Raw genomic sequence first — 72,089 nt, 5'->3', positions numbered from 1 at the left:
CATAGTCCACATTTATCCCATTCCATAAATAATAACCCATCTCCACGTGGATCAGTGAGATCTGGTCCAACCCACCATAATTTCCACCTAGGCACTCAACTATGTGAGTCCAGAAAAATCTCCAACAGTTTCTGATGAGCGTCCATTTTGTGATAAAAACCCCTAAAGAAACGCTTCATTTCTATGCTTAAATGAGTTATTATTCTGGAACTATTGGTACTTAATGAATGATGTGATTATGCAGGTTCCCAGAAGATGCGAGAGAGGGTAAATGACATCATGTGACTCAAGAAGGAAGCCTATGAAGTTACAAGACACAAGGAAGTGGTTCGGGAGCCAAACGAAGACATAAGTGCAAGACAACAGCCACCAGCGGTCACTGCCCACCTAACCAGCGCCGTTGGTACTCACCAGCGTCCGATCCTCAACCAACCAGCGCCGCTAGCCCAAGGAAGCCCAGGACCAGCGCGGCTGGTCTGCCCACCAGCACCGCTGGTCGGCCCAGATCTGAAACAGACTTTAACACCTATTTAAGTCGAACTAACCCTCAAAACCCTAAAAGAGAGCCGATTCAGCAGCCCTAGCCGCCCATGAATAACCCTAGATCGAAATTGCAGATTCCAAGAAGGTTTTGGAGCATCTAAACACCTTCCGATCTTCACTCTTGGTCTAGATCTTTCATCTTTATTTACTCTTTGTTATTGAACTGTCTTTTATCTTCTCAGACTTTGTTATACCTTTAATAATGCTAGGCTAGTAGGCTGAATACTTGTTTGGATCAATGTGATCATGTAGACACTTATTGTTTTATTGTGTTTGTTTAGATTCTGTTGGAGTGTGCTTTACTGTTTATCGTAGATCCATGTTTATTAGTAATTCATGTTGCTATTTGTTTTATATCTGAACATATTAGTTTAATTCTAATGGTTGTCTATGATCATGCACTAGGACTAACATGCTAGGACAGAAAACAACTAGTCGGTCTATAACTAGAAGTAAAAAGTGATTCACTTGAAACCGAAGGATCCAGAATCATGAGTAACTAGGATGAATTGAACATGAAGCTTAACAATACCAGACGCGATCCTTTGATTTGGAAACGAGCACTGTGGTCACCGGAGGGAATTATATCTCGTCATGGCTTAAGAGCCAGGTAATTAAAAGATGAATTAGTAACACAAACTTTAGGTCATAATGCTTAAAACAATGAATCTAGCGAGAATTTGTTTTAATGGGTAGTGTGAGTCTAGCGACAGCACTACTAACTAGATAAAGTGAATCTAACGAGAATCTGAACTGTGATTAAGTTTCCAATAGGCTAACTAACCAGTAAGATAGTATTTGGTCGTACCATGAGATCGGAGATGCCAAACAAGTATTTTAATTTAAAAACTGTTATCTGCTTTTTCCAAACTATTTTCAGATTAGCCTCTCGCTGCAAAGCGCGTGGTTAGATTTTATTTATTTTACTGTCAAAAGTATTAGTTTATTAGGAGTTAGTGACAAACCCCCAAATAAACTAGAATTACACGTACTACTAGATTAGGTAACGCAACGCGTCCCTGCGAAGGATCCTGTAACTTACCACTAGGCTATATTGCATTGACCGGGTTCTTTACTCGTTAAAGTGTGTAGATAGTTACTTGTACAACATAAATTTAAAGACAAGAATAAAAAAAACCACCATCAGTTTCTAAACCCCAAAATAAAAATGTGCCCCGAGGTTTTCAAATTACCATCACCATCCACCATGTTATCATGCCCCTTCTCCACCAACACTTCTCTAAAGTTTACACCTTTTAACCTTTTTGCAAAGGCAGCAGGTTCTTGCAAATAATTCAGATGGAGGGCCTCTCTGAATCCATCCAAAGTGATGACACATTTCTTCGTGCCATCTTTGAGAGTGAAGGCAATGGATTTATCATCCTTGCTCACTTCGGCGATGTACCAAAATTCTAAAAGATATCTATGAAAAAGAATCTCTGGGTCTACAGTCAAGGCAAAAGAAAGAGGACATTCCTCAATAAATTTATTAATTCGACCCATGAGAGTTTTCTTTTTGGCATTAAAGGTAGCTTTAAAATTGTTCATGTTGAATCGAATGGCCTTGGCTTCAAACTTCTCTGGCCAATTTGAACTAGCCTTGACTGCAGGCTTTGGAGGATTATATTCAAAAGTAATGAGAGATTTTGCTTGGGATGGTTGTTTTGCCTTTTGATGTGATTTGATGAAGATGAAAAAGAAAGTGTGATTTAGGGTTTGAGATATTTGAAGGAAGAGAGATCGAGAGAGAATGTACGATTGGGGAGTAAATGAAAAATGAAGTAAACGAAGGAATGATTTTGGAAAAGGTATTTATATCTTCAAAAGGAAATACGAAAGGATTTCCAAGGAAAGTAAATAAAAAGAATTTTAAACTTCAACCCAGATAAAATATAATGATATTTTAATAAAAAGTAATTTTGATTGGGTTTGAAATCCGAAATAATTTTGGTTACACGTCCGCATTTAAAGCAATAACGGCCATAACCCACATTTTCCAAAAGTATTCAACCATTTTTAATGCAAAAACAATGATCATTTTTCTTTACGGCGCAACTTGTGTGACACGTCAGCAAAAAAGTATCTTTGTACAGTAAAATCACGTGTCCACTCACCAATGAAGTATCTTTTAAATAATAAAAGGTTTTGAGTGACTTCAGATGTTGACTCAATAAATTTTGAGGATGGTCAGGGAGTGCAATCTGAATCATCTCATTTTAATAAATTCTGAAGTCTCTCAAATTCTGAACCATTTCAGACAGAATATTTTCTGAGGCAAAAATTCCCCCTCAGCGAAAAGTTTCCTTTTCTTGCCAAAATATTTTTTGTCAATTCCCCCTGAGATGCTACACAGGTATTAGCATTCCTAACTCGCTGATAAGATGTTTAAAAGTTTTGACATCCAAAGGTTTTATGAAAACATCAGCTAGTTGTTTATCAGTGGGGATGAAATGAATTTCAATATCACCTTTTATAATATGATCACAAATGAAATGATACTCGAGGTCAATATGCTTGGTTTTGGAGTGCATGACAGGATTATGAGATATTGCGATGGCACTTGTGTTATCACAAAAGATTGGAGTTCTGGTATACTTAACACCATAATCAGTTAATTGGTTCTTCATCCATAAAATCTGAGCACAACAATTTGCTGCAGAAATGTATTCAGCCTCAGCTGTGGATAATGAAACTACAGTCTGCTTCTTGCTCGTCCAGCTAACTAATTTGCCACCAAGGAAATGACAACCACCTGTGGTACTTTTCCTATCTATCTTACAACCTGCATGATCAGAATCCGAATAGCCCATGAGATCTAGACTTGAGCCTTTGGGATACCAAAGACCTAGTCTGGGAACACCTTTAAGGTATTTGAAAAATACTTTTCACAGTATTCTGATGTGCTTCCCTAGGATCAGATTGAAATCTTGCACAAAGGCATGTTGCAAATATTATGTCTGGTCTACTTGCAGTTAAGTACATAAGTGATCCCACCATACCACGATATTTTGTGGGATCAACAAGTTTTCCATTTGGATCTGAGTCCAAAGTTAATGGTACGAAAATTGAAGTATCTTTGGATGAAACAGAATCAAATTGATATTTCTTTATTAAATCTCTGACATATTTTTCTTGATTTATAAAAATACCATCTTTGGTTTGTTTTACTTGAAGACCCAAGAAATATGTCAATTCACCCAGCATACTCATTTCATACTCAGAAGACATGATGTTAGAAAACTTGTCACACAATATTTTATTTGTAGACCCAAACACAATATCATCAACATAAACTTGTACAAGTAAGATATCACCTTTCTCATGCAAGATGAATAAAGTGTTATCTATTGCACCCTGTTTAAAACGATTATCTAAAAGATGTCGAGTTAGAGTATCATACCAGGCTCTAGGTGCTTGTCTCAAACCATATAAAGCTTTGTTCAACCTATACACCCAGTGAGGTTTTTCTTTGCTTTCAAATCCTGGTGGTTGATAAACATACACGACTTCTTCCAATTCTCCATTCAGAAATGCACTTTTAACATCCATCTAATAGACTTTGACATCATGATGAGCTGCAAAAGCTAAGAATATTCTGATAGCTTCTAGTCTAGCAACTGGTGCAAAAGTCTCATCAAAATCAACCCCTTCTTCTTGAGCATAGCCCTTTGCAACTAGTCTTGCCTTGTTTCTAATTACATGCCCATCTTCATCCACTTTGTTTCGAAAGACCCATCTTGTCCCAATTGGTTCTTTCTTCAGATTGCTGGGACATGGAATAAGTTCCCATACATTGTTCCTTTCAAATTGGTTCAGCTCTTCTTGCATGGCTTCAACCCAACTTGGATCTTTCATAGCCTTGTCAATCTTCTTCGGTTCTATCAGTGATAAGAAGCTGACATTTAAGCATTGATCGGTTGTGGCTCTTCTGGTTTGAACCCCTCTACTTAGATCTCCAATCACTTGACCATTTGGATGTGATCGAGTCCACTTAGAGTAATGACCAGGATGCACAATGATATCAGTGCAAGAACTCCTCTGGCTTACTTCAGGAGATGTTTCAGAAAAGACTACTTCAGTCTCATCATTTTCATCATCTTGTAAATCACGATTTGCATCATGAAATTCTTCATTTTGAGGTACTTCAGTGGAGACTGATATCTGAGGAGTAGCAGCACGCACATCTGATCCAATAGTCATTTCAGCATGTAATTTGAAAGTGACTGAAGGATAAAATGGAATGTTGCTTTGCTGAATATTTTCTGGTTCTGAACTGAGATGATCAGAAACACGTTTAGGTGACTGATCAGATTGATCATTATGATCAGAATCACCAAAACTGATAAAACTTTCTATGGGTGGTTCAGAAATTGGTTTATTAAAGATTGCAAAATTTGATTTGCCAAAGGTAACATGAATTGACTCATCAACCTTTTCAAGTCTTTTGTTATAGACTCTAAAGGCTTTGCGAATTGTTGAATATCCTAAGAAGTAACCTTCATCAGCCTTGGCATCAAACTTGCCCAACTTGCTGGAATCATTCAGAATGTACACTGGACATCCAAATAGATGGAAATATCCAATATTAGGATTTCTATTTCTGAGTACTTCATAGGCAGTCTTCTTATGTCTCTTGACATAAATTGATCTGTTTTGAGTGTAGCAAGCAGTAGCAACAGCTTCAGCCCAAGAACATTTTGGAAGACCTGATTCATTCAACATACTTCTGGCAGCTTCTATCAGTGTACGATTCTTTCTTTCTACAACACCATTCTGTTCTGGAGTGTGAGCTAAGGAGAAGTTCTGAGATATGCCAGTGTCAGTGCAGAAGGTTTCCAGTGTGGAATTTCTGAATTCAGTGCCATTGTCAATTCTGAGCTGACGTACTTTTTGCTTATGCTTGAGTTCAATTTGTTTGATGAGGGCAATAATTTCAGCAGCAGCTTTACTTTTGGTTCTGAGGAAGATCACCCAACATTATCTTGAATATTCATCTACTACCACAAGGGTGTATTTCTTCCCAGCTCTTGTCTGCACGTTCACAGGACCAAAGAGATCCATATGAAGCATGTGAAGTGGTTCAGTGATACTGAAATTTTGCTTGGTCTTGAAAGATGCTCTCTTCTTCTTTCCCTTTTCACAACCTAGACATGGCTTGTCTTTGTTGAAAGACATTGGAGATATCCCATCAGCAAGTTGTTTTCTTGACAACTTATTTATATTTTTGAAGTTCAGATGGGATAATCTCTTGTGCCACAACCAGTTTGTGTCCTCATCAGCCTTTGTATAGAAACACTGTTCACTAGGTGAACTTTCCATATCAATGACATAAATCTTGCCTTTCCTTAGTGCAACCAATACTACCTTCCAATCTCTGTTGAATATAGTGCCTTGACATACATCAAATAAAACCTTGAAGCCATCATCACAAAGTTGGCTGACACTGATCAGGTTATATTCCAAACAATTCACATATGCAACTTTTGTAAATTTGACTTGTCCATTGTTCAAGACACCATATCCCTCAGTCTGTCCATTACCATCATTACCAAATGTTATTCAGGGCCCCTCTCGCACCCTATATTCCTCCAGCAGGGTTTTGTTACCAGTCATGGTTCTGCCAGCAGCACTCTCCAGATACCATATATACTTCTTTCGGTCTCCCTGCACATACACAAAGATTAGTTCTTCTTGGGAACCCATCTTTTGATGGGTCCACTGGGCTCTCCCTGAGAAGCCTCAGATTTCATTGGTACATAAGGAACAAAAGGATCAAAGGGGATGTCAGTCATGATCTCAGATGAGATAAAAACTGTTGGTTTGATGGGTTCCTCAACCTTTTTCTTCTCAAATTTTTCTTTGACTTGTTTGATTTTCTTTGAAAAAGGTTTTAGGTTTTGTTTAGGATTCATGGGAGTGCTTTCAACATTTTTTAAGCGTGCATTACAACTCTGCACTTGTCTAGCCAACTTTTGAAATTGACTTTCAATCCTCAACAAAACAGATTCTTCATTAGACACATAAGCCCTACCAGAATCTGAGGTAGAGGGCTCATTAGGGGAGACGTTTTTCTTCTTCTTTTGTTTTTTAGAAACCTTGCATGAAGACTGAGGAGGAGGCTTCTTGGTTTTAGCTTTCTTGTCTGAAGCACTGGTCTGACGTGCTTCAGATTTTCCCTCAGGTTGTTCCTGGGCTTTCTCAGTTACTTCTTTTGTTTTTCCAAGATCTTTAAAAATAATCTATGGTCTCATTTCTTTAGGAAGTGCATCTAATTCAATTATAAAAGATGCAAGATGAAGATCACCAGTGCCATACGCAATTCTTTGATTTTCAAAAGTTTTCTTTATGGCAGCTTCAGGAAAGGGTGATTTCATCCAGGATTTGATTATTTTTTGTTCTTTTTCCAGAATAATCCTTAATTCTTCCTTCTCCAATTCAAGTTTGGAAACCAGAGATTGGTAACTTTTTAAAGCCAATTGAACATCTTTTAGTTCTTTCAGCCTTGCCTGACTGACGTTTAGTTCAGAAGTATTAATTTCAAACATTTTCAGACTTTCTGAACGCACAGTTTCAACATAAGAAATATCGGCCTCAATAAGAACTAAAAGGTCCAATTTTTGTTCTTCATCTTTTTCAAAATCAAAAAGTACTAACCTTCTTCATGATGATATCCACCCATCGACCAGATTCTACATCAGATTTGACAACATGACCTTGATCTTCACGAGCCATGAAACACATGTCCCTTACTTCTTCTTCATCATCAGAAGACACATCAGAATCCTCCCATTTTTCTGAGTTTGCAACCATGCAACTATTCTTGTTGGATTCATCTTGTGCCATGAGTGCAATGTGGGCTTTCAGCTTCTTGTACTTAGCCTTATACCCATCATCAAATTTCTGAAAGATAGAATGGTTAGAGGCAGTTTGTGATGAGGAGGGTTGATTTGATCTGCATTCCTTCATAAAATGTCCTTTCTTTCCACATTTAAAACATTCTAAGTTGGACTTATCAATGGGATTGTTTGAAGAAAATTGTTCGCCATTTCTTTTAGGTTTAAATTTAAAACGATTGAAAGTTTTGGCAATCATTGCAACAAGATCATCATCATCATCCTCATCAGACTCATGTGATGCATAATAAGAAATACCAGTTTTCATTAATTCAGCTACCATCTTCTTTATTGGGTCAGAATGATCACTCTCAGAAGATAGTAGGGCAAAGTCTTGTGGTTCAGAATAATGAACTAAGGCAGAACTGTTAGAGACATGATTTTTGGCATCTTGCTCAGCCACAGCTCTCTCAGCTTTATTTTCCTCAGTATATCTAAAAGCACCATATAAAGAGACAAGAGTGTGGTTGTGAAGGGTTTTACCTTGTCTTAAAACCATGATCAAGTTTTCTCATTTAGAAGGCAGTATGTCACAAAACTTTTCCAACAAAATTTCCTTATCTTTTTCAACATCAAGAGTTTTTAGTTGATTAACCAAAATTGTAAATCTTATGTAAGTTTGAGTTAAAGTTTCATTTGGTAATGCAAAGAAAGCTTCATATTTTTTGTTCAAAGCAACTTTTCTTGTGACAACAGTTTCCTTTGTACCCTCAAACTAAGTCATTAATTCTTCCCACATCAACTTAGAATTATCAAGTAAAACAAGAGTGGGTTTCAAGCTTTCTGGGACAGCAAAAAGAATCATATTTTGCAAGTTAGAATCGAGATCAGCCAATCTATGTTCTTCTTCTGACCAGTGATCCTTTTCCTTGGGTGATAATCTAGGAGTCCCATCGGCATTAAAAACTACAGTCGAGGCATTCATGGGTACATAAGGTCCTTCTAAGAGAATAAAGGTCAAGTGTCTCTCAACCCCAGAAATGTATTTAAGCATGCAAGCCTTCCATGTAATGAAGGTATCACTATCCCCATTGAAATTGGGAATAGGATTGTTTGGAAAGTGTACATGGACGCTAGGTTGAAGTGGTGGTGGTGGTGGTGGATTTGTGTTGACATTAACATTAGGGTTACCATTTGGGTTTTGTTCGGTGCCAGACATCTTGTAGGATCAAACAGGTATATCAACTTAATGAATTAAAAAACCTGGGAGGCTCTGATACCAAATGTGAGTTCCCCTACACAAGATGTTAGTCGAAAACAAGATATCACAAATATAGAACAATAATAACAAGTATATCAAGTAACCCGACTGACAAGTAATTCTAATCTAGATAAAGACTTGTTTAGAATTACGATCCAGATAATGGATATGAACAAGTAAGATAAATAAAAACAAGTGCTTGAAACTATATAAATACTAAATATAAACAAGTATTATGGCAAGGAGTCGAGATGTATTTTTCAATGTTTTTTATTTATTTCTATAAACAAAATACAAAGTTTGTTGCGGAACAAAGATAATCACAAGTGTGAAAGTATCTAAACAACCTTGAAATATAAATGATCTAAACAACAAGGAATTACTCGTAAGTTTACTTAGAGTATATATCACACGTTGCAATGCTAAAGTTCCAAGCATTTTTGCATGTGTGAGAAGTCTTATATTTATACGCAAACATGTCTTGATGACATGGCAAATGCCGTACAAATATGGTTGGGTGCATTTATGGATTTGTAGGAAAAATTCATAACATGTTTCTTTAAGGTAAAGTATGTAAGTTTCTTTAATGTGACTTGACATACTTTATTCCCAACCTTTTACTAAAACTAGCACAATACCAGGTATAAAGTTATTAACCGGGTAAAGGCAGTTAAAATGTTGTAAAAAGAACTTCCTCGTAATCAGTGAAAAAGTGTTGTAAATACTTTTTCACTGAGCGACTTCAGATCTTCAATCAGATAGAATCTTCTCAGAGCTCTGCTTCTCAGAAGTTTCTCTTCTTCAGTCTTCAGTTTTCGACTTCAGTATGAATGTCTTCAGATGTGTTGATCTTGATCTGAGCAAAGCTTCAGAGAACTAATTCTGAGAGACTCCTCAGAATTTCTGTATAAGCATTTTCTCTGAACTTCAATATTTCTGAACAAATTATACTTAGTCGATTTCGACCTAACACAAAGCATTTGCCCGAAGCATCTCATTTGTTTTCTTGACTTCCAATTGTTTCATGATCTTGTTTAATTTAAGAACTTTGGTTTCAAGTTCTTGTTTCTCAAGATGAAGCTTGGAATTTGGAGTAAAAGTAACTACAGCTTTTTAAGATTTCAAATTGTCAAATTCTTTTTGAAGTAGATCAAACTTAACTTGAAAGTTGAGTAAAATTTGGTCTTTTTCTTTCAAATCGTTGTTTATTTTTGAAATCTCTTTGCTTTTCTTTTTGCCTTCTTGAATAGCTGCTTCACTTTTATCCATGTAAAATCCTAAAAGTTTCTTGGGTATTGTGATTACCTCATCATCCCCTTCAGTGGAATCTGCGTCATCATCATCATCAAGCTCCTTTGACTTCTTGATCTTTGTTATGAAGCACACATTTGCTGCAAATTCATCACTCTCATCATCAGTGAGATGAAGCCATTTATCAGCTAGAAGAGAAATCCCACTTTCTTCTTGTTTTACCAACATCATCTTGTATTTGTAGTACTCTGAATTTTTCTGACGAGGTTTAGTGCAATATGTGGCAATATGACCAAGAATCCCACAATTATAACACTTTTTATCCACATTCTTCTTTTCCAAGACTTTCCTTTCAAACTTTTTCTCATTATCAAACTTCTTTTCCCCAACTGACTCCTTGTAGGTCTCAAACTTAGGAACACTTGCATTCTTGGCATATGCGGAAACTAAGGAAGACCGAAGCTGGTTGTTGGTAGGTTTCTTCTTGAAAGCCTTTGTGAAGTAAGCTAATTCTTTGTACATCTCAAGATCCTTTTCATCCAGTTCAGGATCACTTACATTACTTAACTCCGAATCAGTTTCAAGTTCAACTCTACTTTTTCTTGAAACTCTAGAAGACTTCTTTTCAACTACAAGAGCTAGTGGATCAGTATGAACACTTTCATCTTTCATCTTTTGAGTCTTTAGAACTTGATCAGTGTTCAATGTCAATTTTTCAAACAAAGTGTGAATCGTCAAGTTTCCAAAATCTGCTTGTTGGTTTAGCTGAGTCCCATAAACTTGCCACTCCTCTTCAAGATTTTTATGAACTTGATGTTCAACTCCATGTTTGTTCTTTTGACATCATTCTTCCTCAATTCATTGATGATATTGCAAAATTTGATGTAGACATCATTGAGAAGTTCTCCTTTTTGTTGTTTGAAAGTCTCATACATGTTTAAAACAGTTGACAACCTTATGGTGTTAGAAACATCAGAAACTTCCGTTTGTTTTTCAACCTCATCCCAAATATCCTTTCCAGTTTCATATGAATCAACATTGCAATATATATCATTTGGAAGAGCTTGATAAAGATAAGCAATGGACATTTGATCAGCCTCCACACGATTTTTTTGTTCAGCATTCCAGCTTTCTTCCGGTAGAGGTTCATTATTCACTGGATTTTTGGGAATCTCAGGGCCATCTTTCAAAGATTTTCTGATGTTCTTTGCATTCTTTTGTCGATCAATCCAATTCAAAAATCTTTTCTTCCATGGGGGGTAAGATCCTCTAAACAACACAGGAGGTCTTCCATCTGAAACCAAGAGCCAAAGCCTCTCTTGAAGACATTGTAAAAGATTTGTAAAAGAATTGAGAAATTCAGAAAAATTAGAAGATTTTGGAACTGGACTTTTGAAGAATGTCGAGATCAGACCTCGGAAAATAGAACAAGATGTTCTTGACAAATTTTGATTATTGAAGAATGTCGAGCAAATATCTCGGTATACAGACTAAGTATCTTTCCAGTATACTAATCAATGTCAATTTTAACTATATACCGAGCTTATACTTCGGCAAATAGTACAATCACTAACACAGATCACCAATACTTAACCAACGTATTCAACTCCTCTTATTTGCCGAGATGTTATCTCTGCAAACTGAACAAGTCGTTCCAATACTTAACCAAGAATTCAAAGAAGTCAGAACTCAATTATTTTCCGAGTTATTAACTCTGCAAATAAAACAATTTCTCCACCCTTAGTTTAACTTCTGTATACTTGTAATTGCCGAGCAAGGAGCTCTACAAAGAGAACAAATCTAACTCAACCACCTTGGTAAACACTAGAAATCACAAAACGACAAAATAGTAGATTTGCAGTCGTCTTCTTCATCAGAACAACACTTAAATGCCGAGCTCACTGAAAATTTCCATTTTCTTCTTTGGTTTTGAGAATTAAAGCTTCAAATTTGTACCAATATGTTCAGAAAACAAGTGCAAACAAATACTCAAACAAAGTAAAATCGAAAATCAAACAGAATTCAAACCCTCTGATCTATGCGTTTGCCGAGCTTAGATGAAATCGAACCTACTCATGGAATTGAACTCTAATTTTGATACAGAATGATTATTATCAAAATCCTAGACGATCGGTGAACAAATTTTGAAGAAAAACACACTCATTTTGTTGTAATCAAATGCACAGTATTCTCAGCAAATGTATATATGTATGAACAGCTCAAAAACATCAAAATTGAGAACAAATTCGACTTCAATTTTGATTCTGGATCGTTCAGATTGACTGATTTTTCTCTGATACCAAATGTAATGATGATATTTTGAGCTTAAGTGTGTGTTTTAGTGTGTTAATGGTGGTTGTGTGTGTGAGAAAGTGTGTGTCGATAGAGAGAGAGTAAGGATGAAAGGGAAAGCTTTGATAGAATTATGTGTGAAAAGGTTACAATATTAAGCTATGGAGGGAGTTTATATATCTCTATACAATTTACATTAGTCCCCTTCCATACTTATAAAAATTACAAACAAGTACAAAATATGATTAAATACAAATCAACTACTACAAATAATATTTCTAACAAATAGATTCATAGTTACAAATTTGATTGGAATTACAATTGGGAATTGTTGGACAAGAATGTGGAGCTTTAAGCCCTACCAAATATGGACACGAATTGAGGGAAGGTGCATTAAGAAGAACGGGATTCATTGGAAGAACAAACGGAAATATATACATCAGAGTGACTTGATCGGTATGTGGAGATACCTAGCACATGTGATTATGTGTGCTTGGGCAACAAGAAGAGTGGTTTTGATACTCTTAATGTTAAGACTCTGTCTCAAGTTATCTCATTGGTTTTCAAGAAACCTTATAACTTCTTTAAGTTCTTTTTCAACGACATGAGAGATCATATTAAAGCAAACAATAACAAAAGGTTCTTGATGTATCTCTGGTTTATATTTATGATTATCAATGTACATATCCTAACTTCCCTTCAGCTCGCTAGATAGTACAGGTAGCTCCGGTGGGGAATCATATCTTTAAGGGGTTCGGTGTTTATAGAGGCAATCTCCCACCAGCTCAAAGACCACATATCGTCAATTTATATGGATCTATTGTGAATGCAAACTATGCAGCACCTGTGAATGCAGACTATTGATGAATGATTTATTTGTGACTTTTTCCTCGTAAATTTAACACATGTTTGAGGTAGAAATGGACCGTTAGCATGAACTTTTTGGTACTTAATCGCATTTGGATCGTTGATAGATTCATTGACGGAAGCCATACTTAGTTTGAGTTGAATCAAGTTGAGGAAGTCAAGTGTGGAGCTTGGATGAGTTAAGCGTGAATATATGGATGCTAAAAAGAAGACATCTCCAGTGCCGCTGGTCAGGAGAACCAGCGCCGCTAGACCATTCTAGTATACATCCAGCGTCGATGGGAGGTCATCTCCAATGCCACTAGTAAATGCATCTAGCATAGGATTTTTCCTAAAACATATAAATACTCACTTAAAATGTACCCGCCAGAAAGACACACACGCATACAGGTCGAAGGTAGCAGGTAAGAGGTCGAAATTAGGGTTCCCGGAACATTCCAAATCCGATCTAACATCATCAATCATCAAGGAATCCAACCTAGTGATTCAATATCACACAGTTTCTATTCTTCAATCTCTTACAGCTTTCTTTAGATTTTATGTTATTTCATTTTATCAAATTGTTAATGGCTACTCTCTTAATGAGTAGCTAAGTTTTTAAACATTCATTCTGATGATGTAAACATGATTTGATTGTTGTTTATTTTTTTTATTGTTGAACCATTTCTATACTAAATCGCAGATCCATGTTTGTTTCAGTCTAAATATATTATTTGTTTTCATATACAAACGTTTTTAGTGGTTTGTTTAGGGTCATCTGGTCTAGCATCCTTAGAGTCATTGAATCTGTTTGTGAAATGTTAATCCATCTTTAACTAATGTAATCATTTTATCTATAACTAGAAATTTGATGGGAAACTAATAATTAACTCAAATGAGCTTGTGTTTTATTAAACTTTTTTAGTTTATCTGACGAACGAAAATCGGACCGGGTGATTAAAATAATTAGTGTCTAGTGAATTTTACAAGGATCTTGACTTACATAAAAGATTTCAGTCACAGTTACAAGCTCAGTTTTTAAAGCTCAAAGAGTGACCTTAGCAGGAATCTCACTAAAGGGTTTGCCTAGTTGAAAGATAGTGAAGCTAAATAATTTAGTGTATCTAACGGGAATCCGAATGTGAAAAGAGTCGTTCAATGATCATAATCCATAACGCTTTCTGCATGTGAAGTGAAACCAAATGAATGTTAGTTTTAATATCATTGTCTTGTTTTAGCAGTAATGATCTTAGGTTTCTCGCTAGACCAAACGGTTGCAACCTTGCGGTATTACTAGAATTATGTCTTTACTTTTATTTGCATTTTTAAAAAACTAGGAACCCCCAACTTTAGTTTCATTTTAATTAATCTGAATTCCTTTAGTCAGTCCCTACGAACAAACCTAGAACTACCTAGACTATACTATTACTTAGACAGGGTCCACTGCCTAACTATGTGATAATCTTAGACTAGTGACTCCTTGGTTTATAAACTTAAAATTTTGATAAATCACACGCATCAACCGGCACAAGTGAATAATGGTTTTTCCCTTGCGGAAGATGATGGACAACCACCACTAGTCCCTAAGCCAAAACCTCCGGTTGTACCTCCACAACCACAACAACCTCACCTCAATAACAACCGCAAGTAAAAGAGGCCTTACCTAATGCATAGATGGTGCAAGAGTTACTGAAGTTGCTGAGAACATTGATGGTACAACCGCAAGTAAAAGAGGTATGTAGATGATGGTAACATTGATCCTGAAGTTGCTGAGAACATTCTTGTAAGAGAACATAAGCCAGAAGGTGACTTAGCTCAGATTGCAAACTATAATGCTCAAGCTCACAAGCAAGACGATGTTATTGAAGAGATTGATTAGTATGTATGTGAAGAGGGAGCTCCAGTTGATTGAGAATATGGTGTGGGTGATCATGGAGTTGGTGGCGATGAGATAGATGTTGAGTTGAATAGTTCTAGCAAAGATGTCATTGAAGACAAATCAGAGAATGAGAGTGTGATGATGACAGTAACAATCAGGGATGGCAAGGGGTCGGGTATGGTCTAGGTTTCAGTAATCCCGAACCCGATTAAAAATCCCCGTCCCAAACCCGACGGGTCTCCGTTTACTTATTTACCGTCATGTAACGGGTTTCCCCACGGGTAATCGGGTATTCATTAATTTTATTAACCAAGTGTAACGAATAAAATGAGCTCAGTTTCTTCTGTCATGACAACATTAGGACATAATATTTGATGTCTAATATATCTACGGATCTCGCATTGATGAAACAAATAAAAAGAAATACGATTAAAACATATGATATATAGCTAGAGATTTAGACACAAGTTTCTCTATATGAGTCATGACAAATACATATTGCTCAACTCAAGTTTCGAAGTTTAAAGTCCTTGTAAACCACTAGTCAGTATGTAAAACTATGTATATTATGCATGTTATATGATAGCAGTAGGGTTCGGGTATACAGGTTTGGGGCGGGTTTCGGGTATACGGATCGGATATGCGGGTTTTTATCTATCCGGACCCGAACCCGCAAAAAAACTTAAAACAGTCCCCATACCCGGCCCTAAAACCGCAGACCCGGCCCCAAACCCGACCCTAAAATCTCGGATTTCGGTTTTCCCCGTCAGGTACGGGTTCTTTTGCCATCCCTAGTGACAATGATGGCATAGATCCAAAGATAGAACTTGATGGCATAGATATAGTCATCAAAATCAAAAATAAAGGCTCGGGGTTATCAAGATTTTGGTTATGAGCCTGAAGGTGAGTTATGAACACCTTCAAAGCAAAGGAAGAGGTATTGAAGATTTGCTTCAGTTGGTAACTCGAGAGATGCAGAGATAGTTAGACAGTATGAAGGGGAAAAGGTTGCAACTACAACAACAGAGTTAGATGTGAGTGAGGACCGTTGAGAAAACTAAGGTTCATACTACTGCAACCACTTTAAAGACACCAATCAAGGCAACTGATAAGATTCTAGAATAGACAAAAGAGGCAAGTCCAGAGAGACAATCATTGTTTAAGATGCCAATTAACACAGGATAGTTTGAGACAGGGTATAGAGCCAGGTCACAAGATAAAGTGAAAAAGCAGAGACATTGATAGTTCTCCTGGACAAACTATGAGCATCTTAGAGAGTTCAGTAATGATTACAAGTATTGTATCTATCGAGCCTATGACAAGCACCTCATCTGTTTCCACCACTTCTACCTCTATTCCATCAATGTTTAGTTTGGGTGCTTCAAGACCCTTTCATACTATCCAAGCACATCTCATGATTCGATTTTTGTAGATGTTGAGCTGACATAACTTAAGGGAAAGTACAGTATATTGGAAGCTCTTGTAGAGTACCTACTAACAGATATGAAGACTCAAAAGCATGAACATGACAAAGAAATGAACCGATTGAAAAGCATAGTCGGTGAGTTGAGTGTTGAGCTAGAGATGACGTGAAATATCATATTAGGAATTGGTAATGCTTTAATGATTGTTTCCGTTATGTTTTAATGCCATCAGGCGAAAATTTTTTGAAGTCCATATTTTTAAAAGTTGGGTGTGATAACTAACTTTGTTAATGGGCCTATAATATCCGATAGGAAAAGTAAAAAAATGTACGCAAAGCCAAGGAACATTAATAATATATATATATATATATGGGGACAATCAAATAAGAACAGTCCTAACATAAGAACACGGTGAGAACACTTAAAAATCACATTTTGATGCCTTAAAAGTCCATAAAACTAATATAGTGTATAACTAATTATCATTTTAAGTATTTAACAACACATTGGTATGTCAAAATCGAGAAAATCATATTTTTTTTGTTTTGTGCATCCAAAAAATCATTATAAGTGTTTAACAACACATTGGTATGTCAAAATCGAGAAAATCATATTTTTTGTTTTGTGCATCCATCTTGGATACATATTCATCAAAATGATGCATCCAACAAAAAACGTGATTTTTTCGATTTTGACGGATTAATGTGTTGTTAAACACTTAAATAATGATAATTAGTTATGCACTATGTTAGTTTTATGGACTTTTAATGCATCAAAATAATGTTTTTAAGTGTTCTCATCATTCTTATTTTAAGAGTGTTCTCACCGGAGTGTTACCATATATATATATATATATATATATAATGACTATAAATAGAAGCTTCAAATGATATCCATTATTCAAGTTTACAAACCTGTGCAACAAATCGAATTCATAAAATCATATGAAGGTTTATTTTCAAGCATTCTGTCATATGGAAATGAGAGTGTTGATAATATTTTGAAGTGCAGAGTTATATTTTCTCTTCCCTGAAGATCAATGATAGCAGAAAATCTTTGTAGTTTCCATTGGTTGCACCATCAATCCTTTCCGACAACTTGCATTTATAAGTGCGATAGTATTCCTCTTTGATATACTTCATATCAATGTCAGCTCGAGTAACAATCACCCTAGTAAGACCTTCTCTTGTGTTCTCGTCAGCCTCTTTCACCATTGCTGCTTCCATCACCTAACAAACAGTTAAGAAGTTGATCAGTATACATTTATACTATACAATACCAACTTTTACATAATTAATGTGAAATAAAGTTTAATTCACCTTGGAAAAGTAAGCAGGTGGTATACAAAAGCATTCAACTATATCACTCAAGATCAAGGCTGCTTGAAGATCCTGCAACATAAGATATTTATGATCATTAAAACGAGTTAAATATGAACCCAAACTATTTACTGTTATCGTGTCCTTTTGTACTACTCCAAAATTAACTCGAATAGCGGACGAAATCTAAGACTTCGCAAAAATACTTTACCTCATAAAACATGAATCCTAGTAACCCAAGACTTGAATAAGCTTGTTTTATAAGTGGATATTAAGTTAGTTTTTACAATATATCATTTAACTTATCAGTTTGATTGATTATTTTGAAATCATATTTAACTTGTTAGTTTATAACTGGTTTTTATGATTTAAAATAAATTTGGAAAAATAAACATAAAGATATGTGATGCGTTTATATCTCATCAGCTCTACCTCATCACTTTCTAAAACTGATTTATAAACACACTTCAACCAACAACACTTAAATTCCTAATCACTCTATTATCCAACTATTTATCAAATTACAATGAGATGAATGAATGACTTAAATTAGTTGGAGACCGATAACCTTTACTCTTCGCCTCTACTTTCCTAGTTAACTTTTGTCCATGTTGGACACAACTTTCTTTTTCTTGAATAGTTTAATGTATCTCTAAGTGTATATACTAAAAGGGAAACCTTTCAAAATGAGTAAACTTGAACCCTTAAATTAAGCTTGACTTTTAACTAGGGAATTAGATCAAAATACAGATATCATGTATTTATTTTAGAGAACAAATTATGGTTTTAATTTTATTTTAATAAGTCATTAATTATGGAAACTAACTCTTACATTCTATATAATTACAAAAAGTAATTATTTTCATTATATAAATATGATGATAAAAAATTCTTATATTTTATACTATTATTTTTTAAACCGCTCTTTGATTTTTACACGTTTCCTTTTGTTATGTCGTATGTTGTTATCAAATTATGATTTTATATCAAATTTTAATCATCTCAGTAATAAATATGAAAAGGAATAAATAGGTAGAAATTGGTTATAAGTTTTTAGTTTTACATCGTTAGTATCTTATGATATTCAAATAGAAGATATTAATTTTTGTATATGGTTCTTAAAATAATAAAAATATAAATGATTTTAAAAATGACAACATCATCATTTTTATAACATCCTTTATACATGTTTGTTGAATTACGATGTTATACAAATTTAACATGCATGTCAATAAAACTTTCATTTAACTTTATACCATTATTGTACATTATTTTATATGGACCTACTATAGAAACCTCATTTATTAAAGAAACACTATATCATTAATTTTTGGTCAAACTTTTTTTTTCATTTATATTTTCAATGTGCTATTTAAAAAAGTTTATAACAAACATTAACATTAATTACAACATATTAATTCTGCTCAAACATTACATTTAATACATCAAATTAAAATTAATTACATATCTTTATATATATATTAAATAATATTAATAATCCAATTATATAAATTTTATGTTTTTTAATTATTATTATTATTATTTTAAGTCATGTAAAAGATTAATGGATTGATTACAAAGTCAAGGCCAAAGCTTCCCTTTTAAGAGTCTGTCGGTGTGAATATATGGGAGATTAAAATATTTGAAAAAATTAATTATGTTAATAAAAAGAACATGTTATAAGTACTCTCATATGCTAAGATGGGTTAGTTTGTAAATTTTTAATTTTCTATTTCACCTATACAACGTTTAAATTTATATGATCAACTTTGTCCGCATGAAATAGTTTTTATCGATATAACTGATTTGATATTTTAATGTCATTGTATTTGGTATTGTTTTTGAAATATTTATTTTTGATTAGTGTTGCATGTTTGATTTTTACATAAAAGAATATTTAAAAAAAAAGTTTATTAAGAAACATATGTTGTACTTTTTATTTAAAATATTAAAAAAAGTTCATTAAGAAACATATACATTATGTTAATGAAATAAAGTTAAAAATTGGTTAGAAATGAAAAAAAAAATAATAAATGAGGTTTTATTTAGTGAGATATTTAATAATTAGGAAGGAAAAAAAATATTTTGATAAGATAATTAGTTAAACTAATGATTATATAGGTGTGTATCTAGCATATTGGTGAATTTTTAGACACTCTAATTTTATAACAATATATAATAAGGTTTTAGGTAAAATAAAAAGAGTATTAACGTAGAACAAATAAAACAATAGGTTTCTTTCATTGAAAATCACAGTGCATCATGAAAATCATCATGCATCATTTGTCTCGTGAATCTTCATGCATTATTTTAACCATGATCTAAGGGTCAATATATTGTCTTATTTGTTTTATTTAGTACTTCCGCATATAAATTATAACAATTAATACATTGAGATTTGTGTCTTATTAAACACGTTGAGATTTAGAATCTGAACATTGATATATATATATATAATCTTAATCTTAACGTGTCTTATTTAACACGTTAAAATGTGTATAAAAGATATATAATTATTGTACAATATTTTATTTAACATTCGTATATTATGCCACATATAATCAAGTTATCTATATTTCCTATATAAACAAGTTACCCCTCTCCAAATTAAACACTCTACCTTTAAATTTTCTATTTTACCCTTTTAATTTACACTACCTTTAAATTCCCTATTTTACCCTTTTAATATACTCCCTATATAAACAAACTACCCCTCTCCAAACTAAACATTCTACCTTTAAATTCCCTATTTTACCCTTTTAAATTCCCTATTCCCTCTCCAAATTAACCAGCTTTTTTTCCTATGCTCCGCCACATCGCGCAGGTACAAAGCTAGTTTTTTTATAAACACATACTCCCTTCGTCCCAATTTAAATGTCCTATTTTGACTTTCGAAGTCTTTCTTTCGTAACTTTGACCGTAAATTGTTTCGTGTGTGTGAAGCCATAATTGGTGTAAAATATATGAATAGATTGAGCTTTGGATGTATTTTTCATTGATATAACTTTTATTAAGTATTATATTATACAAACAAAAATACTTACGGTCAAAGTTAGAGTAGAAAGACTCAACAAATCAAATGAGGACACTTAAATTGGGACGGAGGGAGTAATTTTTATAATAAAAACAGCCCTGTCATTGTCATTTATTATCAAAACGTGTTTTGTTAACATTAATAATCATGTGGATAGCACGTCTTATTTGGTCCCTACTAATTTATGATCTCGGATTCTTATCAAATTTTAAAGCACGTTCTTAGAACTTTGAACAATTCAAGAACACGTACCCATACTTTGATGAATTTGTAGATCAAGATAAAATTGATTACCTTAAGATAAAAACCTATAACCTATGTAGTAATCTATTTTTTATTAATTTTTTTTTTTTTTGGTTAGTAGATGATGATATGCATGAGCATTGTTGCATTAGTATTTAGTTTCATATAAGTAAATCGAGGCCTCGAAGCCCCAAAACCTTTATGTAGTAAATACCGTCAAATCAAGAGTCTCTATATTGTTTAATTTATCAGAAGGGTTACCTCATAGACAGAGCTGCCACTGATTTCTTTGTAATACTTGAACAATGAATTGATATGTAGTTTGCTTCTGGTCGCTAATATAGTGACAACATCATCATCCAAGAGAGGGTTCTTTTTGTTGGCGTTTTTCAAAGCATTCAAGAAAGTTTTGGCTTCAACTTTTGCAACTTCTTCATTCACTTTTGGACCTTCGTAACGATAGGCACTAACCAGTGCTACCAAAAGCTGTTTAACAATACATACGACTACCATTTTAATACCATATATATACAAGATATATAGAATGAAAGAATTGGCAAGAGATAGTATCACTGTCAATTACATGTATTGTTTAGCAATATAGCTAATGCGTAGCAACTAGCAAGATTTTACTATTTGCATTTACTCGACTAATTATTTATCTATTGCGTTTAATTAGTATTCAAAATTGGGATAAGTATCTTCTAATGTAACAAACTTTGAACGAATGTCTATAGTAGGAAATAACTAAAGTTGTGTGTATTGTATGTAAACAACTCGAAAATAATGTTTATTGTATGTAAGAAAATGTATTCAACCAATTAAAATCAGACAAGTGGCACCTTTATATGGTTGTCACGTATGTTTTCTTACATACAATAAACATTTTTTAAAGTTGTTTACATACAATACACAAAACTTTAGTTATTTCCCTACTATAGACATTCGTCCAATGTTTGTTACATTCTAGGATACTTATCCTTTCAAAATTAAGTTTTTCAAAAGTAGTTACCGAGTACCGACCTTGCGTTCATCTGTAGTGACATAAGAAGCAACATCTTCTTCAATGGAACGTTCAAAGAGGGAGTGATAAGCTCGTCTTGCACCAAGTAGCTCTTCTGAAGATCTTGTGCATGCGATCTCTACGATGACGTTATACGATTTCGGCCCATCTAACAGTGCATCATTCATCAACCGAGCATCCCTTTCCCATGGGTGCATTGTCCACAATACCACTGCATTCTGAAAAACAAAAAAAATCCATATATAACAGGATAAGTAATCTCATACCCATTATTTGTTCATTACACATGATATATTAATCCATCAATTAGATAATTAATTTATTGACATTTGTTACTAAATCTATTTGACAGTTGCACACAAGATGTATACTATATACTTACTTTAAAGCGCAAAAAGTTAGTATTTAATTGCTTAATTTGATGTTGCACCAATTTCTCGAAACAACGATCATCCTCGCCAAAGAAACGTGGAGTCCCTAATCTGAATGATTTTAGCTCATCTTTATCCCACTTCCCCAATATTGATATCAGTGACTTCTCATCGATTCCAAGTCCTACAAATTGCAACAAACTAGCTTAATAATTAATTTGTAATTTGCGGCCTCCTCATATATGTTTCTAATGTTCTCACAACCAACATATAAATTAATGGATCGAAGAGTGAAATCATATCGTTAATAATCATGATTAACTTGTATTATATTTATGGGAACTAATATTAACTTGAACCACGTACGTACGACTTTCTTAAAACAATATGAAATTTGACTGAATTTATTAAATTTATTATTAAGTCTATTAAAAAGTTATCTAGTAATTTCTTTAATTTACTATGAAATTATTAATAATAATAATAACATGGAGTAATAATAATAACAATAATAATAAACTATTAGAGGATAGTGAATTAATTAAAATAAAGGGGACCTGAGAAGGCTTTGTTGACAGTTACAACTTCTTCAGGAAAAGCCATTTCTGACACACACACAATATATGTGACGAGGAGGACAATGAGGCAAGCTCGCTAGTTAACTGGCTATTTATATGCATTTTTCAATCATTCAATACTTATGACTTGCGATTTTCTGTAGTTTTTTATTCAATATACAGTAGTATAAAAGCAAAAATATAAATCCTACCTAAGACGAGATATGGATCTTTTATACGTTTTTCTAGATGTATAATTTATATATGTATTTGTACAGCTGGCCAGTTTTAATAGATTATTATTTATCCGATTAGGTAGACGGTTGACCAATCAACATTTTTAAGCTATAAATTTATTATATAGGCTAGAGATAAACTTCAAATAAACATACCAATATAGATAACAAATATCTAAAATCATTTAATTAAATGTTAACATGTAAATAATAAAAAAAAACTTTAACAATAAGTCGGTATTCGACATTAGGAGACACCTCACCATATAATGATAAAGTCCTGTACGTAGTCTAAGTTACGAGATATAAACTATGAACCGTTACACGTAATTCAAAAGAAAACCCTCAGGACATATCACTCTCGAAAGTCGAACACATGACCTAAGGTATCCAGCCAATTGGTCTAGCCTTCATTGTTCAAGATTAATTAGTCCACTAAGCAGCCCACAATAACATTTTTTGTTAAACAATATTTGAAAGTGTGTTACCTCCATTGATATATGTTTAGATCCAATATGCACTTAAATGTTTTTAGGTGGAGGCTCAACCCTCTCATCTCCCTTAAACTATCTAATTAAATTATTCCACCTCATTTCAATTCTTCAACCTTTTTTTAGTGGCAACCATTACTCTTAATTTTTTCTTCACATTTTAATAATTCATCCTTAACATTTATAAATTTTACATAACTAACCCTTTTTTAATTTATATGTTTTATTAATAACAAAACACATTACATGTTGGAAAAAAAACTCATGCTAAAATTTCACTTTGCTAAAAAAAATAAGAAGCTAAAAGGTTAGAGAAAAAAAACAATATAAACATACACAACAGTTAAAAAAATAATAAATAATAAATAAAAGAAAGAGTTTGGTAGATTTGTCACTTTATACCCCTGGCGTGTCTAAGTGTATACTCAAATGACAATTTGAAATAATTAAGGGTGTTCACGGTTCAAGAACCGGACTGAACCGGACTTGTACAAGACCGAACCGAGGACCGTTTGTTCAGAAATTTAAAACCGAGGACCGGACCGATGTCTTCGGTTCGGTCCATGCTCAGTTTATATTCGGTTTTCGGGTCTAAAAGGTTGGACCGAGGACCAAGTGTTGAGCTTTATTTTTAGTCATGTTTGTTTGATTTCAGCCATACTTTTTGAGTTTTTGTTGTTCATGAATAATAATGCAAGCAAGTTGCTTATCTAGAAATATTTATATGAGATATATCATACATATATGTTTTTGAGTTTTAATAAGAAGTCAAGAATCCAAGCCATATAGCAAAATGCCCAATGTACTAGTGTACTAATGCAGATTGCAGTGAATCAAGTATGCAACACGAAAATATGGACAATGACTTTTGGAGTTTTGATATAATATTAATACATTACAAGCTTCTACAAGTTGGACCACTTGTACCAAAATCCATACAAGTCCATTTTAAACTTTAACTTTAGATCAAACCAACAATTTCTATATAATTTGATACAATCATACACAGTACAGTTCAGAGCTGAGTACCTGCGTGGCTGCGTCTCTGACCTGAGTACAAGCTAACATTTATGCATTCATAATTTGCATTCACAATAACAAAAAATGCTTCAAAAAATAAGATTAAGCTCAATAGTACAGAAAGTGTCAATCTTAGTAGCAAATAAAGTCTCAAAAACACCAAATAATAAGAAAAATACTTGTCACAATTAAAAAGTCTCAAAATCCCTGCTTAAACTTATATTGAATATTTGAAAATTTGAATTATAGGCAACATATACCTCGGTTCGGTCCAAACCGAAGGTTTTCTCGGTTTAACAGGGACCGAACCGAGAACCGAATGACATGAAATTAAGGAACCGTGGACTGGACCGATGATCTCGGTTCTACTCGGTTTCGGTCCAAAATCGGTCCGGTTTCTCGGTTTTCTCGGTTTGGACCATAATATGAACGGCCCTAGAAATAATTACACTTTCACCCCTTTCTCCTTCAACCCTGCGAGCTAAGTTCTCGTTGCGATCTCGCTCACATGGCAGCTGAAACCCTCTCCAGCTCGCGAGCCCTCCTCCATCTCGCCCTCCACTCCTTCCCCCTTAGGATACGAAACAATTGAAAACTTAATCACCAATTATCGTTAGTTTAAATGATTAAGATGGATTACCTAATAACTTTAATAATTAAAAATGATGTGTTTAGGATAACAAAAAATTAAGATTTCAATTCATGTTAAATTTATAAGTTTTTACCACCTAAATTGGATTTCCTCATGATTAAAATACCAATGAAGAAACACATGGACTACGGAGCGTAGTTTTCAATCGTCATCATTCTGGAAATTTCTCTTCATATATATTACAAATCGTTATTTATGATTGCTAACATGCATAAGAAAAGAATAAAGAAAAGGAGTAATAAAGATAAATCGTGACAGGTATCAAACTTACCAATTAAAATATAACAACAAATAAAACGTGCAACTTGAGGTCAAACGATTTTTATTTTTTTATTTTTAATCAAAATTATGAGCTGTTAATAATTAATTTTATACAAATAAATAATTACATATTTTAAACTTCATACTTAAAAAAAAATAAGGATTTCTATTTCCCTCAAACAACTCAACTAAAAGCTCTTTATAGAGTTTGAAACAATATTTATATTCCACAATTGTTGTGACAACCTCAACACAACAACAAAGAAGTAAAGAAGGACATCAATGGCTACTTTGCGAATACCACAACAAGTTCCTTCTCCCACTCAAGACTCTGAGACCCTCAACAAAGCTTTCAAAGGTACATTGTTTATTATTCTTTCATTTTTGTTTAATTATATCAACCATATTTATATGAGGTTTGCAAAGAAAATGTATATGTAAGGTTTGTAACAACATAAAGTGATCACGTACGGTGGGTAATTCAGGATGGGGAACGGATGAGAAGAGTGTGATTCAAGTATTGGGTCATAGGAATGCAACCCAGATAAGGGATATTAGAGACACTTACCAACAACTATACAATCAATCTCTTATTGATTCTCTTCATTCTGAGCTTTCTGGTGATTTTCGGGTACGTACCCTTTTCATCCAACTTATACTACTATTATTTGTACGTTGCATACTCTATTCCATATCCATCATATGAAAAAAAAAAAAAAAAAGTAATGCTGGGAACCCTAGCCTCGCTACCACAATTGGATACCCATCGACCCATCCCGTATGAGCCCTATGATGCCGGTAAAATACCTCCATCTATTATGGACTAATGAATATATAGAATGTGTTAATTAGTTTGAAGTTTGTATTAAAAGTTATGGCATATTATACTTGAAATGAATCCATTACCTTGTAAAATGATTCATATGTTCATTCTCTTCTAGCTTTATGTCAAATGTCCTGTGAAATATATAGTCTTTAGAAATTAGATAATTTAAGTTTCAGAGAATTACTCTGTACATGTTAGTTTAATTATATATGTGTGTGTGTATGTAGAGATAATAGATTAATAGCTACATAATTAGAAGAATGAAGCAATTTGATTATTGACCTTAATCGTCTTCGTTCCGGCAAAGGATTTAGCTTTTGCTTCTTATCATATTGTGTAAAAGGCCAGCTACAGCAACTGCGAGATATGTTGAAATGAAAATCCATTTCGAAATATAGTGGAAATAAAGAAGTTGACTTTTGGTTCATATGAACTAACCTTATCTATACATAATTCCTTCTCCATTCAACTCTCTATGCACTACTTTTACTTCACATACTTATTTCCTGAAATCCCCAAAATTACCCATAAAAAAAAACCCCACAATTACCTAAAATCTCCATTATGATATTCAACGCCAAATTTATTGCTGAAGGTATTACTACAGTTAAGAAAAAAAACATCTTAATTATCATAGATTATATCACAAAATGTTTAAACAATAATTACCTTTTTTTATTTGTATTAAATTTTAATCTTTGACTATTTATTTTTTTAATTGTTCTGACCTTCTCCCCTACAATTGTATGTTTCATACAATTGTAAGTGGTTATTTTTCATGGTTAGTTTTTGCACTTTATTATTATTTCTTGCAACTAATCCATGACTTATTTTTAGAATAATGGATATGGTTAGATGTTGTATTAACGCATTTCATGAAAGTAACCTGAACGCTATAAACCGTTACAGCATCCGGCGCGTTATAGATCATCGTCGATGCAACACGCGAAATATTAAAGCAAACTACCCTTCCCCCATTCAACTTTCTACCTTTGAATTGTGTAATTTACCCTTCTAAATTACACTACCTTCACATACCTTATCACTGAAATTTTGAAATTACCTCCTTAAAAAAAACCCACAATTACCTAAAACCTCATTGTGATAAAAACTCCATTCTACTATAAAATTATTACTAAAGGTATTGCTACGGATATGAAAAAAAAAAACATCTTGATTGCCATAGATTATGTCAAGAAATGTTTAAATAATAATTACCATTTTATAACTCACGAAATTATTAACCAGTTATATATGTCATTTTTTATATTCGTACTAAATTTTAATCTTTGACTATTTATTTTTTTAATTTCCTGACCTCCTCCACTACAATTGTATGTTTCATACAGTTATAAGACTTTATTTTTCATGGTTAGTTTTTTGCCCTTTATTATTTTGTGCAATTAATCCGTGATTTATTTTTAGAATAATGAATTCGGTTAGGTGTTGCATTAACGAATCTCATGAAAATAACTTGAACACTATAAACCGTTACAGAATCTGTAGCGTGTGAGCACCAATCTAATGATCATTGATGAGTTTCCATCAAAAAGATTACACAATAAACTAGGCTAGTACGTATTAAAATATCTCAATATATAATCTACATTTCTTGATGCCAAAAATTAACAACTTTTTTTAGATGCGAGAATTTTGCACTGTCTTCGTTCTAAATTTTAGCCGGGAACGGTAAACTTAAGAAAACAAGCTCACCACACCTTTTTATGTTAGTATTTCAGAAAATGATTGTGTATTTCTAAATTACACCATCAAAAACTATCTAATTAAATGATAATCGGTAAATATAAATATTATTATTGTTGGGACACAATGTAATATTTTAAATTTTTAAATCGTGTGTTTTAATTTCTTTTGTCTGAAACGATATTAATGAACATAAGAAGTACCCATAAACATAAAAAGTTAAAGGGTTCATTTAGCTAGTCTTTTTAATTTATATATCAATTAAATATTGTACAAACTTATTGAATATTATAAATTTTTGATATTTTTTCTATTCAAAAATCAACTAAATTAACTATAAACTTTTATATATCCACAGTAACAGTCGATAACTTAAAAATTAATAATAGTGGTTATCACCATTGTATCGTACAGGTATAGTGATAGTTACATATAATAGGCCTAATTATTTCTATTCATTTTATTTTATGCATTTATTTTCTTGCAACAATCAACAAGATATGCGTGTACCGGGAGGTTGGGTAGTCGCATAAATTTAATAAACTATAATATATTAAAATTAACTCTAAATTTCATAATAAATGACAATCATGCAAATTTCATGTTCCAGCTAATCGAACCTCAGCATCAATATTAATATATATATATATATATTAACTAGTGTTCAGATAGTCTCAAGCTATATAAAACTTATCATAATTGTGAAACAAAAAGTGTATGACCAATATCACAACTTAATGAATACGAAAGCTAACGAGGAAACACATAAAAATTAACTCCATATAAATATTAATTCCAGTTTACTTTTTTTTTTTCAACTTTAGTTAAATAAAAAGAGAAACAAATAATGTATGACCAATATCACAACTTAATCAATACGAAACTTAAAGAAGAAACATATGAAAATTAACTCCATATAAATATTTATTCTAGTTTACCCTTTTTTTTCAACTTTAGATAAATAAAAAGAGAAACAAAAAAGATTTCTATTTCTCTGCCTCTGCTGTCGCCGGTCATATATTTGATTCCTTCACCGCCGCCGCCGATTCCTCCGTCTCCGATAATATGATAATTTTGTTCTAATTATTGGTTAAGGTTGAATTGAACTAGTTAAGTTTTTGTTGACTTAATACATTAGTTGTGTTAAATCCTAAACATAACGTGGATCAAATGGTTTTATCTAAAGATATTATTTAAAATTGATATCATGTTTTTCATAAGATCCGAAGTATATCTAGCATACACAAACTAATATAATGAATTGTTCCACCATGCTTAAATAATCATACTAAAACATTCAACATCATCTCAATATGTAGCATCTTCCCCTGATAGAATAACATCGGCTAAAAAATTACACTATTAATGAGTTAGTTTAAAACAGATTCAAAATAATCATAGTCGATATATTAAAATAATCATAATCTTACTCATAGCAAAATTTAACTTTTTATCTAAAATCTTATAGAAAGATATAATCGTAAATTTTAAGTATACACCATTAATGAGCTACTTTCAAAACGATATCAAAATAATCAAAATCAATATATTAAAATAATCAGGATCCTACTCATACCAAATTTAGCTTTTATATCTAAAAGGTTATAGAAAGATATAATCATAAATTCTAAGAGTTAATATAGGTTACAAATACAAAATTTGATATATAATATTTAGATTAGTTAAGTCATATATCACAACTTAATCAATACGAAAGCTAAATAAGAAACATACGGAAATTAACTCCATATAAAAATTGATTTCAGTTTACCCTTTTTTTTAACTTTAGTTAAATAAAAAAATTACAGTTTCTTATATTCTACAAGTGTAAACTATATATAATTTGAAAAATACATACCAATTCATCAACAAAGACCATCTCGAACGTTTTGATTTTTCTTCGGGTTGTTCCACTCCGAAACAGTCCATACATGCACAACACGAAGTCATAAATGAGGGTTAACATGTGTTGGCTTAAGATCTTCAAGATGAACTAATGTGGTTATATTTTTTGTTGTTAAAGAAAAAGTCATAACGAACCTCAAACTAAATTAAAAGAAATAATAATAAAATAACATAAGAATTCAATATTAAAAAATAATAATAAACAGAAAAGTGTAAATTAATTATTTTTAAGTGTAAATTGGTGATGTAAATCAAAAAGTATAATTAATTATTTTTAAATTGGGTTAAAGTGCAAATTGGTGATGGAAAATCAAAAAGTGTAAGTTAATTATTTTTAAATTAGGTTAAAGTGTAAATTGGTGATGGAAAACCAAAAAGTGTAAATTACGAGTAATTGTTTTAGATTGGGGTTAAAGTGTAAATTGGTGATGAAAAACCAAAAAGTGTAAATAATTTAAATTAATATTAATAAAAGTAGAAGATTAATAAGGATTGAGGATTAAGATAAAGGAGGGGGACTAGGGGTGCCAAGTGTACCCCCAACCCCACTTTTAGTTATATTATAGATAGATATATATAAACTTTCTGAAAATCCGATGGGGTGGGGTTTATTCCCGTTAGGACTTAGGACTAAAGGGGTGTAAATGAGTCAATCCTGCTCGCGAATTATTCGATTCGGAAAAAGCTCGTTTCGAGCCGAGCCTAAACGAGCTCGAGTTGAATTCGAACTTAATTATTGACTCGTTTACTAATCGAGCTCGAGCTCGAACTTCAAATACATAACTCGAATAAGCTCGCGAGCCTAAACGAGCTTTCATATATAATATAATAATATATATGCATATTAGACTAACGATCTTTTTTCACGAACTTTTGATAACCGAGCTTAGTTAACTTACCGAACTCGAGCACGAGCTCGAACTTGTAGAGTTTTTTTGACAAGCGAGTCGAGCTCGAGCTTTTTTAAAACATTGCGAGCCGAGCTCGAGCATAAACAATAAGGTTCGATCGAGCTCGAGCCCGAGCTTCTAAAACGAATTCGAGCTCGAGCTTGCCAGTATTGGAGCTCGTTTACACCCCTAGGACTAACTATGAAGTAGTCATTCAAATCTTATTGTTATACTAATTAATCACTCTATAATTTAATCACACATATATCTTATAATATGTAAAAAGTAAAATTATAGAAAGGAGCATCACTAGCAGATTACCGTTAGCTTCAGAGAGAAAACTTTTTAGATTTAAGATCGAGAGATCTCGGTTTAATTTCTCTATTTAGTTTTGGCTTCATCTTACGGTCGAAAATATTTTTTTATAGGTAAAGCCCTAAGTTAAAGGTCCTTAAGCAACCTATCTACCTTTAGGTAAAGATAAAGCTGTTTATGTCATACCCCCCATACGGATACCTCACTTTTGCTGAAAATGGGTACCGTTGTTGTTGTCGTCACATGTAAAATTATAGAAAAATATTTCTAAAATTTACATTTAATGGCCATATAATAAGCTAATTAGCCAAAAGTATGTCTAAACAGTAGCTAGTATATAGGAGATTATCTAAAAAAATTGAGTCATATATGATATATGAACTCTATTTCATGGCAAATAAAATACATGGTAAACTTATCGTAGAAATTTATTCATTGACAGAATGCAGTCATACAGTGGACATACGATCCTGCAGAAAGGGACGCAAGGCTAGCATATAAGGCATTGAAATCGAACAATAAAGGTGTCAATGAACTACAAGTAATAGTTGAAATCTTGTGTGCATATTCTCCTCATCATCTGTTGGCTGTAAGAAAGTCTTATTGTTCCCTCTTTCAATGCTCACTTGAAGAAGACATAATTGCCAATGCCCCATCATCTGTTAAAAAGGTAGTCCCCTTTTGTTTTTAGTTTGTTCTCATGTTTTGTAAAAGTGATTATTTGGATTTTCCACCCATTAATTTATTAAGAAATGGATCCATTTGGGTATTGTTTTATCTCAAAAAGTAACTAAATTGTTTCTTCTTGAAATGGGTTGAATGGTTCAAGAGGATCGAATGTCACTGAAAGACTATTTTTAACGCATTTAACTAGGGGTGTTCTTTGGATAATTTCTCGGATTTTGGATTATTTGGATTCGGATAACAATGACACCTTAACTAACAAGTGTTTTTAAGCCATTCCGATCCAACCCAATTTGACTGTAACAGAAATAACCCATTGCAACCCAAACCAATCACTTTAAGTTGAAAAAATGCTGGTTTCAAGAAATTTTTTGATTAGTGCAGATTCTAGTTGGCTTGGCAAGTTCCTTCAGGTTTGATGGGGCTGTTGTTGATCTGAATGTAGCAGACGATGAAGCCTCTAAGTTACAAGAAGCCATTGCATCAAAACAATTGGATGAAGATGCTGTTGTATGGATACTTAGTACCAGAAATGTGTTCCAACTCAAAGCAACTTTTGATTCCTACCATAAAAAATATGGAACTTTCATTTACGAGGTCAATCACATTTAGTTTGACGCATATATCTCAGAGTATAATCTTTTTCGTATAGTAATGTAGTCAGTGGTGGAGCTACATTGAGGCAAAGGTTGGGCACGGCCAACCAACGAAACATAAATTACTCTTCGGCCCTCTATACGTAAATTCCTGGCTACGCCAGCAGTAGTTTACAAATGTTTTCCTCCAGCCAAACTAATCATTTGTACTCTGGAATTTGTAGTCAAATGTTACTTATTGATCTTAAAAGTTAAAGGGTGGATTCTTTTATTTACTTTGGAATGATTGTTTCGACAGGATATCAACGAATGTGGGGATGAAGTGTTGGAATCTCTTTTGAAAATTCTGATTAGATGCATTGTTTCCCCTGAGAAACATTTTGCTGAGGTAATTTGGTACATTATAAAGCTCATCCTCTTAGTGTCATTGCTAAATCTAAATCAACTTCTTTAATTCTTTTTACTGCTTGTCTAATGACTAGGTGATCAGAGCTTCGGTTAAAGGTTGGGGAACCGATGAAGATTCACTAACAAGAGCAATTGTAAGCCGTGCTGAAATAGATCTGATGAAAGTGAGAGGAATCTATTTTGAGACGTACCAAACAAGCCTTGACAACGCAGTTAAAGATGATACTTCAGGAGATTATCGGGCCTTTTTGGTGGCACTTTTGGGAGAATAATCTCTATTCTGTTGTAACTAAAAGTGACTATTTGATTTAGTTTGGATTATTGTTCGAATATTTGTTGAATGGTGTGTGCTGTTTTTGTATTGTGTATTAGTAATGATAGATCTTCCTAATATACTAGTCTAATTATCCTCTTAACTATAAAATCAATCCATATGGATAACAAGTCCTTTATTTTCCAGAGCAAACTTTTCTTGTTTCTATTTAAGCTGTCATCAACACCATTTACATTTCATTTACAATTTGTGTAATTAAGAAGTAGAAGTATGATAATTTTCTTTTAAAAAAAAGCATTATATATGGGTTAATTGGGTTGACCTAAATCATAAAAAGTTATACTGGTAACGCAAACCGATTAAGTTTTGTGTTATTCGGGTAAACCCAAATAACAACTTGTATACACCAACCTGTTCAAGTCGGGCTAGGTTATTTCCAATACCCCTAATGAGCATTAGAAAAACATTATTTAGTGCAAAACTTATCTTTTATAGTTTTATTACCATTTGTGAGTCTCTTGTATTAGACTTGTACTTATAATTAAAGCAATATATCAAACACAAAATGAGTTTGCTTCTTTGTTCAACAAGCACAACACGAGTTTAGCAATAGGCATAAACCCATTGATGGTATGATATGATAGAGGTTGGTGTTGAGGGGATTGTTAAATCTACAACACCATTCTCACTGCTAACAATAATAAGTTTCAACATTTGCTTTTTTAAAATATACCTCTATCTATTCTATATATACCTAAAATAACTATAATACTTTTTCTTTCTCCTCAAATATTAATCAATCATTTTTTTTCTCTCTCCTCCATAAATCATTTATTCCTACAATTCATTCAAAATCTTTTATCTCAAAAACCGTACATCGATAAATTATAAAAGTTATATGGGTGTTGTTAAAATTTCATGCTCTTTCATTATAGATGTCATTCGATATATTTTCGACAAATTTTTAAATCCGAGGGTAAAGCTCGGTCGGCTAAAGCATTTGGCTATCACACTCCATACCTCCTATGACCTATCATACTCTATGACCTATTACCGCCACTATCTCGCTGTCGCAACGCGCGGATACTTTGTCTCGCACTTTAAGAACATGCATAAAGAGATTAATTAAACTATATGCTAAGAATTTAATAAGTATATAATAAATTAAGTAATCTAGTTTTTACGTTATAATGATGTCATATATTATTTAGGGAAAAAAGAAATAAAAATTTTAAAAAAATTTAGAATTGCCAAGTAAGATAATTAGACAAAATGATGATATAAACACAATTTTTTTTATTATATATAGAGATTGTATTTTTTTTTTAAGAACACCTTGTTTCAATTGTACTATTATTATTTATTCATAAGGAGATAACATTTGTACCATTTGTTTTTATTAATCTACCAAAGTTATGCATGAATTACTTGTACTATATGTTATAAAGTTTGTACAGTTCGGTAATTTATCAAAATATTTGGTACGGATATCAATTTCCTTATTCATAAGGTTGTATTAGTAATTTTGGTATTCAGGTATCCTTAAAGAATATCAAACATACTATCTTCCTTCAGATTCAATATTTATGGAAAGCTAGATTTTATAATCATCCAACACTAAATAAATTTGTGTTATGAAACGAAACCATAGGGTTTTAATAAAAGCTTTATTTTTATTGACTGAGTAAATATTATGATTTTAATGAGTCGGATAATTGAGTTTTAAACAACTATAAACTAACTCCTAACCCAAATAGAGTAAATTTTTGGTTATTTGAGTTTAGGTTATGGTGACTAAAATAAAATAGAACTGTATACTAAAGACAATTGATACATTTTTGGAAAAAAAATAATATATTACTCTATACATAATAATGTACTAGATTTTAGACTCGTGTCCGATACTGGACACGGGGTTTATGATATTATCGATATTAGATCTTGATACATTTAATTCATAAAAGCTTATAATTTTGAAAATATACGGTTCTAAGTGTTATACTTTGCAAGTAGTAGTTTAATAACCACAGGTTCGTCACTGTCATTATTTAGCTGAGACATATTGATGAAATTGTTTGTTGTAGTCATTACAAAAGGCACATGCAACAATAATTTCATTATTATATAATTGTTTGAAACCCATTGTACTCATAATGTGGTATTATTATGAAAGATAATTAAGAATTAAATTATAAACATACTTGTGATCTTGTACTTGACGTTCAAGTATATGTGTTTAATCATGATGCAGCCGATAACATGAATATGTTTAGTTTTAATCACTGTCCTATGATAATTAGATAACCATTAGGATTGTTTTCATATTCTTTGATAACAAATAGGACTTTTGATTTGAGTGACAATTGTAACTTCAAAAAATTAAATATAAATACTTTTTGTAACGTTTTTAAAAAATTTAAGAAAAACCTTCTCAAGTTGATGACTAAAAATAAATATAAATTAAGTATTTAGGGTTAAAAAGTATAAATTGTTGTTGGAAAACAAAAAAATGTAAATTAATGAGACTTTTTCAACAAATAAATATAAATACTAATATAATAATATATTTGGATAATGATTAGTATGATTTTTAATTTATAGTTAATCTAAATGATGACATAAGCGAGAGTCAATTTGATGAAATTGAACGATTTGATTGTTAATATGTCATTAGTTCAACTGTCTTATAGTATATATTTTAAAAAACTATTTACATCTATATTAAAACAAATTTTTTTCATACACATTTATTAATTATATAGTATTTAATGGTGTTTGTTCATTTACATCCTTAATTTTTCATGGATCTCAAGGGCTTAATCTTAGCCCTTGGATCATTCCCATTAATGGTTGAGATTAATATTTACCGCTAATTAAAAATAAAACACGGAGGGGTATATTAGTAATTTACACTAAAACAAGAACCCTATCTTCCATTTCTCTTCTTCTCTTTTCTCCTGATCAAAAAACACACACACACAAACACACACTCGTTCCTTCTCTTCTCCTCCTTGGACGGTGACCACCACTACAATCTGGATCTTCATCTCAAACCACTAGCAACAACAATAAATGGAAGATGATGTTTTAGATATTATTAGAGTGATATTTTATGTAGTTTATGTTTTTATATAAAAAATGGATAAACAAACCATTTTTATCAATGATTTGTAGTTTTTTTTCTTTTATTTTTGTTTTTTCAAATGATAAGAAGTTGTATCGTTGGTTGTTGTTGTTTAAACTTTTTATAAATAATATTGCCCACAAAGTGTTTGATGAAATGTCTAAACCAAAGTATATGTGTTAAATCATATTTGATTATATACGTATTTACTGATTGTATATAGATTTATTCTAATTTTTGAATTTGTTAAATTTGTGTTTTGTAATTTAATCACTATATATTTGTGAAGTGTTAATAGTTAATTCAACTTTCCTAACTCTGAATGTAGTATTTGTTGTAAACAATGTATATAATAGAATGAATATATAGTCATTTAGTAAATAAGCTACTGAAAATCCTAATTGATTTTACCTATACAGTGTGTAAATCATAAATGATTTTGTGTAGCACATTGAGAAAAAGCAAAATGAGTTTCATAAAAAGAAACCTATTCAAAATCAAAAATGATTTTATGCATACATTAGGAAAAAACTATACAAAATCATATATGATTTATGATTTTGTGTAGCACATTGAGTCAAAACCATAATGAGTTCCATAAAAAAAAACCTGTTTAAAATCATATATGATTTTAAACATACAGTGTGAAATACCGATACAAAATCATATTTGATTTTATTAATATATTTAGATAAGACAAATGAGTTCGGTATCATTAAACATATTCATAATCATATATGATTTTACGCATACATTGTTAAGTAAATATACAAAATCATAAATGATTTTGTATAAGACAATGAGACAAAGCGAATGACTTCCATACAAAGAAACCTATTCAAAATCAAAATTGATTTTACGCATACATAGTGGTATCACATTAAAAATCATATATGATTTTGTATATGCTTCTGTACAAATAAACTTATTCAAAAATCAAAATTGACTTTAAGCATACACTATGAAAAATTTATTCAAAATCATATATGATTTTACGTATAAATTTGAGACAACGCAAATGAGTTCTATACAAATAAATATATTTAAAATCAATTTTTGTAACACCCGTCATTTTAAAATCTGGATTTTCAAAAACTTTTGCCTAACGGCGTTTAGAAATGCGGAAAACAGAATCCTTAAACATAATTTACCCTTAATGGATAGTTCATTTCTGGAAGTGGTGTTACAACATTCATATCATTAAAATAGTATAAGATAATCCAGATTTGGCACCAATATAAACGCCAATATAAACAATACATAAGTCATATTATAAGTAGCCAATCATCATTAAGGCTAACATAAATGACTAAACGGGAAAACTAAATGTCTTATTCATAGCAACTATCCGGCTCACCAAGCTAAGTGTTTCACTAGCTCAACCTGCTTAACCTGAGGGAACAACGTTTTTCAAAGGAGCAAGTGTTAGCTTTAAAAGCTAAGTAAGATAACATGAGTTTATGAAAACATTGCCAATTCATTTTATATTAACAAAAACATTTCATAGTTGTTAATATCACATAACCATTGCAACACTTTAAGATCACCACATTACTATGGTGTCTTTTACAACATAATTTAGCAATAGCATATCATCATCATTATAGTAACATGCATAAATTATCACATTAGGATCCATCGTAGTCCTAAATGTGCCTAACCTCATGAAGCTTTACTTTCGTCTTTTTTTTCTTTTCTTTACTTTCTTTATTTCTTTACTTTTCTTTTGCCTAGATGTAGGCTATGTGACATGAGCCACACATACTTAGCGATGTGGGGTTGTGTGTAGGCGGTCATAAGACCTTACATGGGGACCTCACACCCAACTTGATGGGTAAACCTTTCGGTGGTCCATCGTCATCGTTAAGGAAAGACAAAGTCGATCCAACTGAGTATACCGTTTGAACTTTGCGCGTGTAGTGGTTAGTTACTCCACCCGGATACACTCAAACATAACTATGCCACGGGGAGGTGTCTAGATTCCCACACCACATGACCACATACACACTAGCTCCGAAGAACTAGCATGGGTTAAGCTTAACACAAGACTTTACATATGCTCGAGACTTCTTTATTATATTAGCTTAGGCTACACTTTCACCTAAACTAATCACATGGTATCTTTCTTTTCTTTATATTAGCTTAGGCTACACTTTCACCTAAACTAATCACATTCATCTTTCTTTACTTTAGGGCCCTTAATCATGCACGTGTAATGGCAAACCTATAGAAGTCTAGTGATTAGGTGTTCAAGCCATGTAATCAATCATACGACATATATGCATCAACTTATCATCATCACATATTAACATCACATCGTCATATCACTTTATTTTCATATCAACGTATCATTTATATCAACATACCGTCATAACATAATATCATATCATCATGTCATATAAGCATCATATCATCTTAAAGTGATAGTAACATATCGTCATATAATTTCATAAGCATAACATCATAGCAATGCGTCATCATATCATCAATTGCATTATAGCATCATACGTTTATATCATCATAGCATCTTATCGTATTATCAACATATACATTTCAACTTATCATTTACCTTATTTTGTCATAACATCATTTCATAACATAAACATATAATCATTTCATCATAGCATACGTAACCTTACCATTCATCATCAATGGTAGCATAATCATTCCCATAGAAACCTCCCATACATTCCCGCATACATATAAACATACAAACATTCATTTGGGGAATTTAACTTATGAAAACTATGTTTTGTTGTCCCTCATGTGATAAAAGATGTTATCTTACCTTAAAAGAATTCAAAAACAACCAATTAACAAGTTACGGTACTTGAAAAGTATTCCCGGGTACCTAAAACAAATATAAGATCAACCTATAAGCTACAACAAAGCATAAGCGCTAAACAAAGAAATTTCAGCATGTTTCCAGCTTTAAGCAATTCACTTGCCAATGACTTTTAGCAATCAAGAAGTCCAGATACAACAAAAATCAGTTCTGAACATTTGCAGGGCACTCAAAGAACTTTTTGAAAATGTAAGCTTTGACTCTTGAAGAGCTTTATTGAATGAGTTATGATTTTTACAAAACAGACCTGCATCATTCGTCCTAAATCTGACCAGTTTTGGAAATCAACCTTTCTTACCTATTTCTAGGCAAAACCAGAAAAAACTTAGTTCATATAAAATTTAGAGGATACATAGACCTTTTCAAAAATATAAGATTTGTCTTCTAAGTCATTCAGATAATTTTTCTATGATTTTTGAAAGATGACAGAAATTTCAGTCTTAAAGAACCCTTTGTTTTGAAAACTATTTCGACCATCAAACAACATAGCAAACCTTCACGACCTATAGAACGTGGATACACCTGAAATATGACTCAATTGATGACTTGATGTTATCGGTTGATCCACAAATCGCTTACACATAATATGGATCCGATTATACGTTCAAAAACTATCAGTTATGATTTCAAAACGTAATCTATTCATAATCAAACCTCAAGACCATAATCTACAACTTGACATCAATACAAGATCCGGAAATCATGATGAAATTGAAAGATATATTACCTTTATGTCATAATAAGAAGGATAATCAAAAGAATGATTAGTGATGACCTAAAACCAAAGTCAACTAAATTCCAGCCCACTGTGCCAGCCCTATAACTCGACTTCTGGACCTCAATGGACAAATTCAACGGTTGAAAATCTTCACCTATATGTCAGAAAGCTACAGTCCAAAAATCAAGATGATCCGACGGTTCAATCTCCGGTGATCGGATGTTTTCTAGGCTATGGTATGTAAAAACGGGATTTCTTGATCTTTTCGTTTCGAACTCATCTCTAACCCTCACGACCTCAAACTTTGTAGATCAGTTACAGACATCATTGAAAACTTAATTAACACCATGAAACCATCAATTGATCATTGGATTACTCTAGGGATGATTGAGGGATCAAAACCTAAGAGAAATCACCACCGAATTGCTTATGAATCACATAGGAACAAAAGAGAGGCTAGGGTTTTGTGTGTGAAACTTTTTAAGGGTTTAGATCTGATCATATGACCTAGTGCACGAAATTGAGGTCCTATATATAGTGGAACAACTTTGAAAACTTAACATCTAAGCCCTTGCACTTCCTTATAACTCGTTTCTTGACCTAATTGTTCGTTTAACGCATACGAGAACACTTAACGACTTTTTAATCCTATCGAAAACCTTTTATGCTTTATCATTTAGCATTAATTATTATTTTCATCACTTTAATCATATTGCACACTCACACATTAATCTCACGTCTCATACATTAAACGCATAAGCATTTAATCACGTAATCCAATAAAGACTTATTAAAGTCTTGACTTGAACATATTTAATGAAATTAATCATTAACACATAGGCACATCCATCCTATATAATGACCGTAGTCATTATCACATTATCATTTAAACACATAAACCTAACGGAAGACAAACGTTGACTAAACGACTTAGTCATTGTTCAACATAAAAAGTTTGGGATGTTATAATTTTGATTTTATGCATAAAGTGTGAAAAACTTATACAAAATCATAGTATATGATTTTAGGCATACATTGTCAAGAAATTATGATTTTGTGTAGCACATTGAGTCAAACTAAATAGCTTCCTTAAAAAGAAATTTATTCCATATCATTTATGATTTTACTCATAAAGTTTGAAAACCTAATCAAAATCAACTATTCAATATCAAAAATGATTTTACGCATACATTGGGGAATAACTATACAAAATCATATATGATTTTGTATGATTTTGTATAGCACATTGAGACAAAACAAAATGAGTTACATACCAAGAAACCCATTTAAAATCAAAAATGATTTTAAACATACAGTGTGAAGGCCCCCGTGATCATATCCCCCCCCCCTCGGATTAGCTTTTAGACCCTAAGGGTTTAGAGTTTAGGGTTTTAGAATGCAAGTTTTATAAAATGTATGCATAAAATCAAAAATGATTTTGCATTGGTTTTTAACATTATACATGTGAAATCAACTTTGATTAGCAATTAAACTTTAGTTTAGTTTAAGCTAACCCTAAGACTTCAATACCAAAACTAAAGCACGGCCGCAGGCCCCCGTGATCACACCTACCCACCGGATTAGCTTTTAGCCCTCAAGGGTTTATAGTTTAGGGTTTTAGAATGCCATTTTTCTAAAATGTATGCATAAAATCAAAAATAATTTTGCATTGATTTTAAGGTTTAGATTTTGCAAGGTTTTTACATTATTGTAGCTTAGGGTTTACATCCGTCCCTAAACCCTTAAGTGTACCGTATACATCCGTCCCCCTCTTGTAGGTTTTAGCACTTTAGGGTTTAGCATTTTAGGGTTTAGATTTTGCAGGGTTTAATTGTAGCTTAGGGTTTAGGGTATGAAGTTGTAAGGTCGGCTAACCCTACAACTTCAAACCCTAAACCCTTAAGCATATCGTATACATCCATCCCACTCCTGTAGGCTTTAGCATTTTAGGGTTTAGCATTTTAGGGTTTAGATTTTGCAGGGTTTTTACATTGTAGCTTAGAGTTTAGGGTTTGAAGTTGTAGGGTAAATCAAAATTGATTTTACGCATACAGTGTGAAAACCTATACAAAATCAACTATTCAAAATCCTAATTGATTTAACTCATACTAGTATGAAAAACCTATACAAAATGAACTATTCAAAATCAATTTTGATTTTATGCATACAGTATGAAAAACATATACAAAATCAACTATTGAAAATCATAATTGATTTTACGCATACATTGTGAAAAACCTATACAAAATCATATTTCATTTTGTAAATTACATTGAGACAAAGGAAATGAGTTCCATACAAATAAACCTATTCAAAATCAAAAATGATTTTACGCATACAGTGTGAAAAACCTATACAAAATCATATGTGATTTTAGGGTTTTAGAATGCAACTTTTTTAAAATGTATGCATAAAATCAAATATGATTTTACATTGCTTTTTAACATTATACATGTGAAATCAACTTTGATACAACTTCAAACCCTAAACCCTAGAGTGGAAACCCTCATCCTTTTTAGCATTTTAGGGTTTAGCATTTAGAGTTTAGATTTTAGAGTTTAGGGTTTAGATTTTAGGGTTTTAGAATATCGCTTTCTCTTAGGATTAGTAATTAAGCATATTGTGTGAAAAAGGTATAAAAAATCGTATTTCATTTTACGCATATATTTGGAAAATTAAATTTGGGTCCATATCAAGAAACCTATACGAAATCACATTTGATTTTATACATACATTCAAAAAAAACAAGTGGAGTCTATATTGAGAATGTATAGAAAATCATATTTGATTTTAAGCATAATATGTCAAAAAAGTATACAAAATCATATTTGATTTTGAGAATAATATATTAAAAAAATACAAGTGGAGTCTATATGTAGAAACATCTACAAAATCATATTTGATTTTATGCATACTGTGTGAAAATGATATACAAAATCATAATTGATTTTACGTATACATTGTGAAAAACCTATACAAAATCATATTTGATTTTGTAAAGTACATTGAGACAAAGGAAAATGAGTTCCATACAACTAAACCTATTCAAAATAAAAAATGATTTGATGCATACAGTATGAAAAACCCTAAACCCATGTAATTTCTTGGTATGTAACTCATTTTGTTTTGTCTCAATGTGCTATACAAAATCATAGCTTTCCCCAATGTATGCGTAAAATCATTTTTGATTATGAATAATTGATTTTGAATAGGTTTTCAGACTTTATGAGTAAAATCAAAAATGATTTTGAATAAATTTCTTTTTAAGGAATGCATTTGGTTTGACTCAATGTGCTACACAAAATCATATATGATTTTGTATATTTTCTTGATAATGTATGCGTAAAATCATATATGATTTTGTATAAGTTTTCACACTGTATGCATATAATCAAAATTGATTTTAAATAGGTTTATTTGTATAGAACTCATTTGCCTTTTCTCAAATTTATACGTAAAATCATATATGATTTTGAATAAATTTTTCATAGTGTATACTTAAAATCAATTTTGATTTTGAATAAGTTTATTTGTACAGAAGAATATATATACAAAATCATATATGATTTTGAATGATTTTAAATATGTTTAATGATACCGAACTCAATTTTTTTTGTCTAGATGTATGAATAAAATCAAATATGATTTTGTATAGGGTTTTGGCACTCTGTGGGTAAAATCATTTTTGATTTTAAATTGTTTTCTTTGTATGGAACTCATTTGGTTTTGTCTCAATGTGTTATAAAAAATCATATATGATTTTGTATAGGTTTTCCCCAATGTATGCGTAAAATCATTTTTGATTTTGAATAGTTAATTTTGAATAGGTTTTTCACAATGTATGCGTAAAATCATTTTTGATTTTGAATAGTTCATTATAAATAAGATTTTCACACTGTACGAGTAAAATCAAATATGAATCTAGGCATAAGAACACAAGAAACTAAAACCTCAATACAAAATCAAACTTGATTGTACAAAACAAAGTTACAAAACACAAATCTATAGAATCTATATACAAAATCAAATATGATTTTACACATACAGTTACAAAAGCAAAAATCTATATCATCTCTATACATAATCAAATATGATGATGAACATAAAAGTAAACAATAATAGATAGCAAATTGAATTTGGTGTTACTCATACATTTCTACAAAACAAATGGAGTTTATATCTACAAACCTATACACCAAAAATTTTAATTCCGAATCATAAAGTTGATTAAATCATATTATCAAACATTGATTTAGACATTTCATCAAACAACTTATGCGATACTCACTCAAATGTGACTTGATATTAAATCATATATAAGAAACTTTGGTTTAGACATTTCATCAAACACCTTGTATGTAATATTGTACCAAACAACAAAGTCAATTGAATAACTAATAAAATTTAACAAGTTCAAATGTTATAATAGATCTAATCACATATTATCAAATTACATTTGAATATTTAGAATTTGCACAACAAAAAGTCATCTTCAAGATTAATTGATGATGAATGATGGAGATGACGACGATAGAGGCACCGTTGATTGTACCATATCGACTGAAACGCGATGGTGACCTGATCAGGACGGTAGAGGTAGTGGTGGTGGTGCTACTAGTGTGGGGGGGGGGGTTGTGGGGAGAGAGAGAGAGAGAGAGATATGTGTGTGTTTGTATGTGTATATGTGTTTGAAACTGGAAACAAATAATAAAGGTGTTAAATAATGTGTAAAATTACCAAAGTACTCCTCTGCGTGTTTTTTTTCTTTTCTTAAGGGAACCATCGATCTGTTTTGATTTAAGGGCTGAGATTTAGCCCTTGGATCTCACCAAATTTGTAGGTTTTGCATGAATACAACTCGGTATTTAATAATCATCCAGTTACATAAAGCATTAATTTGTAACATAAAAACTAACATACCGTATATAGTATTTGACAAATATTGATCGAACAAGTGAATTTGTTTCTTGGTGAGTATCATAGCTATGACATAAAATCTTTGGTATTTTATTATTATCTAAAATAAAAGTAATAAAATACGTAAAAGAAATTAACTATACTTGTACAAGATGCATTTCAATTTTTTTTTTTTCCGAACGACATTTAAAATTTTATTAAAGATACAAGTAAGAAGCTAGCAAATAAGATACGATCTAATAAACAAAAAAGTCTATATACATATAAATTGATTAATAAAAATATGTTTTTTTAGAGAGATATCAAATGAGAAGGTTGATTAAAAACAAAAAATAAAATGTTGATATTTAATTTTTATTTCTGTTTGTTTTATTATTTCTAATGCAAATCCATTAAAAAAATCAAAATAATAAAATAAATCGTTATACATATGTAAGTTTTTATGCATTACACATAAATACACATGTGTAAGTAAAATACAAAAAGTAATTTGAAACAAAACTTATATATAACAAACCCATAAATAATTTTAATAAATGTCATTAAAAACCATAAATAAATTTTAAATTTGAAGTAAAATAATTTTTATAAATTTGATAGCATCATCACTTTTAATAACCTTTTATCTACATTAGTCAACTTTTGATATCATGAAACAATAATATGTCATTAACTTATATGTCCATCCCGTATATTAGGCGATATTATAATCTAGTAAAATAAATAATTTTAGGTAATTTTTTCTCGCGTTTCAAACAAAGGTTAAATTACTAATAATCATATTTTTTATGAAAATTTTTAAAAGAGAATTCGTGTATTTAACACGATATAAATTTAAGTTTAAAACTATTTATAAATTGTTAGTTTTAGTAATTAAGGTTTTTAAACAATGGTTGGAGATATATTTTTTAAAAAAGAAGATATAAATGCTTCATGGTGCTATAAATAAAACGTTTCTTTCATGGTGCTATAAATAAAATATTTCCTTATTTTCTTTTACGAGAGCAAGTACCTGCGCGTTGCGGTGATGAGATGGTGGGATGATAGGTCATGGAGTGTGATAGCCAAATGTCTTAGTTGTACGGGCTCTGCCATCGGATTTAAAAATTCGTCGAAAGTTATCTTTAATTAAAAAGTATATCGAATGTTATCTTTAATTAAAGAGCATGAAATTTTAAGAACACCCATATAATTTTTATAATTTATCGATGTACGGTTTTTGAGATAAAATATTTTGAATGAATTGGAGAGAGAGAAAACAAATTATAGGTTGAAATTTGAGAAGAGAGAAATGGTGATAAGTAAATGTATAATTTATATATGGGCATTTTAAAAAAAGTAAATGTTGAACCTTGTAAACAGGAGATCTGCTTTATAATATAGTATATATGTATATAGATATAGATATAGATATAGATATAGATAGTTAGAGACGATAATAATATATGTGTGGTCTGTATTAATTTAGACAGGGAATACTAAGTGAGAAATATAAAAGAAATTCTTATCTACAATGCAAGGAAAATAAACATCATAAAAATGGAATGTTGTTACAGTCCATCATCGTTGTCTTGTTTCAAGTTTCAGGTAAAGCCCCAACCACCATTTTTCATATCTATACATATTTATACTGTATTTTATTGCATGCAAACTGTTGTTACCTAGTTAGATTACAATTTATGTGCCCAATAGTTAGAGAATACCTTTGGCAGCACTCCCACATAGACATAGTTTAAGTGTGTACTGTCTTTACCTCTTTCCATTGAAGCTCCTGAGTTTAGGCTTTCAAAAAACACCCCATGATCCCGATAACCAATCCCGCGTAAACTTTTCAATCGGTAACGTAGATTTAAATTAATGTCTACGGGCCGTACAGTTTACAAGATACTAATAAATATAAGATTAAATCACAAGATATAGAAAATATAGAGTTTTATAGATGCTGCGGCCTTGTGGGTGGGCCATGGCCAACCGTGGCCTCCTTGTGGCTCTGCCGCTGTCTTCAATTCTCATCTCTTAGTATTACCACCAGCATACATCTCATAACAAAGTTTTTATATTTAAGTTAATGGGATGACAAGGCCACTTAACCTCTACTACATATAAATGATGCATATTGTTGGAATATTTGTGAGATTAAATCCCGTGCGCAAACGCGGATAACCCTTGTTGTATTTGTATACCGTAAGGCTATTAACAGACCCGTAGAAACTAGAAACAAATATAAACTCAGCACAGGCTACACACAAACCTCACAAACCTTTATAGTTTATTCGACTAAAACTATAAAAAAAACCTCATGAAGACTTCGAACAAGAGAAACGAAAAAGAGATGTGCACAAGTTTGATTTGACGAATATAACTCTTTATTCACAGGTGTATATTTCCAACAAGATTTTACCTATGATAATGCTAGAAATTGTCATGATCCGAGGTGCTGTCACATAATTGAATCAGAAAAACTAGTGTTTAGATGTTGTTGCTATAATAATATCTCTGCTGACCTCTGTCCGTGTTCTTAGATCAACGTATCGGTATAGCCCATAATAAGTGTTTTTAGTCATGGAACTATAACAGTTGTTAAAAGTGGTGATTTGCAGAGTCTTTCAGCTTCTGGGAGTACAAGATTTTCTCCTACTAGGTTGTCATCATCAGCTGGACTTTCTAATCCATTTCTTAAAGCAAATGGCAGAATTAAGTCCATCACTCGACAGCAACATTCTTATGATTTGAGGCGGACTGTCGTCTATTCAGAATCTAGAAATCAGGGTTGGGACTTTGGCAGATTTGTCAAGACATTGTACTTCTTTAACGGACCTCCATCACCTTTTAAGGTCGACCTTGTTCTTCCCCTTCACCTTTAGTTAATTCGCTAATTATGTCCATAAGAACTGGATTATTGCATTCCTACGATTCTAATAAAAGGATTTAGTAGCTTATATCCATTTATAATTCATTTTAGGTAATTTATCAGCCACTTTAGCACAATTTCTTTCTTACTATAACTTTTAAGATGTCTCATTTGAGATAAAAGTAAACCTAAAGCAACCCATCTGTACTCTAACAGCTAGAAACTGCAACCTTACTTTCCACATTTTCATATTCTTATGCTTCTTGGGCAGATCTTTGAAAGCCTAATTGCAAATCTGGCTGGTCCTTCATCGAGTGAATCTGAAGTGTCTATGGATTCATCTGGAGTAATTTTAGTTGTTGGAGCCACCGGTGGTGTTGGGAGAAGAGTAGTGGATGTCTTGCAAAAGAAAGGGTTGCCTGTTAGAGTATTGGTACATTGCTTATATATATCATCGTACTTTGATCATGTTTCTTTTTCTGTTATGAATCTGTTTGAACTCATATCTTGTCTCTTGTAGGTCAGGAATGAAGAGAAAGGAAGGAAAATGCTAGGTCCAAATATTGACTTGGTCAGTTCTAATCTTTTCGAATGGTTTTACTAGATATCTCTCAGAGGGTTTTCCTTGTATTATTCATGAATTGTATAGATTTAAAATAAAATCAAGAATTAAATAATTAAAAACCTATATCAGCAGTTGTTTTCAACAAAATACCATTTGGTACACACAAGGACTTTCATATATGCACACCTAGAATGACACATTATTAAACTAAAACCAGTTGTAAGGTGTTTTGCCTACAGATAATTGGAAGTTACAATAGTAGGGACTTGAAAACAAGTTTAGGGACTTTAATAGACATAAAAGTTTATTGAGTTTATATGACATTCCACCTATATTCTTCAATTACAATTATTCAGGTTGTGGGGGATATCACAAAAGTGAGCACTCTACTTCCTGATTACTTCAAAGGAGTGAAGAAAGTTATTAGTGCGTTTTCAGTGATCGTGGGACCAAAAGAAGGAGATACTCCTGACCGGGCCAAATACAGTCAAGTAATTGCAGACATCTGCTTATGTTCATATTAAATTTTGGTTTCTGTTTCACACTAATGACTAGAAATGTTACGTACTTACGTTGCAGGGGATCAAATTCTTTGAACCAGAGGTGAAGAACCCACAACAAATATCTGGACTTGCATTTCCCTTTTCATTTGGGAGGTTGATTTGTACATTCATTTGAGCTGATATTCTCTCATTGATGCAAACAGATTAAGGGTGATTCACCTGAACTTGTGGAGTATATCGGAATGCAAAATTTGTTAAAGGCGTTAAAGGAAAGTGTTGGACTCAAAACTGGAAAATTAGTCTTCGGATTTGAAGGTAAACTCCATTACATTTTAGTAGAGGTAGCAATTTTACCTTCCATTTATAGGTAAAGTGCTCATGTTGGTTTTAAAAAAGAAAATAAGCAAAACGAAAATGGGTAGAAAACCTCAGTAGGTCAAACAGGGGGCAATAGTCCCCCAAAATATATTGACATTTAAAAATTTAACCACAGAAAAATACAAATAGTGTGCGCAACATGACCTGATTCACCCGTTATAAACATTACCCATTCTGACCTGTTATCCAACCCACCCATTTCAGCACCTAGATATTTAGAGATGCATATGGAGTTCTAATTATCAGCTTGTCTATTAATTCCTCTTAAAAAAGTCACAAATAGAGTGTTTTAGTGCAGTCAAATACAGTTGTGTAAATTGACAGTACTTCGATGAATCTTGTGAACTGAATATGCTAGTTTGCTGGGATAATTTGAACCCGAGAATAGGTAAGTTTGGCTTTAAAATTTGGCAAAAACATAAGCTGAAAAATAGATTGCAAATAGTTAGGGTCATCTGATATTCTGAGTTAGATTCTGAGAATGAATATTTATTAGGACCGAGGAAGTATTACTTATTTCATATGAGATTTGTGTCATCCTAAAATATTTGTACTACTTTAGGACAGTGCATCATAAGTAAGTATTTGACCTGGAGAATCAACAGCAATCTATAGTTACGAAGGAAATCGAGTAACCAGGATCATTTGTTTGTTTGTTTGTTTGTTTTTTCAGATGGTTCATCTAGAGACCTGCCTTGGGGTGCCTTAGATGATGTTGTGATGGGAGGAGTTAGTGAAAGTTCATTCCAAATACTCCCCAATGGTAGTGAAACTGGTGGACCTACAGGTCTTTTTAAAGGTTGGTTAAAAGTCATTTTTTTGTGAACTTAAACTCAAACTGCTAGATTTTACTCCCTCTATCCTAATTAGTGTTCACTCTGAAAAATTCATAGTTCTCGAAAAAAAATGTTTGGTGGGCCTTACATGTGCGTTAATGGGTCAAAAAATATGGTTAAGACTTTAGACATATGACAAAAACAAAGGTATATATGATAAGAGAAAAAAGTAGATTTCATGTAAACATTAACTGTATTAGGTCCATTTCTAGGTCTACGTATGATTACATGGAAAGAAATTTATAATCGTTACTTAAATAATAGCTTGTTAATGGTTTTCCCTTACTTTTTGCACACCCTTCTAAGAATATAAATTTGTGAATTGGGTATTAACAGTATGATCGCAAGATGCATATGTTACCTTTGAGGGTGAACACTTACTTTGGGACAAACTAAAATAGAAAATTGGACATTTAATAGGGACGGAGAGAGTGGGTCATCTTATTTCTTAATTGATATTTTTAACTATTACACTTGTGCGAAATTGCTTAAAGCACAAGGATAGTGCTTTCTTATTAACTGTTTTGTATTTTATGCACACAATGATAATGATAATTGCATGAAATGGTAATCAGCGTTGGTTTAATTTGTATTTTGGGTACTCAACTATGTTCATCAAATCATTAAACTTAAAAAAATTCTCTATTTAATATAATAGTTCAGGTCACTTGTTCTAATTTCTAAAGCTGATGTGGAAGATGACATGTCAGTCCCATTGTTGTGTTAGAGACTTAGAGTCTCCAGGTGGTGTTGATAACTACGTATCGTTATTATGTTTAAGGGTTATGCACCTGAAAACAAAATCGCTTAGGTAAATAAGATACTTTAATGAACTTGGTTACTTATTGTGCGTTTAATCCTAAAGGTATTTATGTGTTTGGAAGTTGGAACACATCAACTACGATTGTTTAATAAAGCTAGTCACTCTTTCTTCATCTAACCACCTGGCGTATGCGTGTGCAGGTGTTGTTTCCACTGCTAACAATGGGGGTTTTACCAGCATCAGAACAAAGGTGAAATTTTCCCACATCATATATGAAATAATTCTATGAGGGTTTGTCTTGACCAGATATTTGTTGTTTGCAATCTTTCTAGAATTTTGACGTTGCAGAAAATTTGTCTGCATATGATGGTTTGGAGTTACGTCTTAAGGGTGATGGCCGTCGTTATAAGCTTATTGTTCGCACTAGCCGTGATTGGGATACTGTGGGTTATACCATAGGTCTTGACACCATTAAAGACCAATGGCAATCAGTAAGTGACAGATGATTCCATAGTTCTCTTGATTTAAATTCAAGAAGGAAGTTTGAATTTGCATTTTGGAATTTATGATCTTATTCTTTTCTAATCATCTGATTGCTTAGGTCAAGTTGTGATTAGCAGTTTCATACTAGCTGCAACAAAACTATAAATCTTAGTATAGACTAAATTTCCAAATATATATTTTTTTTATCTAATCTGAGAGATTTGTACTCCCATTCTATAAGGCCTCTCATATTATCAGGAAATAGTCTTGTTTATTAACCACATCTATTCATTCCTTTGAATAATGAAATGCACATCCAGTTGGCCCACTAAATTCTTTATCACATAGTCAATTGCTTTGTTTCGATTTATGTACATTTACTTAATTATTATATCTTAGTATCATAAAGATTTTTATTAAAACTTTATCCTTTTATGCACTTACATGTTACTTTTTAAACACTCTTTATAAGACGTTTTTTTAAGAAGGGGTCTATGTTGAAGCAGTTTCCCTCTACCTTTAAAAGGGTATGACTGTATACATGCTACCTCCCTCATACACTGCATTTTTTTTGGGATTGGTTAATGTCGCTGTAATTAGCCAACTAAATTTTCTGTTAGCCAAACTAGAAAACCTCAAGTTTAATGTTCTGTTTCGTAATTAATCTTGATTATATTTAAATACTTACACTCGTACTATGATGCATCAGGTAAAATTGCCATTTTCTTCGCTAAGACCGATATTCCGGGCTAAAACAGTAGCAGATGCCCAACCGTTTGATCCAAGTCAGATCATATCATTACAGGCATGCTTCCTAACTATTTCCACACTTCCGTTTAACATATTCTTAATATTCTTCTATATAATTACAATATCTGCAGCTAATGTTCAGTAAGTTTGAATACGATGGGAAACTGAACCCGACTTTTGTAGAAGGTCCCTTTGAGCTTCCAGTTTCAAGCATACGTGCGTATATTGCAGAACCTATCACTCCAAGGTTTGATTTACTGCCTTCTGTTTAAGTAGAAAATTAATGATGGGATGACATGCTTTATTTGGTGTCAATGATTGCGCAGATTTGTGCACGTTGGATCTGCTGGGGTTACTAGACCTGAAAGACCTGGACTTGATCTAAGTAAACAACCACCTGCAGTCAGATTAAACAAAGAACTGGGATCCATACTAACATTCAAACTTAAGGTTCTATTCATACTACATTTATGCCTACTGTTTGACGAAAAGAAAAATATTTTTGCTATTTAACTACGGTCATTCAATTGTTTCCAACTTCAGGTTAAATCGATCATAACTCCCGACATTTTATTTGACAAAATATACAGAAAAAACAATTTTAGATGGCATATTGTTAGCTATATTAAACTGTAATTGTGTTCTTTCGGGACAGGGTGAGGATCTGATTAGGGAAAGTGGGATTCCATTTACAATAGTGAGGCCTTGCGCGCTAACCGAGGAACCTGCAGGAGCAGAACTTATATTTGATCAAGGAGACAATATCACAGTATAATTCTATAACCTGTACTTACAACGCTTCAGGTTTTGAGATTTTTGTTGGTTGGGGAAGGGGTTGGGGGCTTTTAGCTTGCTTCTTGATTGTAGCGATCCCCTTCTTCAGTTCTTGACTCGTACCTGAAGCTAAGCTGGACTCAAGGTTATGATGGTGATTCTTGTGTTGGGCAGCTGTTTTTAGTTTATGATGCATAACGGGTAATAATTATGTGGCATGTTGAAACAGGTTGGGTTGGCTCAATACAGTACACTTCCTTCCCAAATTATGTATATATTAGATTTATTATGATTATAGCATTTTGAACATAATCTGTTTTTTTTTTTTTTAATTAAATCATTCACGAAGTTTTATGCGCTTTACACATTGGTGAAATTTCAACATGTTCGGCCAGTTTGACTATTTTATCTTACTCATTTGATCCGTCATAGATAAAGCACAACTTGATTGTAAATTGGTAGAAATGGCCACCTCTATTCTTCTCCCAACTTCTGCTTTCTAGGGTGATTCCGCTGAAGAGTCCCTGCTTGTAACTTTAACTGACCCGGATTAATATATGTGTGATGCAGGGAAAGATATCAAGAGAAGAGGTTGCTAAAATTTGTGTTGCTGCTCTAGAAAGCCCGTATGCATGTGACAAGACCTTTGAGGTTATATACCTATTTGACTTTTATGGTCAATCATGTCCTTTTTCATGTCAAATATTGAAATGACTTTTTCGGTTTTGAAAGAACAGATAATTTACTTGCTGGGCCGGTTTTCAATTCAAGACTTTCTCAGTTTTCAATTCAAGACTTTCTTCCTTAGACTATAGTCAAAATATAATAATATATCATAATAAATGATTCCTTAAATTGGCTGCAGGTGAAATGTGTGGTACCATTTAGCGAGCAATACACAGTAGATCCTGAAAACCCGCCACCTGAGAAAGACTATGATGTATACTTCAAGTCCTTAAAAGATGGCATTACTGGTAAAGAAATGTTGGAGAAAACTCCCGTCACTGTCTAACCAAACTGTCAACCATTGAAAATGACTTGTAATTCTTCTTCTCTCTTTTTTTTTTTTAATGTAAATATCAAACAGGTGGGTGTTTCATGTTTGTTTGATTTTTCATGTTTGCAGTAGCTGACGAATGTCATCACAGTAAACTGTTGCGTGTGAAGCAGATTGGCATTGCCACTTCTATAATATAAAGTGTATTGGGCATACAAACATAGCTTAAAGATAGAAACCAATAGCAAAACCATAGTGGGATTATACAGTGAATCTTTATGTTACCATGTTAATTTCATTGAGTGAAAAGCTTGAGTTATATCATATGATGCTTTGACCCTTAAAATTGTATGCGTGATGAAGTTTACAAATGTGAACAACTTCATACTGTCAACTTCAGATAGGTTTCCAATCCGAATGAAGGCAAAGGTAAAGTATTCTTTAAAAATTGAAATGATTGAATTCGAACTTTCTTGAGGGTTTAAATGGGGATTTGCTTGCTGAAGGGCTCTATTGCAAGACCGGGTTAAAACAATATTGTTTAGCCCAAAATTTTGCCAAAACTATTCCAGTGACTCCCCTTATGGTGAACAAAAATATGAACCCTAAAACAAATAACATGGGTCTTTTGTATTGTATCGAACCCCCCACACGGTAGCAATCCAACTAAAATTTTGATTACCAAAACTCCTGACATTCGTGATAAATTCATATTTTAAAAAAGAAATATTACTATAGAATTTGATACGATTTTTGTTCCTGTTTTTTCTCATTCATTTGCTACAAACTCATTTAAAAATAACTATAACTATAGTATTGATACAATTCTCGTTCTCCTTTCTTCTCATCCATTTGCTACTAACTCGTCATTTAAACATCGCGCTATTCAATTTTTATTATTTAGATTCTTTTAAACTACACCAATCCCTAAGATACAACTTAAGACTTCAAAAATCCCTCAATAATCCATCACATAATTATGGATAGTAAACTCCAATGTTTTAAACACCGGTATTTTGGTCGTACCGGTTCGGTATGTTGTACCGGTATACCAGTCAGTACGTACCGACACGGTAATTTATTTATTTTTTTATTTTTTTAATAAATATCTGACAAAACTTGTTACAATTTAATGAAAATAGTCAAAATACAAGATCAAAATACTCAAAAATAATATCAAATAGGTATTTCATAACAAAATATAAGTTTTAAAGTTTACAAATAACAAAAAATAACATTAAAATATCATAAAATAATTTTGAAAAAAATTCAAAAATAAAAAATATCAAAATTCCGGTATTATCATTCTGGTAATACCGGAAAATACCAAAAATACCGAAAATATAGGCCGATATTGAATAGTGAAAATACCGGATAAAATACCGGAATAGTTGTACCGGGGTACCACTCGATATCTGATATTCCGAGTAATACCAATCGACAGGTATATACCAGTATTTAAAACACTACTAAACTCAAACAAAAATAGACCACCAACCCCATCATCAATACTCAATTAATTATATCAAATAGCAATTCAATACCATCAATTTATCACCTTCAATTTTATCTAATGCATTAATTAAATAAATATTACTCGTACATCATTAATTCTTTAGAATGTATAAAACCTATAAAGAATCAGAATTTTAATGTGGTTATATTTAGAGGGTGTTTGGGATTACGTTATTAAGTGATTATCTGATTATTACGTTTGTAAAACGCAGTTTTGGAGAAGCATGTAGCTACATGCTTTTTCAAAACGCAGTTTTCAAAATGCATAATCTATTTTGAAAACGCAGATTTTGTTTAAGAATCGCAATACCAAACACCCCCTTAATACATGGGTTTTGCTAAACAAAGTCCTAAGGGCTTTCGTTAAGGTGCATTAATTAGTTGTATACTTACCATAAAATTCAGGTAGCCAACATTTAATATGAAAATGTACAACCTTTTTTTGCATGTTAAGTGAAGCCCTAAGGGCTTCTTTTAGCATTTTCCTTAATAAATTAAATGAAAATATTTATTTTGAAATAACTCATTGACTAAGGTAAAGGGGTACTAGGACTCCTTACTCTAGACCTACCCATTCTCGAGTTTGAATCTCATGCTTTCAGGAACGAGGCGTTTGTTACTTGTGGCACGCCCTAAAAGGTACCGGAACGCCGGCTACACCGCCCCGAGGGGCGTTCCAGGGCAAAAACAGCTCCCCCTCGTTCGAAATGGAACGGATGAAAATTTGAAGGTTTCTAGGCAACTAGCCGTTGCCAACGTCTCTTTTCCTTCCTTTTTTTTAATTCATTTATTCCATATATATATATATATACATACTACACACATTTTATACATCAAACACATATAAACACATATACAAACACACTTATATACATATATACATATGGATAATTTCATTTTTTCGTCAGATTCGTCATTAAGTGATGTGTCTTATGGGTCCGACGATTATGATGATGCCGTCGAGTGTGCGGTTGCTATGTCCGTTAATCTAGCGATGCGAGCCGCGGTTAGAGATGGCGAAGCCGAACCGCGACAATGATTTCGGAGGCGCGTCACGCTTGTACGTAACCGTGCAGAGGCGCAAGAACGGTTGATGCGTGACTACTTTGTTGACGAACCAACTTACAACCCGAGAATTTTTAGGCGTTGTTTTGGTATGCAAAAGGGGTTGTTTTTGAGGATTTGTGGTGATTTGGAGAGGGAGTATAGGTATTTTCAGCAAAGATATGACGGTGCCGGGAAACTTGGTTTTAGTGCAATTCAAAAGTGTACGTCTGCGATTCGACAACTTGCTTACGGTGTTAACAACGACTGACTTGACGAATACTTGCATTTGTCGGAGAGGACTTCGAGGGAGTCACTTCAACATTTTTGTTCAGGTTTTGTTTTTTATATACGTAATTTATATATATAGTTTATATACATAGTTTATATATTACATACATTTATATATATAGTTTATATATTACGTAATTTATATTTATATTGTTTATATTTTACATACATTTATATATATAGTTTATATATTACGTATATTTATATATGTAGTTTATATATTTATAGGTATAGTTAACTTGTATGGACCTACGTATCTACGAAGACCGACTTGGGCTGATATTGAGTGCATATACAGTGTCCATGAACATGTTCATGGTTTTCCCGGCATGTTAGGTAGTATAGATTGCATGCATTAGGCGTGGGAGATGTACCCCAATGCATGGCGAGGTACTCACACACGTGGTGATGTTGGACTCCGTCGATGATACTTCAGGCTGTTGCCTCTTCCGATTTATGGATATGGAATGCTTATTTCGGATAGCAGGGGTCGAATAATGACATAAATGTGTTTGAGTCCTCTCCTATTCTTGAAGAGATCGTTAATGGTTTGGCGCCATCAGGTTTTTATTATACATGTTAGTAGAAACTTATATTAATTTTTGTTGTGTTACTAATATTTTTTGAATTTACTTTGTAGCTTGTTTTTATGCACATGACAACTACTATGCGAGGAGCTACTATTTGGGTCATGACATATACCCAGAATATGCCACATTTGTGAAGACTTTTACTGACCGGGTGGATGAGAAGTGTAACAACCGTCACCCGAGCGTCCGTCTGACTATACTTTTCCGTTCGAATAAGGTCAGTTTCCGTCAAACCTAAGTCTAAAGACGTGAGATTCTATGGATTACATTATGATTAAGACATGTAATATCTATTGTATACTAGTGTTCTAGACTTTTCAAGACCTGGTGTGAATGTTTGAGGAAGACGAGGTGTCTAATAGAAATGCCTAAATAAAGATTTTAAATACTTTCGTGGGTCAAATATGGTCATGTGACTAGTCTTATTGTTCGTAATTCAAAATTATATCATAAAATATGGTTAAATTATTTCTATGACTTTCGGTGTTCGTCCGGTAAGCGAAAAGGACTAAAACTGTCAGGCGTTCCGTTAGTCTGACGAACCCCCCCCCCCTTCCTTGGCCATGCCTATAAATACAAGACAAGCCTTTTGCTCTCATTTTCCTTGTTTTGGTCGTTCACCTAGCCACACACACACTCAAGGCTTTCTTTCAAATTCTATCTTGCAAAAATCGCTTGATTTCGGTTCTAAACGCTTGCAAATCAATCAAGGCTTCAATCCCCAATCAAGAAACAAGTAAATATTATCATTTTCTACATCAAAACTTGTGTAAGTTCTGTTCTTAATCTATTCAAGTCGTTTTATATGTATATGTATATGTTTTCTTTTCGGTTCTTATCAAAAGTTAAGCGAATCATGTCTTTGATTTTTGATTGTGCAATTTCGGTTACAATTGTGTGTAAGAAACAAATTGAACCTTGATTAAGGCTTTGATTTGATACATTATGCACTTTTGTAATTTGGATCTTGTGCAACTGCAAAAATTGAAAATATCCTTCACTTGGTTAAAAGACTCTAAAACTAGTCGATTTCACATCCAAGATGAAGATTGTGCAATTGTCAGACACATGATGTATGAAATCGGTCGAACTTCACCCTTTTTGTACTGATTTGTGACACTTTTGAGCAATCAAGACTCATGGATATGGATTGGCTAGCCTTAGATCTCGTTATTTTAACAAAATCGCATCAAATCGTTCGTTTTTGCACAAATCGCGTTTGAATCCGAATCCGGACAGGCTTAGCTCGACCTAGGCTGGTCTAAGCTCGACCTCTAATGGTCTAGCTCGACCTCCATGGGTTTTTGTCGCTTAAACGACTCGTAAAGCTCCTAGTTGACTCCAAATGACTTGTTTTAACTCTCGAACCCTTAAGTCCTGGGAAGAACTCATTTTTACCTCTGTCCAGGTCTAACTAGACCTGTCATGGTCGAGTTTGACCACTTCCCAACTCATATAATCGAATTCTTTAGCCTTTCGTGTCCGTACGCGCTTAATCGGTTCTTAAACTTGACTAGTTTTCTCAAAAGATGTAGTTTTGGTCCAATTGACTAACTTATGATTAAATGGTTCTAAAATGACATTTTTGGGCTGTACATGGTCAAGTTCAACCACTAGGTTGAGCTCAACCTCTATTCATTTCGGTTTCGTAAACTTTTCGGTTAAAACCTCCGGTTTCGTCTAGTTTTGGTTAAGTTCGAGTGAAACTTATTTTGGGCTATAAAATGATTTCAAATTAGGTTTTATTGATAAAATAATGTATTTTGAACTTAAAGGACATTGGTGTCAAAGCCAGACTTCTTTTCGGTTAATACGAGTCTCGTCACTTTTGATAAACGTCGTTTTAAAAGTTAAATAAAGACATATGGACTGAAAGACATTTCTAATAGGCTAAGACTTAATACCAAAGACTTTCACTGTGACTTGTCATGTATTATTGATAGGTGTTGATTGTCGTGGACTTTGATTGTGCTTGTCGTGCTCGTTCGTTAAACTATCATGACACTTTTCAGGTGAGTTTCGTAGCCCCTCTTTTTACAAGTTTTGGGGTGGAAAGTATACTTATTTTCAAACAGTTTTGTCGGTTTCTGTTTTATGTTCAATATTGAGCCTGTGCGTATAGAGTTACTTGTGCCATTTGACATGCTTTGATCTTGTTGTATGTGTGTGATTATGTGTTTGTTTGTTGTGCTTTGGACGTGCTTATTGTGTGTGTTGAGACTTGAGACTTTGGACTAAGGCAGGTACCGTAAGGCCGGACTTTGAGACATTAAGACTTTGGACTTATTATGGCGTAACTCTGCTCGTTATATATTGAACTATTACTGGTTTAGACTTAAAATAATCGACAAAAGACTTATTCTTTGACTAGACTTTTGACTAAAACCTACGAACTCACCAACCTTTGTGTTGACACGTTTTAGTATACTTTTCAGGTACTCAGGCTAATCAGGGATAAGGACTGCTATGCCAAGCTGGACTTCGGAGATTAGTACTCCTTAATAATTGTCAGACTTTAAGGCTACATGCCTTGGTTTATTGCTTTATGGACTTGATTATAATAAGCTATTTTAGCACTGTTATCACTTTGAACTTATGTTTTTGGGAATATATTTATTATATTCTATTTCATTTAACAGTATCTATGTAATTCCATGTCGTGCTGTACTTTTCATGACACCTCATGTTTCCGCCAACGGTGGAGTGTTACAAGAAGAGAATATTGTTTAAGAAGAAGCAAGAGGCGGCACGAAAAGATATTGAAAGAGCATTCGGTGTGCTAAAGAAGCGGTGGAAGGTTCTTAAGAATCCGGCATGATATTGGGACAGGGAGAGGATGCGAGACGTGGTATATGCTTGTGTCATTTTGCATAACATCATTTTGGAGGACAAGGACAAGGCTACTTGCCAAGACTTTGATGAGGAGGATCTCACTCTAGTTCCGGGATATTCGTATACGCAAACTCCCATGGAACAACGTCTCCAAAATCTACGTGCGGTGAAGAATTGAGAGACTCACAACATGCTAACGGCGGACTTCGAGCCCGTTGTCGATCCGTTTGCAGACTTTGGTGATTACGTTAGTTCCGATGACGAGTAGTTTTATGTTTACGTATTAGTATTTTGTATGTCTTAAAACTTTTATTTGATGTGTAGTTTGTATTTGTTTTTAAGAATTATGTAAGAATATTATGTTTAGTAGTATGTTATTAATAAATAAATAAAAATACTTACTAAAATAACACAAACTAAACAAATAAATAATAATAATAATAAAAGGAACAAGAGTTAGGATGAACCCCTCACTCCAAGGGGAACCCCCCAAAATCAAGGGAACTCCACATGTCACAAAAAGAAGCAAAATGAGGGGTTCTAAGAACCCCTTGCTCCCACTAGCCTCATAGCAATAGAAGTTAGGAAAGCCCCTACATGCACAATTGGGCTTAAAACAAACAAGTCTTTGAACCTTCCCTTCTTAAAACATAACAAAATATATGCACCACAAAACATACATACTTATACTAGACTGGTGCACGTGCGGTGATGAACGGTGTTGATGGTGTTGATGACGGCGGTGCAAGCAGTGGTCTTAGGGTGGAGATGGAAGGTGGTGGTGGAAAGGTCGGGTGTGTTATGATTAGTCAGAAATGGGGGAAAGATTCATTTTTAAGTAAGGGTATTTTTGAAAGGAAAAAAATGCTTAATATCTTAATCCCTATTCTCTTTATAAGGGATTATAGATATAGATTATGGATATAAATAGTACATTGAAAAGAATGCTTATACAAAAATAAACGTTTATCGCAACAAAACATATGCACTACAAACTGAAAAAGTTATATTGAAAACTTAAGTAAAATAAACTAATTTGTATCACAACACCCTGGACCAAATGTTCATCTCCCTTTGTTTCGAATAAAATTGCAGTATCAATGAAAATCACTTCTCAAGAAAATATTAAACATTAGATCAAAGATTCAATTATTCAACAAAAGCATATATTATAAAAAGAGTTTCTAATGAACAGTTTATATATTTTAAATGGGTCCTTTAAAGGAAAGCAACCATCTAAGTTCCATGTTAGGCATGGGCGGCGCGTCCCAAACAAGTGCAACATATTTATTCTCAACACGCCCATCTAATGCCTTAATCGTCAAGTTGTATTTAATTCCAGAAACCGCTTGAATTTCTCCTTTAACGACTTTTTCAAACTTAAGACTTATATGTTCCTCTTGATTGTGCATCTCTACAGCAAACTTTCCGACGTCGATGATAAACGGATTGTTTACATCAGGAATAGGCTTCCAACCAACAGAAAGGGGTCCACGGGCTAATGCTGTCACAGAATTATAGGAAAAGAAGAAAATTAAGATGATGAAGAAATGATGCATTTTGGAAGAAGGATTCATGTGAAATTAAACACAAAAATAAACTAACGTAGAGTCAAAGAGTTAGAAACGGGTGGGTGGGTGGGTGGTTGATTTTCTATGGCATTTATATATAGGAAGTCGAGGAGCTGCCCATTCCAATTTAAGAACAATGCAATTTTTCAAAATATAAATGGTGTATTTTTAATTTTTTCTAAGTAAGAAAAAAACAAGTAAATAATAAATACAAATATTACATTCCTTCTCATAAGTTTATTTTTTGAAAGTCATTGAAACATTAAGTTTAAGATAGATCTTTCCAATGAGAGAATAAAAAACTTGAGTTTTTTTAACTTTTAATAAAAAGAATGAAAAAAGGTTAAAAAAAAAACTTTTTTCTGTTTAGGTATGTAAATATGTAGTACATCAATAGTGTAATTGTTTGTGAAATTCTATTTTCTTTCAAATTATATATATATCACAAACAAGTAATTAAAATAATCGTAATAGTGATGCAGGAAAAATACATATACAAGCTAATTATTTCTTAAAAAGAATGATATTTTGGGTTTCTTAAATTATGATTGAATATATTTTCATTTAATAAAGCTTGTTCGACACGTGTAGCTTTTATTTATTAAAAAAATGGTATTTATTAAACATCGCGATACTTAATTTTTTTTTTAGAATGACAATCTATTCTACCCTTATACTTAAAATACACCAATGTTTAAGATGCAACTTAAAGCTTTTGAAAAATCCTTTAATAATCTACCCACATAAAAATAGATAGTGGACTCGACCCAAATAGACCACCAATCCCATCATCAACACTCAATTAATTCTATCGAATATCATTTCAATACCATCAATTAATCACCTGCGTTTTTAATGTCATGCATTAATTAAATAAATATTATATCATTAATATATTACCATTATAAAATCGACATGGGTTTACGGATGATGATTTACTAGGCATGAGTTTTATGTGGTGTGTGCTTTGAGTACCGAAAACAGTATAAGGGACCAAAGGGTTCCCACCCATTTTTTTTTGGGTCTTGCTAAACAAAGCCCTAAAAGCTTTCGTTGAGGTGCATTAAATAGTTGTACACTTACCATAAAAATTAGGGACTGGACTTTTAATATGAAAACGTACAACCTTTTTTATGCATGTTAAATAAAGTCCTAAGAGCTTTATTTAATATTTTTTTTTATCATCAATTTATCACTTCCAATTTTAATGTCATGCATTGGTTAAATAAATATTACATCATTAATTGATTACCATTTATAAAACATGCACCGTTAAAGAATTAAAATTTTAATATGGTCATAATTAATACATTAAGGGAAATGATTCCTACACAACATAATTTTACCATACATAACAATATATGCATTAAAATGTAGTACACTACATCTGTCTGAATCTTATAACAACTAGATATTAGGTAGCACTCCTTACTCTAGACCTACCTATTCTTTCGAGTTTGAATCTTATAACAACTAGATTATGTTGTTCCGCGTAATATGCGGGTAAATATATTTTTATACTTATATATATCTAAAATACTATTTTCTTAATTAATAATACGTTAACAAATTAAAATATTCAACTTTACTTTATTAACATTTTTTTTATCTTGATAATTTCACAAATACTTATTGTGTTGCTCATTAAGTCTTACTGAATAAATAATTTATTCAATGCAATTTTCATGTCATATCATAAAAAATATCACAGATGACACATTCTTTAGATGGTGTCAAGGCATATAACCTTCTAAACCGAGTTGCGAGATTGCAACCATCAATCCAATGATCATTCCAAAATCTTGTCTTATTTTCACTCCCAACTGTTCTTTCATAACATATTAAGAGGGCTAGCAATCGAGTGTGCCTCAGAGAATGAGGAACATATATTTTCCCATATATTATTACCATTTATTTTACACAGGAACACAGACTCGGAACCATGAATGATATTGATTATTTTAAACCTAACGTAATTCAAATTTTGAACCACATGTCATATCAATACTAAATTAAGAGTATCCAGACCACTAAAACCTAAACCACCTACTTTTTTACCTAACAATTGTCTTTCAGTAGATCCATTACATTTCATTTTTCGAGTTCGACCCCCTCTCCCTCCCTTACCTCTTCCACCAAAAAAATGAAGTTGTGATCTTTATCAATTGAAATAGAGAAAAATAATATATCCTAAATACTTTGAATTGTCAAGTTAGAATTTATCATAGACGACGCATTAGCATTGAATTTAGATTTTATTATATAATAACTTTACAAAATTTATGAAATATAACCATGGATGGAGTCCTCACTCCAATTTAGTAAATCTTGTCTTATTTTCACTCCTAACTGTTCTTTAATAACATTTTAAGGGGGCTAGCAATCGAGTGTGACTCAGAGAATGAGGAACATATATTTTTCCATTTATTATTACCATTTGTTTACACAGGAACGCAAACTCAGAACCATGAATCACATTGATGATTTTAAACCTAACGTAATTCAGACTTTGAGCCACATTTCATATCCATTTGTACACATCAATGCTAAATTAAAGAGTATCCAGACCACCAAAACCTAAACCACCCACTTTTTTACCTGACAATTGCCTTCTAGTAGATCCATTACATTTCACTTTCCGAGTTCGACCCCCCTGCTCCCTTACCCCTTCCACCATATAAATGAAGTTGTGATCTTTATCAATATATCCTAAATACTTTGAATTACTGAGTTAGAATCTATCATAGACAACGCATTAGTATTGAGTTTAGATTTTTTTCTAGAATAACTTTGCAAAATTTATGAAATATAACCATGAATGGAGTCCTCACTCCAATTTGGTGAATCTTGTCTTATTGTCACTCCCAACTGTTCTTTAATAACACCTTAATTAAGGTGGTTAGCAATCAAGTGTGCCTCAGAGAATGAGGAACATATATTTGCCTATATATTATTACCATTTGTTTTACACAAGAATGCAGACTCAGAACCATGAATCACATTGATGATTTTAAACCTAACGTAATTCGGATTTTGAACCACATGCCATATCTATTTGTACATATCAATGCTAAATTAAGAGTATCTAGACCACCAAAACCTAAGCCACCCACTTTTTTAGAATCCATCATAGACAACGCATTAGTACCGAGTTTAGAATCCATCATAGACAACACATTAGTATTGAGTTTAAATTTTATTCTATAATAACTTTGCAAAATATATGAAATATAACTATGGATGGAGTCCCCACTCCAATTTTGGTACAATGTAAACTTTTTTAAGGTATTTTTGTAATTTTGTTTCTATAAAATATTAATAAATAAAGAATACATACAAACATTGATTTTATTGTCATAGGCCTCTTCTTTGAAAATAAATCACTTGGTTGGAAACATTATTTTTGAGATAAACCCGTCTATTGGTAGAGTAAAAATTTTAAGTTGTTTTTATTTTTAATAGAATAGAAAAAAAAAGGGTTGGAAAAAGGGTATTTTCTTTGTTTCGGTAAATATACAGTAAATTGATAATATAGTTGTATGTAAAAACGTTATATTTGTTTTTAAATTATTATAGTAATCACAATAGTCATGCATATTTAGAAGCTAAATTAAATGTAAAGGGGGATCTTTCTGTATAGTTATAAAAAATATAAGTATTAATATTGTTATTTAATAAAGATTAAATAATTAAATTTGATCTAATGGTTTAAAATCAAAGATAGAATCCATTAAAGGGTTCTTGTATTATTAGGTAAAAAATGTAAATTTGTGATGAAAAATCAAAATGTGTAAATTAAATATAAAGGGAGATTTTTTTGTATAGTTATAAAAAGTATTAGTATTAATATTGTTATTTATTAAAGATGAAATAATTAAATTTTATCTAATAATTTTAAATTAAAAATGAAATTCATTCAAAAATTCTTATCTAAATTAAAAATGAAATTCATCCAAAAATTCTTATTTGTTTAAGAATGAATTTAACATCTTAGATCAGTAGATAGATAGGAAGTTAGAAACGTCCCTACATGCACAATTGGGCTTAAACCAAACAAGTCCGTTAAAATAACGCTTATACAAAAATAAACGTTTATCGCAACAAAACATACACCACAAACTAAAAAAGTTATATTGAAAACTTAAATAGGATAAACTAATTAGTATCACAACACCCTGGAGTCCTGGACCAAATGTTCATCTCCCTTTTTTTCAATTAAAATTGCTTTATCAATGTAAATCACTTTTCAAGAAAATATTAAACATTATAACAAAGATCAATTATTCATTAAAAGCATATATTATAAAAAAAAAGTTTCTAATGAATAGTTTATATATTAAAAATGGGTCCTTTAAAGGAAACCAACTTTCTAAATTTCATCCAAGGCTTGTCCCAAACAAGTGCAACATATTTATTCTCAACACGCCCATCTAATGCCTTAATCGTTAAGCTGTATTGCGTTCCAGAAACCACTTGAGTTTCTCCTTTAACGACATTTTCAAACTTAAGAGATGTATGCCCCCCTTTATTGTGCGCGTCTACAGCAAACTTTCCGATGTCGATGATCAACGGGTCGTTTACATCATGAATAGGCTTCCAACCTCCAGAAAGGGGTCCATGGGCTAATGCTCTCAAAGAATTAAAGGAAAAAAAGAAATATAAGATGATGAAGAAATAGTGCATTTTGGAAGGAGGGTTCATGTGAAATTAAATACAAAAATAAACTAAGGTATAGTCAAAGAGTTAGAAATGAGTGGGTGGGTGGTTGGTTGGTTTTCTATGACATATATAGGAAGCCGGGAAGAGTATTTCAGCCCGTTTTTTTTTAATTAATAGACTTACTAATTAAGAACTTAATATATTCAGTTAAATTTCATGTTTTTTTTACATAATAAACAAAAATAATCGTTAGTTACCTAATTTTTACTTAGTATATTGAGACATTATTTATACATTCAGTTACTTAATAGATTCAGCAGTTAATCACTAAAAAAAAGAACGGTTATGAAAGTCAAACACCTAGCTATTTATTATTGTTATACATTTTAGAGAAATGCTAAATACAGCCATAAGGGCTATATTTAACGTGCATAAAAAATCTTGTATTTTTTATATTTAAAAGTCCGCCCCTGATTTTCATGGTAAATGTACAAACAATTTATGCACTTTAAACACAGCCTTAAGAGCTGTATTTAGCAAACCCTACATTTTATCACAACTATGTAAGAACTACATATAACGTATAACGTTTATTATATATGGTAATATGCAAAACAATAACATTTTTTTTGAAACATCATAAATTAAAAATTAAAATTACTATATTACTATAATAAAAATAATGAATAAACGTATATACCCAAGAAAAAAATGAATGACAATGATATATCTATATAATCATTCAAAAAGTAGTAATCTAAGCTTTTTAAAGACATCTTCAAAACTAAACCTATACTAAAAAGTTGCCACATAGGATTTTACCTACATGGCATCTCTATGATTTTTTTACAATATTTATATATCTTTAATCAAATTAAATATTAAATACAAGAATAACTTATTACTTTAAAGTTAAATACAGTAAATATTAAATAAGTAAATGAAACTATATAATACAAAACTAACAATGGAAATCCTGTTAATTTAAAAAAAAAAAAAGCATCGTACGTGTATGGGGAAAAAATGCAATCTTGGAAGTTATATCATGAAATCTCAAGATTATAGAGAATTATATATTTCAAGTTTTAGTAGTTGATATTGTTTACAAATTGCATTAATATAAAAACTATATATTTGTTTCTCGAATTTTTATATATTATTTTGAATGCTACAAGAACGAGCAACACCCCATGGAATTGTAGCAAAAATATTTAAGATCAATCTAAACCAACAATTTGAAACTCTTTCGTGACATAGTTTTATTATACATTATAAATATAATTGCATAACCATAAAATATAATTGCATAACCACAAGTTTATTGAGTATGTTGCCTTTTGTTGATAATATTATTGATCTTTTACATTATGAGTAACGAGTGAGAATGACTTGATATGATTTGAAATTTCATAAAATATAATTGCATAACTATAAGTTTATTGAGTATGTTGCCTTTTGTTGATAATATTATTGATCTTTTACATAATGAGTAACGAGTGAGAATGACTTGATATGATTTGAAACTTTTTGTTAACTAGCTTTATCACTATTTGTGATTTGCAAGTGATAGTTGTTTACCAATCCTAAGATGGAGCCACAAAGAAAAAAAATCGGAATACAAGTGATTGTCGTTAATGTTTTTTTTTTTTTTTTTATCTTATGAATTGCGTATAATTTAGAAATATCTACCAAATGGTTATGTATAATATGGTGATATAACAATAAAAACAACAAAACATCATGAACCAATCATGAATGCATGTATATCTGAACTTTTATTTTTAAGTATTTTTGGACACTAATTATAACAGCTCGCGCATCGCACGGGTAAAATACCTAGGATTAAAAAAGTAAGAATTCTGGTCTTCTAAAGCCTTCTTTCAACTTAATGCTAGCTTTAAAAATTGCACATAGGATTTTGTCTTATGTGGCATCTTCATAATTTTTTTACTATGTTTATCTTAAATTAAATACATTACTAAATTTTAAATATATAGAAACTATATACATACAATATTTAAAAAATAAGTTACGTACGTAAATAAAAAAAGAAGTACCCTCTGTATGAACATTATCATCCCTTAACTCAACCGTAGAAACCCTGTTTAGGTTTCACCTATTAGTATTGGTATTTTATACATTTATACCATCTTTTTATGGTTTATAATTTAATACTCATGAATATGTTTATTAATTAAGTTTGTGATAATACATCAATTTTAAATTACCACATAGGATTTCATCCTATTTGGCATCTCCATACATTTTTCATAATATTTATCTTATGATATTTCTTCTCAAACCAATATAATTTATTTTATTAAATATAATATAAAAATATTAAATCAAAACTATATACATAAGATATAAAAAAAAACTCATATTAAATCAAGAATAAAAAGTCGTCCAACACAATTGTGTTGTTTCTCTCCTTCGTTCTCTTGGCGGAAACACATAAAATAAAGTAATCAAATTGGTTGTTATTCTAACCATAAAACAAAGTCTATAATATAATGATAATAACAAAATTACTTGAGTTTTACAAATGGGTTTGGATTAACGGAGATAAAATACCTTATTTCTTAATTGTATTTAGGATTATTAAAGGTGTGTAATCACCAAAGTAGGTTAAGTGACTACGATATCGATTGTGATGTCAGAAAAGATAAAAGGTGATCAGAATGTTCCAGGAATTAACTATAAAGACATGAACTATAACATAATTGATTTCCATAATATAAACCTGTAGATTAACTATTTACTAATGCATAAAATAACTTTTTTAACTAGCCACGCATCGCGCGGGGTAAAATACCTAGTTATTAATATAAATAACATCACTTCGAAAAAAATATATAACTTGTTAATAATATAATGTGTAGCGATAATAATTAAGATGGTGCATATCACCAATAATAAAAACAACGATAAAACAAAAACTGAAATTAAAAAAAAAAAGAAAAGAAAACAGACTAGTCAAACAGCTCACATTAAAGTCGTATTAGTAAAATATTTTTATAATAAAACTAACAATATATTGTAGTTTTTATACGTCTTGAAATCTAGCCATAAATTAAAACATGATTGTAGCATTCTTTAATTAATATGTGGCGCTATGTTAATGCGACAAGTGTCTTTTTAGTTATATACATTAACAAAATTCCTGTTTAATAAAACTTTTTAATCTTCTATATCCTATTTAAACTAGGATTCCTATAAGATAACAAATTTATTGTTTAAACTAAGGGGCGTTTCCTAAAATTTCATAAGTTTTCTTTTTGTATTTAATAAAGTGCCTACGTAATTAATTCAGAACATATCATAATATCTATCTATGTCACTATGCTATACATATAATTGTTATCGATACATATAAAATATTACATATAATTTTATATAATTTAAATAATATTTAAGATATATGATTTTTATTAACATGGATTAATAGGACCTATATTTTTTGAACTACGTATCGATCAATGGGTTTTATAATCATGTTTTTGTATATTTGTAAATTATTATTATTATTATTTTTATTATAATTATATTATTTTAACTCATTGATTTTGGGTTTAAAGAATTACTCATTGTTAACTAGAATGTTGCTTCTCATATTTTGAACGGTTTTTTAATTTATGAAAGTTTAGGTGATATGTTTAATTTGGCTAAAAATATATGATCAGATTTATTAAATTTAATTTGAGGATTTATATTTCGTATTTTGTTTTTCCTGATTAAATGTTATAAGTAATTTTTAAATTTATGTTGCATGAATGTTTAAACTTGCATTTTATATCCATCAAATAGATATATAATTTTTAATATAAGAAAATGAAATATATATTTAAATATTATTAGTCAGACTGTGCATCACGCACGAATATTAGTACTAGTTTCTATATAAAACGAGTTAGCAGCGGCAGCTTGTTGCACGTTTGGCTTGTATTTTTATGTAAAATTTTTAAGTGGAATAGTAGTTATTGATTTTAAAAACTAAAATTAATAATAAATATAGTATTATAATAGTAAATATTCTATAATAAAATTTATAACTCCATGTTAGAAGCAAACGAAAAAAATAAATGTCCGATTTATTGGGCTTGAAGTACAACCTTGCTGTTGGACTCAAGGTGATGCATGGAAGATTTGAAGATGACAAACAAATACAGGAAGAAACAGTTAAGTCTTTTGGTTTTGGAGTTGAATCAGCTTAAACATCTTTATTGTAAATATCAAAAGATGGTTTTCTTCAAGCTACATGAATACAAAAGATTTGCACTTTGTCTGAAGTTGAAGATAAAAACTAAGGATCAAAAGTCAAGCTGATGGATGGAAGTCAACATGTTTCTTACAGTCATCTTGGAAAAGGCAGAGACAATTAATCGTTAAGAAAGGTCATGGCTGCAAAAAGTGGCAACGACAATTAATAAAGATGGAATACAAATACACATATATGAATATATATATATATATATATATATATATTAATGAAAAAAAAAAGAAGTAATAGGAAGAGGACAGAGGAAGGAAATAATGAAGGAAAAAGTAGTATACAATCTATTAGAAAACATAACATCCCAAACACAAAGAAAACGATTAGTCCGCGGAGTCCGTACACTTCCCGTCAGAGCTGCAAATAAGAGGAATAGCAGGATGGTACTCCCATACTGGCTTTAACTTGGCCAAATATAGAATAGGCTTGGGTAGGATACGGCTCCGGATGGCGGGCCTATATAGGTATTTCAAAAAGACAGGATCACACTTTATAGGCACCTTCGTGTAAAGTACCACGAGCCTCCACTTTCATATTGGGAACAACCCGATACGTCGGATCAATAATAGACGAATCCATGTAAAAGAATCTAGGCTTCCAATCCTTGACGGACTCTTTCACACCGTAAATGCATTATGGTAACCCACAACCAGGCCTCTTCTCTATTGTATACCAATCTCCGGTACTACCAAACCGAAAGAACTTGCGAAAGAACCCAACAGTACGCTCCCTATCACGAGCCCTACATGATGCTTCAAACATGGTAATACGTAAGGCCCCAAAGGGAGTAATCTGGGATATGTGACACCTAAAGTGTTTCAACACACTCAAGAAGAAATCGGTAAAGGGAAGACACACGTTTCCCAACTCAAACATGCCAAAATAAAGTCCAATTTTACCGGCCTGAACCGCCTTAATAGTTTTTTCGATGGTCGCTGCAAACACCATACCCAGGGGGAAACCTAACACTAATAAAAGTTCTAAGAGATCTTGGTACAAAACTAGATATGTAGATCCCTCCTATTACCCACATTCATATATATATATATATATATATATATAAAAGAGTAGAAGAACACAACTGGGAAAGATTGAGCTAAAAGGTTCCGACGACTACGGATCTAAAAAAAAAAGAGGGGAAGAGATGTAAAGAGGATTTTGGAAAACAATAAAACAAATGGACAAATGACCCTATAAATATAGGGGAGAAAAAACGGATGAGATGCGCATCTCATCCGTTTTGTACCAAACATATTGATATTAGAGGTCATTTTTTACGTCACTGTGCTCAGAAGAAGTTAATTAATTTGGAAAAGGTTACATCGGATTACAACTTAGCTAACATATATACTAAAGCATTAGATAAGTCTCGTTTTGAAACACTAATTCTTCTTAATGGTATGAAGAATGCCGAATAGATCTCTCAAAGAACTTCATTTTTATTTGTATTTTTATTTTTGCAAGAGTCTTAGTTTTAAGTTGTAAATAGCTAGAGTCATAAAAATTACAAAAAGAGTTGTCTAGTTTAAGTTTGTATATAGTTAGTGTCAGAAAATTAAAAAAAAATAGAAAAATAAAAAAAATATAAAAAAAATCGAAAACAAAAGAAATAGATGAAGACAGATAAGTTGATGCATTCAGAAGACTAGATGTGACGATATTTTTAGCGTT

The 72,089-nt window shown here is 32.0% G+C and overlaps 4 protein-coding genes and 1 long non-coding RNA gene across 7 annotated transcripts; 2 read left to right on the top strand and 3 right to left on the bottom strand.

The window, feature by feature from the left end:
* Positions 1-17,207: 17,207 nt before the first annotated feature.
* LOC122582992 (annexin D4) lies at positions 17,208-22,944 on the bottom strand. Its single transcript, XM_043755425.1, has 6 exons — positions 22,878-22,944; positions 22,332-22,504; positions 21,949-22,167; positions 21,187-21,411; positions 17,649-17,720; positions 17,208-17,558 (listed from the first exon to the last, which is right to left on the bottom strand). The coding sequence occupies exons 1-6, from the start codon at positions 22,921-22,923 to the stop codon at positions 17,343-17,345; spliced, it is 951 nt and encodes a 316-aa protein (XP_043611360.1). The 5' UTR covers positions 22,924-22,944; the 3' UTR covers positions 17,208-17,342.
* Positions 22,945-24,709: 1,765 nt separating this feature from the next.
* Positions 24,710-26,762, bottom strand: LOC122583961. Its single transcript, XR_006321362.1, has 3 exons — positions 26,646-26,762; positions 26,444-26,494; positions 24,710-25,195 (listed from the first exon to the last, which is right to left on the bottom strand). It is a non-coding gene; the product is annotated as an uncharacterized LOC122583961 (long non-coding RNA).
* On the top strand, positions 25,696-33,269 carry LOC122583960 (annexin D3). Its single transcript, XM_043756329.1, has 6 exons — positions 25,696-25,895; positions 26,023-26,168; positions 31,620-31,847; positions 32,246-32,458; positions 32,756-32,845; positions 32,940-33,269. Exons 1-6 carry the CDS (start codon positions 25,820-25,822, stop codon positions 33,135-33,137), a joined length of 951 nt encoding a protein of 316 aa, XP_043612264.1. The 5' UTR covers positions 25,696-25,819; the 3' UTR covers positions 33,138-33,269.
* Positions 33,270-46,223: 12,954 nt separating this feature from the next.
* LOC122581135 (protein HIGH CHLOROPHYLL FLUORESCENCE PHENOTYPE 173, chloroplastic) lies at positions 46,224-53,967 on the top strand. Of its 3 annotated transcripts, XM_043753293.1 has the most exons (17): positions 46,228-46,330; positions 47,344-47,577; positions 47,866-48,027; positions 48,115-48,165; positions 48,516-48,650; positions 48,739-48,762; positions 48,866-48,977; positions 49,714-49,839; positions 50,840-50,889; positions 50,972-51,130; positions 51,832-51,927; positions 52,004-52,119; positions 52,199-52,322; positions 52,528-52,641; positions 53,217-53,297; positions 53,512-53,686; positions 53,773-53,967. In XM_043753293.1, exons 1-16 carry the CDS (start codon positions 46,283-46,285, stop codon positions 53,656-53,658), a joined length of 1,779 nt encoding a protein of 592 aa, XP_043609228.1. In that variant the 5' UTR covers positions 46,228-46,282; the 3' UTR covers positions 53,659-53,686; positions 53,773-53,967. The 3 variants fall into 3 exon arrangements, with proteins under 3 accessions (XP_043609229.1, XP_043609230.1, XP_043609228.1); XM_043753294.1 differs by lacking the exons at positions 53,512-53,686; positions 53,773-53,967 and adding an exon at positions 52,756-52,791 and having other exon boundaries at positions 46,224-46,330; positions 53,217-53,299; XM_043753295.1 differs by lacking the exons at positions 53,512-53,686; positions 53,773-53,967 and having other exon boundaries at positions 46,224-46,330; positions 52,528-52,658; positions 53,217-53,299.
* Positions 53,968-61,064: 7,097 nt separating this feature from the next.
* Positions 61,065-66,169, bottom strand: LOC122583259 (cysteine proteinase inhibitor 6-like). The gene is made up of 3 exons (XM_043755683.1): positions 65,849-66,169; positions 61,521-61,599; positions 61,065-61,419 (listed from the first exon to the last, which is right to left on the bottom strand). The coding sequence occupies exons 1-3, from the start codon at positions 66,167-66,169 to the stop codon at positions 61,121-61,123; spliced, it is 699 nt and encodes a 232-aa protein (XP_043611618.1). The 3' UTR covers positions 61,065-61,120.
* Between the last annotated feature and the right edge of the window lie 5,920 nt (positions 66,170-72,089).

This window comes from Erigeron canadensis, chromosome 9 (genome assembly GCF_010389155.1).
Source record: "Erigeron canadensis isolate Cc75 chromosome 9, C_canadensis_v1, whole genome shotgun sequence".
Taxonomy (NCBI): Eukaryota; Viridiplantae; Streptophyta; class Magnoliopsida; order Asterales; family Asteraceae; genus Erigeron; species Erigeron canadensis.
This window is presented reverse-complemented; position numbering and strand designations above follow the sequence as displayed.

What these genes read in the sequence shown, in the direction of transcription:
- LOC122583960 (XM_043756329.1), top strand. Translation starts at nt 25,820, where the DNA reads ATGGCTACTTTGCGAATACCACAACAAGTTCCTTCTCCCACTCAAGAC. An exon ending in CCTCAACAAAGCTTTCAAAG is followed by an intron (nt 25,896 to 26,022) that starts GTACATTGTTTA and finishes TGGGTAATTCAG; the next exon opens with GATGGGGAACGGATGAGAAG. An exon ending in CCCCATCATCTGTTAAAAAG is followed by an intron (nt 31,848 to 32,245) that starts GTAGTCCCCTTT and finishes TGATTAGTGCAG; the next exon opens with ATTCTAGTTGGCTTGGCAAG.
- LOC122583259 (XM_043755683.1), bottom strand. Translation starts at nt 66,169, where the DNA reads ATGCACTATTTCTTCATCATCTTATATTTCTTTTTTTCCTTTAATTCT. An exon ending in GGATGAAATTTAGAAAGTTG is followed by an intron (nt 61,600 to 65,848) that starts GTTTCCTTTAAA and finishes TGGAATGGGCAG; the next exon opens with CTCCTCGACTTCCTATATAT. An exon ending in TTCTAACTCTTTGACTCTAC is followed by an intron (nt 61,420 to 61,520) that starts GTTAGTTTATTT and finishes ATTCTGTGACAG; the next exon opens with CATTAGCCCGTGGACCCCTT.
- LOC122582992 (XM_043755425.1), bottom strand. Translation starts at nt 22,923, where the DNA reads ATGGCTTTTCCTGAAGAAGTTGTAACTGTCAACAAAGCCTTCTCAG. An exon ending in CTAACTTTTTGCGCTTTAAA is followed by an intron (nt 22,168 to 22,331) that starts GTAAGTATATAG and finishes TTTGTTTTTCAG; the next exon opens with AATGCAGTGGTATTGTGGAC. An exon ending in GTGGCAGCTCTGTCTATGAG is followed by an intron (nt 17,721 to 21,186) that starts GTAACCCTTCTG and finishes CTTATGTTGCAG; the next exon opens with GATCTTCAAGCAGCCTTGAT.
- LOC122581135 (XM_043753293.1), top strand. Translation starts at nt 46,283, where the DNA reads ATGGAATGTTGTTACAGTCCATCATCGTTGTCTTGTTTCAAGTTTCAG. An exon ending in GGTTGCCTGTTAGAGTATTG is followed by an intron (nt 48,028 to 48,114) that starts GTACATTGCTTA and finishes TGTCTCTTGTAG; the next exon opens with GTCAGGAATGAAGAGAAAGG. An exon ending in GCAGAACCTATCACTCCAAG is followed by an intron (nt 52,120 to 52,198) that starts GTTTGATTTACT and finishes ATGATTGCGCAG; the next exon opens with ATTTGTGCACGTTGGATCTG.